The sequence below is a fragment of the Psammomys obesus genome, unplaced genomic scaffold, assembly GCF_907164565.1.
Source record: "Psammomys obesus unplaced genomic scaffold, mPsaObe1.curated_primary_1811, whole genome shotgun sequence".
Classification (NCBI taxonomy): domain Eukaryota; kingdom Metazoa; phylum Chordata; class Mammalia; order Rodentia; family Muridae; genus Psammomys; species Psammomys obesus.
Genome location: NW_026596034.1, coordinates 19,849,631 through 19,921,719, shown reverse-complemented (window position 1 = coordinate 19,921,719; position 72,089 = coordinate 19,849,631).

Here is a 72,089-nt window from a genome sequence, read left to right as displayed (position 1 = left end):
ACAAGGTTATGTTATTTGGATACAAAAAGAAGGGAAAAGAGGGTCCTTGGGACACATTTTGCTCCTGAATATATAAGTTGTCAGTGTTCCAGCAACTAGGATAGGTCGTTCTTTTCTTGGAGCTCTTTATTATATACCCACACTTCATTTTCTAAGAGACTATAAGAAACAGCAAAAAACAGGCTTGGGCAAGCACTGACATTGCTTCCTGTGTGCATCTTAAAGATGTGAAGCTATTGACCAGGAAATGACACTCCTGAAATGGCTGATCCTCAATCAAGTGGAAGAACTTTGTGAGCATGGCAAGACCAAGCACATTTTTCTTCTTTACATCCAGGCTATCTGGATGGGTCGGTAGCAGGACAGATGAAAGTATTGTGATGTAGTGAGAAACTCCTCTGAGGAAGGATACAAGAAGGGTTGGGAATGACTTTTGAAAGGAAGATTATTGATGGGAAATGATAGAGGGTGATTGATGGACTTGCATGCCCCATGCCAGGTCCAGTGCTGTAACTGAACAGTTCTGTGGAGCCCTGATTGTACTACTTAATTAATAATTTGCATCTCTCTCTCAGGGCAAGTAGATCTCCTGTCTTATGTATACATGAGTGAAATAAATGAGGAAAATGTGCAATATAAATACTATGGTCAGTTAATGTCACAAGACCAATTAAGTAAAATTATTTCATTGAAAAAAAAATCAATGTTGAATTTATATACTGAGGTACTCAAAGATAGGGATGTTTGTATAGGAAATGGAGGAACTGACAAATTAAATAATCAAGGCCATCATTCCTAGTAAGACATTTTGTATGGTGATCTCAGGCCCTTGACTTTGTCACCTTCCTTCTTAATGTACATATAATATCCAGGGTCTCATGTGTAAAAAAGAAAAGCTGCATGTTCATTCCCTTATATACAGAATAAAAGACACTTCAAGGCCACTATGACTATGCCCACATTTTATGCTGAAAATTAGCTTCTTCAGGGGACAAAGAGAAATATGGATGATAAGCATCATTACATCATCTTCAGGGAAATACCAGGGTTCTTATAATAATAACCAGGCCAGCTTCTTTTAGTCTGCATATTTTACTTACATATTTATTGATTGCTTCATTCTTTCTTCTACTACATAAATGACTTTCTGTTTCCCAGCCCAGCCCTATGCCTATGCTGTTATCTTTTTTTTTTAACTTTACTTCCATTATTCTCATTTTCTCTTTTTCTCCTTCCCTCTTTCTCATGGAGGTATGGTCATACTATATAATCCTGGCTGCTCTCTAAGTTGGGATTTTCCCATCTCCACTTCCCATCTCCCAAGCGATGGGTTTACAGGGATCACCATGTCCAGACCATTTGCTTTTCTTGGTTGGACACTGTAACTTTTTCTAACTAGCCTCACCACATCTATTTTTGCCACCCTAATGTATTCCCCACCCTCTCCTCAGAGAATTGGTTTTAAAAGCAGGTTTAAAAGGCTAATGACTGGTTTATTACCCATGAGTGCCTCTCAAGCACTTAGACTAGAGAATCCAACCACATTGGTGCTTTTGGAGTGTTGTGGACAGAGTCTTGTCCCTGCAGAATTCGTAATGCCAAATCTACCTCCCAAATCTCCAAAAGTAACTGTACTTGGAAACAAGGTTGTTTTAAAGGTAGATAAGTTAAAACTAGGAGGGTCTCAATCCAATATAAACTTCATCCTTATAAGAAGAAAAAAATTAGACACAGTGGAAAAGCTGGCTAAAGATTCATAGAAATGGATATCATGCAGTTCAAGAGAGGACGTCAACAAGCCTGCCCATACCTTGACTTGGGATTTCTACCATCCAGAAATGTGAGAAAATTAATCTCTCTTTTCTGAGACACCTAGTCTCTGATACAGCCTCAGAACAGTCTCAGCAAAAACTCATTTCATGTTCCTCCGATATGCCAAATCCTGCTTGAGCAGGAATCCCATGGTTCCCGGAGTGCTGTATCACACTTTGTGTGTCCAGGTCATTTTTACTCCTCTGGCATCACTGCAATGTCAACTTACCAGAAGTTTCTTTCTTAACACTGAGCTGAGTGTAGTTGTCTCTTCTGGTTTCTCTCCCTCAGAGTACCCATTCATTTCCTTCCTTCCTTCCTTCCTTCCTTCCTTCCTTCCTTCCTTCCTTCCTTCCTTCCTTCCTTCCTTCCCTCCTTCCTCCCTCTCTTTCTTTCTTTCTTTCTTTCTTTCTTTCTTTCTTTCTTTCTTTCTTTCTTTCTCTTTCTTTTTCAGTCTCCATAGTTACGTGCTAATTCAGATCTCTACCAAGTGTGTATGCTCTGTGAGGGCCCAGCTTTGCAAATTTGTTGATTTACCACAGTGCCTGGCTCATAGTAGATAGTCCCTTGATTTGTTGAAAGCGAAAATGGAAGACATTATACTTGAGTAGTTCTATGTGAGCTGTTAGCCTGGTGTGAGGAAATGAAAGGTGGTCTCCTGTGATTTTGTAGGCAGACTCAAATGAGTAAATACAGTAAAATACAGTGGGGACTGGCTTGGAGGAAATACCCTGAATTTCACCAAGGAAGAGACCTTTATCTTTATGTGCCATAGAGTATCTGCAGTTTTTGGTGAAGAGTTCCCCTATTGAATGATTCCTGATGAATATGGGTTGATGAAATAGTGTGCCTATTGGTAAGCTGCCTTTTCATGAAGAAACATTTTGATTTAAAATTGGTGGGAATGCGTTTGCAGACCCCACACTCCTTTTGTGGTCCATGTATGAGATTCCAATTCCCAGGCATATCATAAGTGGGAGTGGCACAAAACAGAGAATCTGGCTTGTTGTAGCCAGAACTGAGTGAGGGAAAAAGGAGGCCACAGCCTCCCTGAATCTCCCTGGGCAGACTGATACAAAAGAACTGACAGGTGATTTCATTTGCATTTTTTGTGGGAGTGGATAGAGGAGAAGGAGAGCTTGCTCTAAATGAGATTGGTCTTATCATTTTCTCCTAAACCTCCCACCAATTTGTTTCTTTGCTTCCAGAAGTTACTACCTTGAATAATCCAGGAAGAGAAATCAGCTCCTTGTTCCCTTTGGTTTTGCTTGTTGCCTTGATTAAAATAACAAAACTCACCTACGGATTCCTAGAGTTCATTATAGTGTCATTTTCTTTCTCCTTAAGTCAAAGCCATTTTTTTCTCCTTCAATCTAACCTCGCTTCAAGAAATGGCATCTTTTTCTTCCTTTTCCTTTCAACTATTTCCATCCCTTTGCTCATAAAAACCCAGGCAGTGTGTTGCTTGGGAGTTTTACTCAGCTTCTGCCAACTGCACACCAGAGATGGACTGGAATTAGCATCAGTCACCATCAGATGGAAAACTGCCACCCAAGGGAGAGCCATGGCACCATGAAAATGAAAACTTCTCTGGAACGCATATGGACACAAACATTCCTGTGCATGTAGGCCTTAATTGAATAGTAAAACAATTAGCTTTTAATACTTCTGAAGTAACAGAGGGAAGCACTTTTATTGGGTGACTGGGAAGAAACAGCCATATGCAGCTTCATTTTTAATAACATTGAGTTGTGTTCATGGTTAAGTTTATTAAAACATGAAAGTAGAACATAGCAGGAGACCAAAATGCCATTACACTGATTATTTGTGAGCCACCCTTTCTCCTTATTCTGCACTCAAATGCACAGCACAAACTAGAAATGTGTAGATAGGTAGGGAGGCAAACTTCTATGTTTTAAGCTATTCCAGCTGTTGGCGTCGCAAGACCTTACACACAGGGGCTTGGAATTGCCAAGGATAACAGATTTTACCATAGTCTATGAGTTGATCAATCTGTCAGTTGGGTAGTTTACTGATATAGGTGTTGGTCTGATTCTCTCTCAGAGCATGTATCCAAAATTATTGCAAACTGACACTTGAGTCTACAGTTAGCCAACCTCTTTCCTAGTAAAAATTTATATTTAATTTTTCTCCATATCCATGAGAAAGGTCTTTATATTCACCATCTGAAAATCGACCTAGAGATTCTTAAGATCCTCAGCACAGCTGATAGATAAATCTCTCCAAGAAATAGGTTCAGCTCTCATCTCTTTTCATTCTAAGCCCATTCACCCCCAAGTCAAAGCCAACCTCATTCACCAGTTTGTGCTGCTTTTATAACCTCATAATTTAAAGTATTTTCTCCAGTGTTCAACTTTTTTCCTCTTTTTCTGCATAGTACATCCTTATTCTCACAGGTTCTGTTCAGATATAATCTCTTTTCATAAGTCTCCAATGAAGATAACTTGTTCCTTTCTTGAACCCCACTGGATTGTTTCTACAGGTCTGGTGGCTTTTTTGTGTGTGTGTATGGGGGGGTATTTTTACTTCCCTGGATTATCTTGGAAGCAGAAAAGTCTTGGCTTAGGCATTTGGTATGCCATAGACATAGACACCCGGAAAGATCCATGAGTGTGAATGCAAGTCAATGATAGACGTTCACTGGCTCAAATGGAAACACCAAATGCTGTACAAGTAAAAAAGGCAGAGGCCAGAACTCTGTGCGTAGTTTCATCATTATTCCTATCTAATTTCTAGATTTTTGTCACTATATAGTTAAAGGACAACATGAAGAAGCCCACTTTAGCATTTATTTTTATGTGATACTGACAGGAAAAGAAGTAATGAAATGAATGATTTCTAAATAAAAGTATAAACACTTGAAAGCCTCAGAAAGTTTACATTCCTAATGTTTTCCTCTATATGGAAATATTTTCACACAAGTGTGGTTACAGACCACACAAATTAAAGCATTTTCTTCTCAAGTTCAAAATCATATATTGTTTTTCTTTCAACATTTATTTAAAGCAAACCTTACATTATATTTATCTTGATAATCAAATCAGAGGTCAATGCACGTGAAAGCTGCATCACCTTTTGACCACTTGGTGATGTTTCCTAAGCATGTGTCTTATGATGAAGGCTGTGGAGTTGTTATGACATTAGTATCAAGACTATTCTTGGTTCAGCAAAACCTGGTGACATGCAGGTTTGTACTTGGTGATGGACAAGTCAGGGACCATCTGGACCTTGGTCTTCTTTTTGTTGTTTCTGGTACTGTGGTGGTGGTGGAGTTGTGTGTGTGTGTGTGTGTGTGTGTGTGTGTGTGTGTGTGTGTGTTTATATAAGAATGTTCATGCATATGCATTCATGAATAGAAGCCAAAGGCCAATTTTGGGTATCTTTGTCAGAAGATCTTCACCTTATTTTTGAGATAGGGCCTGTCAATGAGTCTAGAGCACACTGATTTGTTTAGACTGGATGGCCACCAAGCTCTAGGGATCTTTCTGTCTTTACCTCTACAGATCTAGGATTATAGAAATGCCTTGCCACATCCAGCTTATTTTTTTTTAAATGTGAGTGTGGGTATCTGAACTCATCAATTCTTGTATACATGGCGAGCATGCTACCAGCTGAATCATGTCTGCAGCCCTGGATCTTGGTTTGTTTGTCTGAACACCATGATGGTGAAAGAGATGGGAGGCAGACTCAGTTCCAAATCTCAGGTCTTTTATTTCTCCTCAAATCTACTCTTAGTGCATGCATAGATTTTTAACAAAGATCTTTTCTTTCTTTGGTTGCCACTCCTACCTTATGTACACCCATAAAAGTATGTGACATTCTAACATGTTTCCACATTGAAGGAATGAGTAGTTCTATATAAAACAGTGAACTAATTTAAGGAATATATGTTGTTTACATTCCCAAAATATTCTGCTAGGCACTATGGTGACTTGAGTTATTATAAAGATATGTGAAGTACTTCATGAAGGATTAGGCTTGATAATCCAGCAAGATACTTTTGCAACTACACAGTTTAGGAAATCAAGGCTCTTTCCTCACGATAGACAGATGTGCCATGTGAGGAGTTGCAGAAATTAATTTTTTTTCTAGATAGAATTTTTCTGTGTAGCCTTTGTTGTCCTGGAACTGTCTGTGTAGACCAGGCTTGCCTCTCACTCATAGTTAGTGGACTGTCTCTGCCTTCTTGAGTGCTGGGATTAAAGGGGTGTACCACTATGCTGGGCTGCAACAATTAAATTTTAATTGCACGTGAACTTCTCCATTTTTGCCACCCAGGAAGCTAAAGCAGACACTGGAAAGCACAGTCAGTACTGGCTTGTTTCTCTGCAGAAATTCAGGGCATGCAATGTCATAGATCGAGTCCATGTATTGGCCTTTCAGTCTGCCACTCTCTGGGATTTATGCACCAGCCACCTGCCATGTAGACAACAGTGGGCCATTATGGTGCTAAAGTTCAGCGGCTGTCAGAGTCAAAGTAAAGAAAAGCAACTGTGTTTATTTTAAATACATGATCAATCATAACCCCATGAATAGCTACTTTTCTATTAATGCCTTCATATATCATCTAAAGCCCTCTGGCTTCTATATAACTCTTTTTTTTTTTTTTTTTGTCAGGTTCCTTGTCTTTTAGTTTTCAGTTTCACTCAGGGATAATGTAGGACTGCTTCTCCAAACAAGCTTTTTGCTCTGTATTCTGTCTTTAAGACTGGTGTTAGCAAGAGAACCCTTTTGTATAAATAATGCAGATGGAGAGCCAGCTTGTAAGCACTCAAGCCACAAAGGATTTGTGAGCTGGAGAAATAGTGGATGGCTTTTGAGGAAGGATCTCAGGGTCTGGGCTGGGGGTGAGGGGGCGATGTTGCCGTTTAGTGTCTGTGTGAGCTCAGGTCATTCATTTCCTTTCTGGATGTCAACTTCCTCAGCTGTAAACAGGAAATATGCAAGACTAGAAGTGATGATCCACATAGTTGAATGAGAGTGGGTTGTGAGTCCAGCGCCGAAAGAAAACTCTGTTGATCTGACTTTTTATTTCCTGAGTGGACTCTATGCAAATATTTTCTTTTAAGTGGGTCATTGACTGACTGACATCCTCAGGTAAGTGCATCCTGGCAGGGTAAAGAGATGAAAAACTCCTGTCAAGATCCTATGACAACTGTTTAAGTGGGTGATTAGCTTTGAGGGAGTGGCTTAGAAGAGGCTTGGGTGTGGATGTAACTGTGTGGTAGAGAACTCTAGGGGGATCGCCAGCCTCCATCCCCAGTACCACAAACAAAATAAAATCAACAGCTGCCTTAAAGTATGGATAATTCCAACAGCTTGCTTTTCCTATTTCTGGGATAAGTCCAAGAGAGGGTAGTCCATTGTTTTAAGAGTTATTTTTAGGATCCAAATGCATCTAGTCACAATCTGGTGGCCTTAAAGTTTCTGAGATTTGGCTGACAGTCTATAAGCATGAAAATGTGACTGAGGATTCCAAAGCGATCCACAGGACTAAGGAAGCTTCTAACACGCAAAATCCAAGTCTCTTCTCATGAGGGATGTCAACTAACTTCTCATAATCATAACCCAAATAAAACTATTTCATTATCATCTATACTATCTGGACTCAGGAGGAATAAAAAGGACAAGGCTCCCCCAGTGAAGAAATATCTCCCCTGAAGCAGACATTGAATAACGTTATTTTACCTCCCTAACACCTAGTCTAGGATCAAGCACAAATGAGGAAGTCAGCATATAGCCCTGCCAAAAATGCATCACATTATACATTTCCAAACAAGAAAGTTCAGTTCAGAGTGAGAGGCAGCCATTTTGTTTGCTCTTTTCAAAAGCCTATGGCTGCAGAATATCTTGGAAGAATTTTTGCCAGTAACATTCATAAGTCATAAATAGGTTGTCTTTTGACAGAAGTGTTCTAAGCTTAAAAATCAGTAGTTTGGGGAGATGCTGCTGTTTGTAAAAATTAGAATGTTGGCAAAGATAGGACCACAGCACTAATAAGAATGTATGGCTTTTTATGATGAGGCTGGTTTACCTAGTGCATTTGAAGCTAAGTTGCAACAACTACACATCTGTATAAAACACTGGGGTGATTTTAATGTTGTTGTTGCTCTAAATTCCCAACATTTTGTGTTTATAAATAGACTGAAAAAAAAGAAAGGTTCCAGAAGTTATAATGTGAATATCCTTGTAACAGTAAGTTTTTATAAGGCAGTGAGGCAGATGCTAAATTGAGTGAAATCTGTGAGTTGATTTTCCATTTCCTACAACTGGGAGACAGTTTATTGGACCCCTGCTGGTCTTCTCCATCATGTGGAAAACAGGGATCCCAGACCAATCCAGATGCTGCTTTTAGAAGGATCTCTATCCTGTGGTGTTTACTTTGATGAGGAATCTAGAAACTACCCTCACATAACTTCAGATTAGACCTCCCTAGGCCCATAGCTGACTTAAAACAGATTCGGAACCTGTGGAAAACGTCATGCTTGCCTTGTCTCAAGCTTAGCAGGAAGAAAAGTGGGCAAAGTCTCACCTGTGATAGGTTGCAACAAGAGCCTTCTCACATATCCTGAAGCCATTTATAGGAGAAGCAGAAGGTGGCTCATGACGGAAAAGTGAGTTCTGTTGTTTTTTGGGTGAAAGCATGTTCGTTGATCCAGCCAGATACTAGCTTGGAAAGGCAGCAGTGAACTGGAGAGAAAGAATTTTGGAGGACCAGATATTACTTTCTGAATTTCATAAATATGTAGTTTCTAATTGGTATGTTGTATGCCTTTCAGAGTTCACTGGTAAAATCAAGAGTAATTTTCTGTTCTATTGAGTCCCATCAGCCTGAAAAATCCTTCACAAAAAAGGATTTTTTTTCTTAATTTTTTTTTTCTTGGCTACTCCCAAAAGACATTTTGGACATTTAACTGCTGTCCTCACTGACCCAGGGATTCTTAGCAGGATATTAGGCAGGATTAAGGAAGGCTAGTTTGTGTTTGAGAGGAGGGGAAGATAGAGGAAAGCTCTATTTGTTTGTATTTAATCTTAATAGGAAATTAAAAGGGATTAAGGGATTTGCTGTTCCCCTCTCTTCCTCTCTCTCTCTCTCTCTCTCTCTCTCTCTCTCTCTCTCTCTGTGTGTGTGTGTGTGTAGTTATGCCTTTGGGTTGAGATGGAGGTATCATAGGCTAGAAGACAGGGCACTATTTATGTTTTTTTTTTATTTTTTAGCAAGTATTTATGAATGCGCTTTATGTGCTGGACTCAAACACTTGAGACCACAGAACCAAACAAGAAAAGTATGTTCTCTCTTTGTGAAATAACTTGGAATCTATTTAGGGGTGCATACCATTGCAATAGCCATGAATATAAAACAACAATTATGATGGCTTGTTCTACAGAGTATGTGGAACTATGAGTCAAGGATTTTTTTTTTTATATATATATACTAACAAAGAACTAGTTATTTACCAGAGTACATGTGAGATGACCCTGAGAATTGTCACTGAGAGTCTGAGACACATGCAGCATTGGAAGACAGTCTAGAGAAGAGAGCAGGGGCTGCTGTCAAGTATTGGGGAAGGAACGCTGCTTCCTGCTGAGGACACTTTCTCGAGGAGCTGGCATTCACTTGGATCCTGAAGGATACCACACTTGCGTTAAAAGAATGAGAATGTCTGGAGACAATTTTGGGCAGGATGCTGACACAGGCAGATACATACTGTCAAAAAAAAGCGGGGGAGGAACACGCTTTGTTAGGACACAAAGGGAAACTTGGTATAATGATTTAAGTACTGATGAGTATAAAAGTGAAGACAATGGATGAGACGAACTTGTGTGGCTGAGTTTGAGCTGTTTAATGAATGTGGATGTCGAAATGTCCATACTTAGTTAAATGCCTCATAAGTAAGTGGTATGGGATGACTCATTTTGACATTTAGAGCTGGAATGTACAAAGATTATGAATACAGCCTGGTATTAGTAACCTCAGTGGTTTATTCCTTGCTTATCTTGGTAGCTTGAAAGCCTAACACTTTCTATTTCAGTTTCAATTTGACACTAGTATCCTTTGCTGCATCATCAGGGACTCTTACATGTTTGGAGTGTGTGGTTGAAGCACTGTTTCTTCTCTCTACATCCGTTCTTCATTCATGTTTTCAACTTGGATGTCGATGCTTCTGCAAAGTGTTTTTTTATTCAGTGTTTTATCCCTTTCTTGGGCTTCTTCAGGCCTTGGTACTTCATTGCTGAGACCATGTGTCACACTTTAAACTACTGCTTCGATGCTTGTCTGCAGTCTCCCTGCTTCCTTCCTCTCCTCATCTAATTATATAAACTGGCTGTGAACCCAGAAGGATAAAGACCCCGTGATTAAATAAGGAGGTCATTTCAGTTGACCTACGTTCCAAGATTCATGGAGTTTGGTTAAAAAGGAACTAACTTTTAAAAAGTTAACTCTGGGACTGGAGATATAAGTCAGGGGTAGAGAGCTTGCCTACACGTGCTTAGACTTGAGTAGGTTCTCCAGTCTGTCTCTCTCTGTGTCTCTCTCCCCCACAAATTTAGATAAGTATTTATTAGTGCATGCATGAGATGGCTTGTTAAGATAGACTGTTACAATGTACATAAGATATATATGTTAGACAAATGGTAGTGTTTAAGTGGCTTTCTTTTTAAAAGTGTCGCCAGCTTTCTGATCCCAAATGGTAACAGCTGTAGTCCATGCGCAGTCAAGTTGCTTTCTACCCTGGCGCTTTCTTACATTCCTGCCATTATGATAGGATTTATAAGGCTCCTTTTCAAAGGAGGGGGATCAGGGAGAGATTTGACTGAGATACAAAAATAGCCTCGGAGTTAAGTGAACAGAAACTTCCAAACTGAGCTGCTATTGAAATACCCAGTGCAGAGGGAATGAAGCCAGAAGAGCATGAGTACCGAGGCAATTCACAAAGGCTTTTGCACCTTGGCCATCAGCAGAGTAACTCCCAGCTTGATTGTAGCTGCTGTGAGTCTAAAGGCAGAAAGAAATTTATCTGGAGCCTTTGGACACCTGAGGGAAATTCTTTGGACTCATTAAAATGTCCATCCAAATTGCAGAAGGCACATCAAGATAATGCAAAAGGGTCAGAACTCCAAAGGCTAAAGGTGGCAACTGGAGCTGAGACATAGAAGTAAGATTTGGGCTTCAGGTTGCAGGGTTCTGAGGATGCTAGACTGTAGGTGCTATTTCATAAAAAAAGGCTTTAGTGAAGTTTGTGTTGTCATTATTTGCCTGACTTTGTTTTTATTTTTCACTTAGTAACATTGACCAGCTGAAGGCCTGAATTGTTTTACTTGCATACCCTGCATCTACTGAGCCAGTTCCACCGCCACCTTCACCTTCCCTTTTCCCTTCTCTGTAAGTAAAAAACTCTCTCTTTCACACACACACACGCACACACACACATACACATATACACATGCATACATACACACATACACAGGCAGGCAGGCAAATGGACAGACATGTAGACAGAAAGATAGACAGACAGACAGACACATTCATTCTCATACCTCTGCTACTTTACCCGCTAGACCCGGGTCACTGTGAGTTCAAGGTTGGTCACCATCAAGCCTGATTATTATGGAATGGGAAACATTCCCAACTCACATTTTGCTGCAATCATTACTGAGGTCGGCAGGAAAAGCAATCTATAGTGACTGTAATCAGAAGAAGTCTGCAGGAGGTCGAGTGGCTGGGAAAACTGAGTGAGAAGTCCTGCCTATGTGAATCAGGGGTTTCCTGCCATTGCTTTGTGTGATTTCCACACCAGATGGAAGGATGTGGAATTGCTGAATAGTGTTCAAGTCTAAAGCCAACAGAATAAAGCATGCTTTCTGCAGATGAGACAGTGTAATTTGTAATGTTCCCTTAGATCTAAAAGGATCTCTCAGCAACTAAATAGCTTAGAAGTATTAGGATTGGAAGTATCTACATACTATAGATACTTATCTTCTTTCTGAGTTAAATTTTATCATATTTTGTGGTTAAACATATTTCTGTAGATATGTAGTTATATACAAAGAGCTCTTTGTTCATAACTAAGTGATAAGTGACATGTTTGTGTCTTACTCTCCTTCAAGTATTGTAGACTTAGATTTTTTTCACCAAACCTATTTTATTTAGGATTATTAAGCACCTCCCTTCCAACCCCCACAACCTTGGGTTGGAGATTAGTAGGGAAAAATATTGTAGACCTCTTTTATCTACTTCCTGCTGATTGGCGTCAATGGGTCTTTAGTGGATTACCAGACTCAGTCTTCAGGCTACCAGCAGTCCAGTCCAAAGTCCAACATGAAGGAGCAACTCGAAGTCAGCAAAAGTCCCAAGCCTCAGCTGGATTGTCTGGAGAAGCTCTCTGGAATGTTTTTCACTACGAAGTCAAGTGTTGAGGCATAAAGAGCAGGCATAAAGATATCAATCCAAAAAGCAATGTCTCATTGATCTTGGGCCTCTATATATGTCCTCTCTTCCCATGGATGTTCTCAGCTGGCCAAAATCATGCCCCTCGCACATGAGAGCTCACAGCAAAACATCATGTGCCCTCTTACAGCCAACCTGGGCAAAACATCACATGCCTAGCTTATAGCAAAATATTACATGATCAAACTGAGTCTTCAAGGAATCCAGTGCCACTTCAATGTATAGCTGTGTGTTCTTTGGGTCATTTCTCCATCTTGCCCTCCCAATGCCACTAAAAAGTGAATCTAGAAATCAGAATATGCCTCCCCAATTAAGTGTTAAATGTTATACTATTCTAATTTTATAAAAATCATACTCTAGTCTCTGCTTGAAACACATAATTGAGAAGATATTTTTTTTGCCAAGCAGAAACCTGTACTGAATGCCTGGTATTCTTGCTGGTTCTGAGGACGCTGGATCCTTCATTTGTCTAAGTATCTCTCTCTTCCTCTTGTAGGATGGGGCTTAGAGATCTTGATTAGGGATCACAGAAGATTAAGGTTTGTGGCATGGAGATGGAGGCGGCTGAAAGAGGTTCTACAATGAACGATGTTGGGACTAGGGTATGAATTCCCTTTTCAGAAAAGGGAGATCATCAAAGCAAGGGGTAAAACGAAGCAAAAAATCATAAAGTAAAATGAAGATTTAACCTGGTGTCAGGAATGGAAGGAAGAGAAAAAGGTGACTGAGGGTGGCAGTTCTCAATATCAGGTGTCTTTGACATCAGCCCCTTGTCAGATATTAATTAAACACATGCATTGGACCAAGTTCAGCTCAGACATGAATGCTCTGATTATAGCAGTGATCAGAAACATCTGACATCCGAGTGGCATTTTATGTTCCAAGAGAACAGCATGTGAGGCTCGAATGAAACTAATATTTTGTCAACCAGCTGTGGCATAAACAGAACTAGGTTCAAGTCTTAATTTTTGCCATTCACTGTTTACACACCCTTTAATATGTGTTTGTGTGTCTTTAACTCTGTGTGTGTTTGTGTCTGAGAGAGAAGAGAGATGAGGAGAGGGAGAGAGAGAGAAAAAGCACACATATGCCACTGCATGACTAATAGAGTCAGAAGACAACATCTAACTTTTCTGGGGTTTGGTTTTCTTCTTCTGTTTTGTTTTGAATCAGGGTCTCTTTTTCTTTGTCTGTTGTGTGGTTGTGTTATGTGCCCTAGACTAGCATATACCCAAGCTTCCAGCCCTTTTTCCTGTCTCTGCCTCACATCAGTAAAGAAAAGTCAACACCAGGTCACAAAGCAGGTATTAGGACCCCGAAGACACATATAAATTCCTTTACTGCTTCCATTTCAAAACAGATAAACTTTACTAGAGATGAGGAGAGATCTTTAGCCACTGCAGAGGATTTGCTGCTGGCAGCAAGTGTCTTCCTTCTTGGAAGTGCCTTTCTACTCTCTGGGAGTCAAAGAAAGGCATGTGGGCAGAAGTACGTATAGCAAAGCTTCTAAATCTGCCAGTTGCAGATCAAAAAGATTCAGTTCTACTTAAACAGTTTCTTAAGGAAATATGAAACACCCAGCTTTATGCGGCTACTTGTTTTTCTAATGACGATCATTCTATTCCCTTGATGAGCACGTTAAGGGATTTAAACACACTGATTTGCCTATCAGGGTTATAGATGTTTGTTGACCCAGAGCTATTTATTTTAATAGGTTTAATTTTGGCTGTTTTTATGCAGAGGAAACATGCCACCAGTGCGTAATGTCCTGCACACTAGCTGTAAGCCCATTGCTGGCAGTCAGCCTTGTTCTTTCTCTCTAGCTTCTTCTTTCTTTGGCATGTTGTTTTATTGATGACAAGACAGCAGGAGAAATTTGTGCCTTTGATTTAAGAAGGTACAAATTTAAAAATTTTCACTGATCTGGGGGTACCAGTTATGAGTATGTGGGTGGACATCATAGTATGCCCTGTCTGAGTTGGCCATCAATTATTAATTGTGTCATTTCATGTACTTCATAAGCCTTCATCTGGATGGAGTCTTTATGATAAGTGTTTTGTTGAGTTGGAAAATTGAGGGAATTAAGTATTAGACCACCGCTTATACCTCAGTTTGACCCCTAAACTTATTACCACTGTTTTAAAAATCTTCTCTGTGTTAAACATTGGCCTGGAGACTGAAAAACAGTAGTTCCCAACCCAGCCTCACTACATCCCTGTAGGGAAGATGACAGATATGTCTTCCCTGAGGAGACAAAACAGCCTGAGACACTGTTGAACACACATGTCCAGCATGCAGATCCAAAGGAGGTGACCTTAAAGAGCATCTGAGTCTCCTTACACAGGAGCCTCTCGTCTGTGTTTCTGTCTGCTTGCTGATGACAATAAGCCTGCACAGAGGTTCAGTCTCTCCCTGTGCCTTGGGTTTTTATTCTGCTCTAAGATAATGCTGTGACCACATCACTCTGTTGGAAGCTAGGGGCCTACGAGCAAGCTGGAGGCCTCATTGCTGTGAGTGATGGGGCCAACCTTCCTACTTGCCATTAATAAACTGAGCTGTTCACATTTCTCTGTGGCATAGCTTGACATTTAGTCAGAACGTTTGTAATTCCAATAAACAGCTCAGGAGGTGTTGTGTGTGTGTGTGTTTGTGTGTGTTTCACAATTAAAAGCTAAGCCAGGAAGCCTAAGGTTTTCATTAAAAGCCTTTGGCTTTAACATATTTAGTGTTTCAGGACCTGGAGAGAGTACAAATCAGAATTAGGCCTCTAGGGAACAGCTTTTTACATAGGACCTGATGAATACCCAGACTATTGGACTGTAGGCAGTATGACTGTTAGGTTAGGAGAAAGAAAAAAAAAATAAAAAGGAACCCATGAATGTGGTCATTTGAAGAAATCAGACGTGTGATTATTTTTCCCTTGCTACAAAAGTACCCAGGAGATCTCCCAGTCCCTTTTTTGATTAATATTGCTTGCGGTGGTTGCACACTGCTCAACTTGGCATTGCATTTATCAAAATTTGCCAGAGCAGACAGGCATCGCCATGTGAAAAGAATGACTGTAAAGGGTCCATGTGCCTTGTGGGGAATATCTGAGCACCGGGAATGCAGGAGGTGTGTATGCCAGAGTAGTGGGCTCACAGCCTGGACTCCTGTTCTCTTCTTTCCAAATATAAGTTCCAGTTTCCAGCTCCCACAAGACATTCTTTGGCTTCGCTCTTGTCTTTCATATTGCTGACCTGCACTGCAAATGGCCTTCAGGGGTCCTATGCTTCTCCCATTTGCCACATGCCTCGGAGACACTTTCTCAACAGACCCAAACTCTAATGCAGACCAAAACTCCCTTCTTTGGTTTCACTGGAGGAGTAAATTTTAAAACCCCAGAAACAAAAGAAAACAAATAGGAAAACCAGGCACCAGTAGGTGCTGTCTCCAGTGTTTTAGAGTTTTCTGGAAAGACTGCCCTAAATTCTGATGTTCAATTGGTTCTGTGACACATTGCTTTCTAATTCTCATGTTGCTTTGCTTATCGGCACTGGAATGTCACCTGGGGGACCCTCATTTGAAGGACCATTCTATGGAAAGCAGCAGGAGATAGAGGCCTTCTCAGAGCTCTTACTGTAAACCTGAAACAAATCATTCTGGGCCTCACACAGCTGCCTTTGCTGAACTGGATGGTGGCCAATATTTATAGTTATAACTGAACTTTGTTCTAAAAGCTGAAAGAATGAATATTGCTATTGAAATTGCAGGAACATCTGGCAGGTTCTACTGACCTTCCTCCTATGAAGTGCTCCTTTTGCATTGTCCAAAGAAGTTTCAAGCAGAAATTAAGCTGCTGCGTTGATACACTTATGTCATTGAAGGCTTCTCATCTTGTTTTCCTCTGTCTTGGATGCTAAAGAGCTCAGAACTCTATTTCACATTTAACCACAGAAACATATTTTATTTAAATCCATTAGTTTTTCACATCTCGAAATTAGCTCACCAGCTAGTCCCACCCTCTCTCCCTCTTCCCCCCTATCCTACTTCCCCATTCCTCAGAAAGGAAGAGCCTTCCTTCTCTACCATCTGATCAAAGCTTATCAAGTCTCATCAGGACTGCCTGCATCCTCCTTGTGTCCTGGCAAGGGCTCTTCCCAAGGGGAAGTGTACAAAGAGCAGGCAACAGAGTCCATGTCAGAGACAGACCCCTTTCCCTTATTAGTAGACCTTCATGGAGACTGAGCTGTCTAACAGCTACATCTGAGCAGGGGTCTAGGTCCTCTCTATGCATGGTCTTTGGCTGATGCATCAGATTATCCAGGCCCTCTTATACCCAGTTTTATTGGTTATGTTGGTCTCCTTGTAAAACTCCTGTCTCCTCAGGTTCTTCTATTCCCCAACCCCTCCCTTTTTCTGTAAAACTCTCTGCACTCTGCCCAAAGTTTGGCTGTGAGTCTTAGCTTCTGCTTTTATCCTCTGCTGTGTGGAGTCTTTCAGAGGACATCTATGGTAGGCTCCTGTCTATTTTGTTTGACCTTCTGAGTAAGAATTAAGCATCCTCCCTAATGTCCTCATTTTTATTTAGCTTTAGGTCTATGGATTATAGTATGGTTATCCTGTATTATATGTCTAATATCTGCTTATAACTGAATATATACCATGTATGTCTTTCTGGGTCTGGGTTACCTCTCTCAGGATGATCTTTTCTAGTTACATCTATTTGCCTGCAAATGTCACGATTTCCTTGTTTTTAGTAGCTGAGTAAGTAGTATTCCATTGTGTAAATGTACCACAATTTCTTCATCCATTCTGCGGTTGAGGAACATCTGGGTTGTTTTTAGATTCTGGCTGTTATGAATAAAGCTGCTAAGAATATAGCTCAGCAAATGTCCTTGGGGTATGGTGGAACATCTTTCGGGTATATGCTCAGGAGTGGCATAGCTGGATCTTGAGGTAGAACTATTCCCAGTTTTCTGAGAAAGCACCAGATTGATTTCCAAACTGGTTGTACAAGTTTGCACTCCCATCAGCAATGGAGGAGTGTATGCTTTTCACCACATCCTCTCCAGCATGTGCTGTTACTTAAATTTTTGATCTCAGCCACTCTGATGGATGTAAGATAGAATCTCAGAGTTGTTTTGATTTACATTTCTCTGATGATTAAGGACATTGAGCATTTCTTTAAGTGTTTCTCCACCATTTATGAATCTTCTATTGAGAATTCTGTTTAGATTTATATCTCATTTTTAAATTGTATTTTTTGGTGGTGTTTAATTTCTTGAGTTCTTTATATATATTGTATATTATCCCTCTGTCAGATGTAGGGTTGGTGAAGATCTTTTCCAGTCTCTAAGCTGTCATTGTTCCATTGATAGTATTCTTTGGCTTACAGAAGCTTTTCAGTTTCATGGGGTCTCATTTATGAATTGTTGTTCTCAGAGCCTGATCTGTTGGTGTTTTATTCAGGAATTTGTTTTATGTGACAATGATTTCAAGGTTCTTCCCCACTTTTTCTCCTAAAAGATTTAGTGTGTCAGGTTTTATGTTAAGGCCCTCTGTAAGAGCAGCCAGTACTCTTAACCCCTGAGCCATCTCTCCAGGTCCCAGTTTTTTGTTTTTTTGTTTTTGTTTGTTTGTTTGTTTTTTGTTTTTTTCATATGAAGTTGAGAACTAGTCTTTCAAGTTCTGTAAAGAATTGTGTTGGCATTTTGATGGGAATTGTATTGAATTTGTAGATTGCTTTTGGTAAGATGGCCATTTTTACTATGTTAATCCCACAGATCTACGAGGATGGGAGATGTTTCCATCTTCTGTTATCTTCTTCAATTTCTTTCTTCAGAGAGTTGAAGTTTTTTTATACAAGTCTTTCACTTGCTTGGTTAGAGTTACACCAAGATGCTTTGTAGTTTTTGTGACTGTTGTGAAGTATGTTTTTCCCCAAATTTCTTTCTCAGCCTGTTTTTGTTTTGTATATAGGAAGACTACGATTTTTGTTGTTGTTGTTGTTGTTAATTTTGTATTTAGCAACTTTGCTGAAGGTGTTTATCAGCTGTAAGAATTCCCTGGTAGAATTTTTGGACTCACTTTTATATACTATCATATCCTCTTTGAACAATTATACTTTGACTTTTTTTTTTCTTTCCAATTTGTATCCCCTTGATCTCCTTTAGTTGTCTTATTGCTCTAACTAGGACTTCAAGTACTATATTAAAGAGATACAGAGAGAGTGGGCAGCCATGTCTTGTCCCTGATTTCAGTGAGATTGATTTAAATTTCCATCCATTTACTTTGATGTTGGCTATAGGCTTGCTGTATATTGTCTTTACTATGTTTAGGTGCCTTGTATCCATGATCTCTCCCAGACTTTTATCATGAAGGGGTGGTGGATTTTGTCAAATGCTTTTTTGGCATCTAAAGAGATGAACATGTGTTTTTCTCCTTTCAGTTTGTTTATATGGTGAATTACATTGATGGATTTTCATATATTGAACCACCCTTGCATGTCTGGATGAAGTCTACCTTGTCATGGTGGATGATATTTTTGATGAGTTCTTAGATTCAGTTTGTGAGTATTTTATTGAGTATTTTTGTGTCAATGTTCATAAGGGAGATTGAACTGAAATTTTCTTTCTCTTTTGGGTCTTTGTGTGGTTTAGGTACCAAGGTTACTGTAGCCTCGTAGAATGAGCTTAGTAATGTTCCTTCCATTTCTATTCTGTGGAATAGTTTGAAGAGTATTGGAATCTTTGAAAATCTGATAGAATGGTATGCTGAAAACATCTGGGCACTGTCTTTTTATGGAATGAAGACTTTTGATGACTGTTTCTATTTTCTTAGGGGATATAGAACCATTTAATTTGTTTACCCGATTTTATTCAACTTTGGTAAATGGAATATATCAGAAAATTTTTGATTTCACTTGGATTTTCAAATTTTGTGGCATATGGGCTTTTGAAGTAAGACCTAATGATTCTTTGTATTTCCTCATTGTCTATTTTATGCCCCCCTCTTTGTAATGATTTTGTTGATTTGGATAGTGTCTCTCTGCCTTTAGTTAGTTTAGCTGAGGTTTGTCTATCTTGATTTTCTCAAAGAACCAGCTCTTGGTTTTGTTAATTCTTTGAACTGTTCTTTTTGTTTCTAAACCATTGATTCAGCCCCGAGTATGATTATTTCCAGACATCTACTCCTCTTGGGTGAGTCTGCTTCCCCCCAACCCCCGCCCTGGAGATTTCAGATGTACTGTTAAGTTGCTTGTATGAGATGTGTCAAATTTTTTGATGAAGGCACTTAGTGCTATGACCTTTCTTCTTAGCATTGCTTTCATTGTAATCCATAAGTTTGGGATTATTGCACCTTCATTTTCATTGAATTCTAGAAAAGTCTTTAATTTCTTTCTTTATTTCTTCCCTGACCCAGTTGTCCTTGAGTAAAGAGTTGTTCAGTTTTCGTATGTGTGTAGGCTTTTTGTTTTTTCTGCTGTTGTTGAGATCAAGCTTCAGTCTATTATGGTTTAATAATACACAAGGGAATATTTCAGTCTTCTTATATCTGTTAAGGCTTGCTTTGTAACAGAATCTATGGTCAGTTTTGGAGAAGGTTCCATGAGAGGCTGAGAAGAAGGTATATTCATTTGTATTTTGGTGAAAAGTTCTCTAGGTGTCTGTTAGGTCCATTTTCTTCATGAAATCTGTTAGTAACATTATTTCTCTGTTTAGTTTTTGTATTGTTGACCTGCCTTTTGGTGAGAAACATTTTAACTATGATAGAGTTGCTTTTATATTCTGTTGATGATGATGATGATGATGATGATGATGATGATGATGATGATGATTTATTACTTTACGATTTCCCTTTCAGGGGCAGATTGAGATGGTCAAGAGCACTTACTATTCTGGCAGAAAAACCTGATCTGTTTTCAAGCATCTGCATAGTAGCTCCCTACTATCTCTAATTCAAATTCCAGAGGATCCAACACCCTCATTTGACCTCCATAGACATTAATCTTGCACATGATGCACACACACACAAATAGATAGATAGATAGATAGATAGATAGATAGATAGATAGAAACATTCATAGTCATAAAATAAAAATAAAATTTAAAATGGAATAGGTGAGTTGGAGCATGGTTTTAATCCTCAGTCTCAGAAGGCAGAGGCAGTTGGATCATCCTGAGTTCAAGGCCAGCCTGGTCTACAATAGCAAGTTTCAGTCAGGCCAGCTCAGGATACACAGATCCTGCCTTAAGTAAGAAATAAGTAAATAAATAAATAAATTCTCCATACCCTCTGTGTAATTGAAGTAGGCTACTTGGAGAATCTGAAGTGGGAATTAAAATCTGAGTATTCTGAAAGAAGAGCAAGACACTCATGGCAAGAGAGGTATAGGTTTTTCAGGCATCCTACTTGAGGTACGTGGAAAAACTTGGTGGTTCTTGCCTTCTGCCCTTTGTTTTGTCAGCCAAAATACACACCCTGCATTTGGCTTCTTCTCATGTTCTAAAAATAACTGGTTGTGCTGTTAGACCATCCAGCCCCAGCAACCCAGCCAGATCATAGATCTTACACCATGACTACTATGCACCACTGTGAACTACAGTTCTAATATATCCAGTTTCAAGCATATAAAACTTTAAAGTTAAATAGGCCTATAGATTTCTCTCGTTACTTTTTATATTCAAATGCATTAATATAAAATTTTCAAAGCCACCTTAGATTGAAAGTAATTCATGCAGCTGCGATTCAAATATGAAGTCTGATTTTAGTTAGTTTAGAGGCTGTATGGGGTGGGGCCCATTTCCTGAGCCTGGCTAAGCCTGTAACTGTCATGTCTGTCTTCTGCAGAACTGCACCACTGTGACCCCCAAGTGCCCACTTAGTGCAAAGCTCAACAGCAAGGTCAACAGGTTTTCTGACCTTTGGCCAGATAACTTTGCTATGCAAATACAAATAAATGAGTGGAATAAAACAAAGGAAGAGAAAACTAGAATTAAACTCTGGCAGTGACATTTATATTTTCTAAAAAGTAAAAAAAAAAAAAAATAGTAAGCATAATTTATAGGCCTTAAATATACCCAAACTGGTATGTGTATTTAATTCTATTCATGGAAATTAATTCTAATAAGTTATCATTACTGAGGATGTCCAAAAAAGAGATTTGGAAGAGGAAAGCAGTACATGAATATTTCATTGTAGTGATATTCACAGTTTCATAGTTTCAGCTCTCAGCAAACTAGGAGTTACCAGATTTTTGCATACACCAATTGCTTGATACCTAACAACAGTTCTATTCAATAAACAGTGTTGTCAAGATGAGTAATCTTTTGCTCTATTATTTATTAGAAGTGTTTGTGAGGAGCAGGGCATTGTGGTTTTAATACTTTTCTCCCAGAAGCAAAAGTAAAGATGGGTATATAGCTTGGAAATTTCTACTTTTCACTATTCTTCTATTCAAGTTTAATATTTTATTATATTAAACTTGAAATTATTCTATTGTGCCCTATGACTTACATTTGACTACAGTGAGGAGAATGATGGCTACATCTACTTCAAAATGACATCTTCACAGCATACTATGAATCATCATTAGGCACTGTCACTAGACTCAGGGTAAAACCAGACTCCTGGTCACTTCCTAAAGCTGTATTTTCTTCCTGTGTGAATGAACTCTGTGTGGAGGAAGGTCAAAATCATGCTAAGTGTTTTCTGGGAATCTTCAAAAGAGGTGTATCTGTACAGGTGGGCTCCCCTGGCAGACTCGCTCAGCTCATGCAGCTAGTGCCCAGATTCTCTTGGAAGGATGCTGCTGTGTGCTTTGTTCCATTAAACCCCCTGCAGAGTCCTAGCGAGGGAGCTGGTTCCTGACCTGCAGCCACCATTGCCTGTGTCTGCTGATGCCAAGGACCCTGAATTGTCAGTGCTTCCTGGAGATGTGAAGCAGCAACTTCTCTTCCTCTTAATCTTCTTAGGCTTCCCCAGGTCCCCTTCCCTTCTTCTTCTGACTTTTTTGTTTTTTTAATCCCATTGGTAAAGAAGGATCCCAGACCTTATAAATTATAGGTCATTTACATTCCTAGCCAGTCCAGCTCTTCATTCTTGGGAAAATGACATATATATAGAAAAGTAGATGAACTGTAGGCCTAAAGAGGCTTCACAAAACCAAAACCAAATACATGTGTTATTGCAACTCGCATCGACAAATACAACACTTCACTGCCTCTTAGCTCCATGGACAATTTGGCTTCTGTTATGGTTAAACGCCATTGGCAGCTAAACTGGATTTGGGATCACATGAAACCACATGTCTGTTTACATCTATGATGATATTTCAAGAATGGCTTAGCTAAGAAGGGGAGACCTACCCTGAATAAAGGTGGTCTGGGGTTCTAGCCTGAACAGAGTGTTGAGTACAAGCATCCATCGCTCTCTCTCTTTCTCTCTGTGACTGGAGCTGTAGATGCCATATTGAGGTGAGGAAAACATATTTACTAAATACTGACCCTATCTCGACTAAAACTTAGGTAAGCCTGACCCTCAGGCATGCATTGTACTTTCTGGGAACCATAACTAATTCACCATTGTTCTGGTTCTTTAGCAAGGTTTCCTTTTTCCCTTCCCTGATCAAACAGTGATACCATGGTGACACAGCTATGCCCCAATTTTATAGCAAGTTCATGTCCTTTTATGCTTGTCAACAGCCACCTCACTTGGCAGGGCAGAAACTGCCAACTTGTGATTTTTTTTTTTTTTCCTTCATAATCCCCCTACTCGGAGGCCACCTCTTTACACCCAAAAGTGTGTTTTCCTGGCTGGGTCTGTGTGGCTCAATAAAAACTTAAAATCTATATAGAGCTCATCCTGGTCTTCCTCTCTTGGGTGAGAACAGTGTGGCTACAATAGTGTGATCAGCTCCCTCACGTTCCTGCCACCATACCTCCCCAGTCATCATCATCTGGACCTTCCAAATGAACCGAAAACAAGCAAAAACGAAACAAAACAAAAAAGAGAACAGCACTTCCTTACTTAAGTTGTTTTGTTAGATATTTTTTTCATAGCAAAGTCAGCAATACAGCTTAGTTTTGAACTGTATAGAAATGCAATTAAATAGTCTTTGAATAGACTATAGCACTGATAGCGGACATTTCCATATTTCTGTTTGGACTCCTTATGATTGTTGACATAATCATTCTTTCACTCAACCATTTCACTTACAGGATGCTTCCTGGGAAGCCTTTAATCAAATAGACCCCAACGTCCTTCTACCCTACTGCCCACTGTGAACCTCCCGTACACTGGTATTCTGACTACAGTCTTCTGACTACAGGCTTCCCCAGGCTGTAAGTCATAAAAACAGAACTTCTTGCTAACCATGGCTTCTGAAACAGTCTCCCGGGAATCACCCCTCCCGATTGGCTTGAGACATGTACAACTGATCACAACTGAAAGAAGTTAGGCTGTGAGGGATCCAGCATGGCTGGCTCTGAGCTTCCCTCCAAATCATCCTCTCTCATTCAGCCCTTCCAGAGCTCATGGAGGAATTTGAATTTCTACACTGTTCCCAAGATTTGGGCCACGACTCCTGGCCTCTATTCAATGTGGGCTCTAGGGAGGAAAACATTGAAAATTATGTCAGCCAGTCTTTATAGTTGTTTATATTGACACCTTCATCCTGGAAGAGTTCCTTATAACAATAAAAATCCTCTGCTTTTGCATGAAACAACGATTCCAATAGAAATCACCTAAAGTTATTAAATAACATTTGCTGTCTTAAGCACTGTTAACCCCTGACATACATACAGCTATCACACTCCTCCCAGGAGCTGCATGAAGGATATGCCTAACATCCACTTCCCAGATAAAGAGCCCGAGGCTTTAGGAGCTAGATGTCTTTCCTGAGGCCACTCCACTAGGAGGTAGGGGAGCTAGTATTTAATAGCGGATTTGTGTAGCCTCAGCGATCATCAGTCTACTTGCCTTGTTGCATTGTTCCCTATTGAGAGATGCCTACTGAAATGACTCCATAATGAGATGTAATGATGCCAAGCACCAGGGTCCCTGTTAACTGGTGTGCAAGGCTGAATCTGAGGAGAAAAATGTAGTGAGTGATGCTTGCCTGGTTATGTTGATTTTTCGTGGCTCCGAGCTTTCTTTTTGCACCTGCTCTCTGCTGTGCAGTGGATGACAGCATGCTTGTTTGTGCCAGGGTTGAAGGAGGCAGAGTCCATATTAATGGGATCAGAGCACCTTCTCTGCAAAGTCACACCAACAGGCCTGGCCTGTGCTGACCCTGCAACACACAAAGTCAGACTGCTAACAGGAAACACGAGGTGATTTCCAAGTCACATTCAAGTCACTGCCATCCAATGTCAGGAGCGATCCTCATTACCATAGCAGGGATGGAGCGACCCGGTTGCCCTTCTTTCTCTTCCCCGCTGATGCAGTAGGTAGGCCTCAAGTCTTTCTTCTTGAGACTTGATGACAGCAATTTGTCTTTGTGAGGCTTCCACCCATGCTAGGGCAGTAGCAGCTGAGCCCGAGATGCTCTCCTGATGTTAGCGAGTCAGCAGATTGCTTCAGGGCTGGCCATACTTCAGTGCTTTCCCGTTAAATACGATATCGATTTTAGGGCCTTCTTACTTACATGTGGTCCAGGACCCTAACTTGACTGGGATCGGAAAACGAGGAGGAAGGCAGCAACGAGAAGAGCAGCCCAGCAGGTTTCCACACACAGCTTTAAGCTCTCTGATGCTGATGATTTATTTTTATTTATTTAACAAATGTAGTAAGACATAGACGCTTCTGGGATGACAGGGGCCTCAGTGGGAGGAGAGACCTAGCAGTGAATCAATGGGTAAGAGGATTCAATTTATGGGAGACAGAAAAAGACATTGCCCTGACATGGAACATCAAGGGAATTAAATTTATGGGTAAAAGATGAGGTTACATTAAAGATCAAGAAAGTCTCAGCCTGATCTAGTGAAAGTCCACTCCCAAGGTCTTCTCTTGCTTTCAGCTTTCATCCCTCTCACCTAGATTGCTTTGGTCATCTCCCCACACTTCTCACATCCTTCTTAATTCACTTCCCATGTAATTTTCAGGTATATTTGTCTTCTACCATAATAAAGTACATATAATATTTAGGAGTTCAACCATCTTAAAGTACATAATTCGGCAGTATCAAATACATTGGCAATGTTTTGCGACAATCACTACTAATTCCATTACTTAGATTTCATTCTCTAATTTATCATCCTAAAAGGATAATTAATCAGTCACCCCACCTTCTTCCATCTCCTGTAGCCTTAAGCGACCAGTAATCTGCATTCTACTCTACGGGTTTGCCTAGTTTGACTGTTTCACATAAATTGAATCCCATGTGATATGTGGGCCCTTGTATCAATATAAGTATGTAGATGATAAGAAGAAACCAAAACCATGACATATTGGTGGCTGGAATGCAAACTGGCATAGTCATGGAAGGTTGGCATTTCCTTGATAAGCTAAACATACAGTTAACACAAATGCCAAAATTTCATTATTAGGTATATACCTAACAGAATGAAAACACATAGCCAAACAAAAGCTTGTGCTTGAACTTCATGGCAGCACCATCCACAACAGACAAAATATAGTGGTTACCTAAACATTCCCTAAGTGAAAACTGAGTAAGACATGCAGCATATCCATGAAATAGGACAACTTTTAACTTTTCTGTATTCCCATTGAATTTCATATTAATGTGAATGAACCATTCGTAGGTATACATTACCTGGCTATGTTGGCATGCACTGAGTTATGAGGAAGAACATCTTGGACAGAAAAGCAAGTGGTGAAACTTCTTCATGGCAGCTGAGAAGTGGCTTTAAAGTCATGGCCCCATGACTCTAATGACTTCATTTCTTTCTCTAGGACCCACCTCCTTTTCATTACTTCCCAGTGGTGCCATCATCAAAGACAAAGCTTTCAAAACATGAGGCTTTTGGGGTGGCTCTTCCAAACTATAGAACTGGGCATATGGTTTACCATATCCTTTCAACTTATTACCAAACTATTTGGCCATCCTTTCCCTGTTTTTCATGTTTGTTTACTTCTCTTTTTTTATTTTTAAACAGACACCAAGCCATTCTGACCGGGGTTCTTAGGATATAGTGTGCTTAGCTTTCTGATTTCTGAGACTAAGATAAACCATTGATTCTATTATTCTCAGTTCCCTTTCCATCTTTATTTCTTCCCAAAGTACTTCATATTGTTACAAATTTTTGAAGCAATGTCTTAACCCTTTTACAGTTTACTTAACCCATTATAGTTTGGAACTCACTATGTAGCCCAGGTTTACTTCAAATTCATTTCAATCTTCCCTACATCTCTCAAGATCTCATATTCTCTCTCTTTTTCTACACATGTGTATTTCTCTGTCTGTATTTCTCTCTTTCTCTCTGCCTCTCTCTCTCCCTCCTTCATGTTTACCCTTTTAAGTTTGATATGCGTATGAGATGATGTCTGTCTTTCCATCATAGGGCCACAATGGGACAGAGCTAGGCAAATAACTACATGCTCAACAAATACTAATACATAGCTCATGTAAGTTTAGGTAGGTGGATGGCTTGTTGGGCCCTATTTTCTACATAACATGGAGAAATCTACAAAGTTAAATTTAGGTGATTTTAGGAGTTGTGACTTATCTTAAAGAGGGCCAACTTAACATACAGGAGAAAGGATAGGTCAATGCAACAGAAATATAAAAAGCCACCATCTTTTAAATATTTACATTTGCTAGAGATTCTAGTAAAATATCAGGAGTTTAAAAGAACATTGTCAGTTAGTGGCCTCTCAGGTGGACAAAAGACATTACGTACTCTGAAGAAAAACTCAGTTTTGTCAAATCAGACCTCAGAGGTTGAATCCAGACAGCTCACCTTGCATTACTCCTTGTAATTTTGAGTCAATGTGAACTCTTCATTTCAATTGTTTCTGTGGTTCTAAGAAAGTAAACTTCTTTCTCCTCCATGCTGATTTTTCAGGTGCTACACGGAGGCCATAACTGCCCACATCAAGTGGCTGTCAGTGTCTATTTGTTTACTTCCATGACATCTTGTATATGTGAATTTGTTTGTGTATCCATTGCCTGAACACTGTGTCTCAGACAACTTGAAATAAAGTTCTTGATGCAGTCTAAACCACTGTAGAAGATCCTTAATCTGGTTTTCTACTAGTGCCTTGAGGGATGTTCATGCAGAGCAGAATTTGATACACAAGGCATTTTGTACATATGTCCTAGAACAGGTTGAATAACTCATCTGCAGTGTCAGTCACTTAAAGGAGCCCTATTGTCCTGCCCTAGATAAACTTTAGCCCCTTAATGTAATCTTCTTGCTATATGCTTCCCATTGTATATAGAAGTAGGTTTTGTCTACAAACTTTTAACACTGGAGGATATCCTATAACCTCTTCTTTATCTTTCCATCCCTCTGTGAACTCAGTACCTCAGAATGGACTTGACATAGCAAAATACACTTGGCAGACTTTTCAGATCTGTCAATCAACCATTCCATCAATAAGGAAAAAAATAAATTAAATAGAGAGGTTTGAATGTAAAGGAAGAAACAGATGTCACATACATGGGAAAGGATATCAACAGTTAACAGAGATAGATCATAAACTCAGCCAAGATAGCACCTAAAGTGGACCGAGAAAAGAAGCAGAAGAAACCAGCATCACACATCCTCTCTTAACCCCTTACAGAAGAATATTCATGTCTGGAATCCAACTGATCACAAATCCTGCTCTTAATTTCTGCCCCAACAAAATAATCCATCACCATAGGTGGGAGCAGAAGATTGGGAAGACCAGAGGCAGACCCTGAATCTTGTCTTCTCTTCTGATGAGCTGAACAGTCTAGACAAGTTTTCATCATCATAGTCCAATGGCTGAGTGAGAAAAATAATGTGTTGCATACAGTTAAGTCTCCTGTGCCCACTTGGCCTGCAAGAACTGTTAGCTGCTATTGCTACTAGGGTGATTCTATTCAGAACCTTATGAGGAATCCCAAACCCTTGAATTCGGCCTCTCTTTCACCTCCCACATTTCCCTGGCTTTTATTTGAACCATAAGAGGATCTTTCTGTGTTCCGTTTTACTTGCTGCAACAGACTGATTTGCTGATAAGCATCTATTTGTATTCATGCCTGAGGCCTCCTGCTTTAATTTGGTCTTTACCTTATTTTCAAGTTCAGGTAACTATGCTCTCAGCCCTAGATTTCCTTGTCCCCAAATGTCTTGTGAACATGCCTGTTTAAATTTTTTTCTCCATAACCTGGTCTTGCTCTTTGTTCCTTTGAGACATTTGTCCCTATAAAGATTTGCCTTCATCATCAATTTTTAAACTAGATGATTTCCCATTCAAGAGAGCCCAACTGGATAGCCTACCATGGCTTTGTGTGTTTTGCCTAAGTTTGTGTACTGGAAAAGGCCCTCAGCCCTGAATCAAGAGGAGACAGAGAAAAAAGCCAGACAGACTATCCACCAGAAATGAGAGAAGATCTAGTCTAAGGTCACAGAATGCCTTAGTAGCAACCAAAGCAGACTTCAAAAATGGCAGTTCAATATTTTTGATGTTGTGGGAAGGCCTGCCATTTTTTAGTCTAGTTCATTCAGAGGACCAAAGCATAAGAAAAGATGAAAGATATATGCTCACCTAATAGCCTACTTACTGGCTTCCATCTAGCTTTCTGACTCTCAGTACCTTTATCTGTAAGGAGAAAGTTATAATTCCTACTGGATATTACTGTGGTAGGAATTAATTACTGCAAGGTTTAAATGAGATCATATGTGTAATGCGTTTTTGCCTTATCATAGTGTTACCATAGACTTTCCTTTATTGTTGATGATGACTACTAATATTAATACCAATACAAGTAGGTATTTATTATAATTAGAAGCATATCTAGGGTCTTCCTAGGACTATAGTTGATTACAAATTTGTGTTTATCTTGGTTGGAATTCCAATTCTGTCACTAAGCAACTGAAAGATGGTGAGGAAGTTGCATGACCATTCTTGCATGACTATTCTCACTCAAATAGAAACTAGGATTCTTTTTTTTTTTTAGAATTATAGCAACATCCAAGCAAAGTGCAGTTTTTATACTACCCTCTGCTATTCCAAGCATTTTTTCTATTTGTAGCACTTTTTTTCTTTTTTTATTAATTACACTTTATTCATTTTGTATCCCCCCATAAACTCCTCCCTCCTCCCCTCCTTTCTGCATGCATGCCCCTCCCCAAGTCTACTGATAGGGGAGGTCCTCCTCTCCTTCTTTCTGATCTTAGTCTATCAGTTCTCATCAGAAGTGGCTGCATTGTCAGGGTTCTAGGTTATCTCCATGAATAGTCCTTGGTTGGAGTATGAGTCTTTGGGAAGTTCCCTGTGTTCAAATTTTATTGTTCTGTTGTTCTCCTTGTGGAGTTCCTGTCCTCTCCAGCTCTTACTATTTCCCACTTCTTACATAAAATTCCATTCACTCTGTCCGACAGTTGGCCATCAGGCTCAGCATCTGCTTTGACAGTTGCATGGCAGAGGCTTTCAGAGGCCCTCTTTGGCAGGTTCCTAGGTTGTTTCCTGTTTTCTTCTTCTGGCTTTCAGAGGCCCTCTGTAGCAGGTAATTATAGTGACATCCAGGCAAAGTGTAGTTATTATGCTACCCTCTGCTATTCCAAGCATTTTTTTCTATTTATAGCACATTTTATTTGTTTGTTTATTCATTTATTTGTTAAAATTTACTCACTTTGTATCTTGGCTGTAGCCCCTTCCCTCATCTTCTCTGAGCCTAAGCATTCTTTAAATGCACATGCTAGTCAAGCACTGATAGTCAGCCCTAAGTTCAGAATGGACTGTCTGCAATAGTTTTGCTACATGAGGTTGTGTTACTGTGGGTGGTGAAAGAGCAAAATCTACCCTTGTTATATATGTTAAACCAACAGAACAGGACACGTGTTCTGTCATTGTCAGAAACAGTGGGGATGGAGTGAGAAAACAAAAAACAAAAACGTTGCTACTTCTAGGATAATAGCATCCTCCAGAGAGTTGACAAAGGTGACTTATTATTACCATTGGTCTTATTGCTTCTGCACGCTTCCCTGGCCGTTTGAATCTCCTCCGGTGTATACTGTGGGCTCAAGTGCATGCTAGCTTATGGCCCTTCATTATTGCTAATGGGAATAACTGACTTGGGGTGAGTGAGCCACCATTTGATTATACCATTTTTTAAAAAAGTGTCTCCCACAGTCATATCAGGTGCCCTACTCTCCCTCAGGGGCCCCTTCGACTCTTTTTTCTTAATGGAATACCTAGGCAGAAAAATTGCTTTCTTGAACACTCTTTTTTTCTTCCTCCATAATGGTGAAATAAATGGCTTAGGGTCTGGAGGCATAATTTACTGACTTCATTTAAATTGGACTGGAAGTGATGCTGTTTACACAGCTGGTTCTGTACAGTACCTATTCGCCCACTCCTTGCCACAGTACATAAAGTGAACTCCAAGTCACCAAGTCCCAGGGCCCTTATTAGGAACAGTATGTCTTTTCTAACCTTGTTCATCTAAACATGTGTGAAGACAATGAAAGTAGAATTGGTCAGTGAGATTGAGTCAGGAGAAAAACATCAATGAATCTGGACTCAGAATGTTGGAGTTCAAATTCTGATGATTAGTAGCCTGAAGATTAATCATCAAACCCTCATTCTTTCCTTTTCATTCATTTATTCAAGAAATATTTATCAAACCAGGCATATATCCAGATACTGGGACTATGGCATTGAATGAGAAGAGCAAGGTCTCCATTTTCTGGATTTCCTACTATATTGAGGCAAGACCAAAAGCATACAAAAATCAATACATACATAATTAGGGTTGTAAAACATGCCCTAAAGAGATAAAGATGCTGAATATGACTTCATGTGAAATAGTCAACATAGTGTTCTTAGACAGGGAGCAGTTGGTCTGGCTTCTGAAGGATGATAATGACAAGGGCACCAAGAAAGCTGCTGAAGCAAGTGTCTTGATGGAGGAACGAACAGCAGATAGAAGAGTCTGGGAATGATGAAGCTGTTGATGAGTGATAGAGGGGCAGGAAGAAGTCGGGATACTGACCTCTGAAAAGCAGTTTTGAACTCATAAGCAGGGCTAGAGTAACTAGACATTTGTTGAACAAGCTAAGCTGGCTGATGTTTCTACAGCAGTTAATCTCATGCATAGATGTGCCCTGGGGTCAACCAGGGACCATTGTTTAAAAATTCCAGATATCTCCCCAAATTTTGATGCAATTGGTCCAGGGGAGGGATTTGGCACCAGGTTCTTTTTTTTTTAAACAACTTTTTTTTTTTTTAATTTTTTTTATTTTTAGTTACATTTTGTTAACTCTGTGTCCCAGCTGTATCCCGCTCCCTCATTCCCTCCCCAACCCCACACTCCCTCCCTGGTCTCCTCCCTGCCCCTTTCCAAGTCCCCTGATAGGGGAGGACCTCCTCCCCTTTCATCTGACCCTGTTTTATCAGGTATCTTCAGGGCTGGCTGCAAAGTCCTCCTCTGTGGCCTAACAGACTGCTCCTCCCCTGGGGGGGGGGTGTCAAACAGCCTGCCCTTGAGATCCTGTTAGAAATAGTCCGTGTTCCCCTTACTTTGGAAAACTACTTGGTTACTGAGCTACCACGGGCCACATCCGAGCAGAAGATCTAGGTTATATCCATAGATGGTCCTTGGTTGAGTGTCAGTCTCAGAAAAGACCCTGTGCCCAGATATATTTGGTCCTTGTAGAGCTCCTATCCTTTCCATATCATACTAACTTCCCTTCTTTCATATGATTCCCTGCACTCTGCCGAGGGTTTGGTTATGAGTCTTAGTGTCTGCTTTGAAACACTGCACCAGGTTCTTACACCTCTCAGGTTATGTGGATCCGAAACTGAGAGGCACTAGCAAATGAAAAGCCGATTAAGTCTAAAAACAACAGTGACTGTAATTAATGGTCACATTAGATGAGATCAGGTGCATTCAGGGTGGTATGGCCAAAGACTACAGTCACATTAGAAACAACTGTTCTCTAATTTTCTTCCTTGTGATGGTTCATAGTATATGGCTACCAAAACGCTGGTGATTTTGAAAGCATTTTTATGATACTTTGCGGTTTTTAAAAATATTTGCTAGTTCAGCTTTGTGTAGTCTTTTTTTTTAATGGGGTAACACATTCTCCAGTGGATCATAAATTTATTTCTACATCTTAAAATTACTTTCGAAAGGGGAGGAGGTCCTCCCCTATCAGTGGACTTGGAAAGGGGCAGGGAGGAGACCAGGGAGGGAGTGTGTGGTTGGAGAGGGAATGAGGGAGCGGGATACAGCTGGGACACAGAGTTAACAAAATGTAACTAAAAAGAAAAAAAATAATAATAATAAAAAAAGAAAGGCAAAAAAAAATTACTTTCCTGGCTGAAGTCTAATACATTCAGTTGAATACAGTGCCCCATATTGGTTAGGATTACACAGATTTTGGTATCGAGTATTTGCTAGTTGGCTTGTCATGGAGCATGTGGTTCGTCAGAGTAGAAGTAGCAACACCCTGTTTTGATTCTGTGTGCATGTGTGCGTGAGTATGTGTGAGCGTCTGTTTCTCTGTATGTATGCACGGATCCACATGTGTGTGCTTATGGGGACCTTATTGCACTCAAATGATGTGGGCTTCTCAAACCTATGTTTCTTGTGTTTACAGTAAGGATGTCTATCCTGCTTGTTCCACAGTGTGCCATGAGAACAGCAACAACAACAGAAAACCTAAATTGTCTAAGAACATAGTAAAAATAGATCTGAATGGACTTTGCACACTTTTAATCAGTGGTTCTCAGATTCACACATGTATTTAAATTACTTGGAGGGGTTCATCCAAAACATTGGTGGTCTTCACTACCCAGAGTTTCTGTTTCAGTAGATGGAAGATGGAAGCTGAAAATGTGCAGTTTTAGGAATTTTCCTGGGTGATATTACTGTTGGTGTTATTCTTTCAACTTTGAAAATCACAGTTATAAAATGCAAGTACATATAAAAATACATATTTTCCAGGGCCTAGAGCATCAACAAAGGACCATGCATGGACTGGACCTAGACTCCCTATGAAATGTAGCAATAGACAGCTGAGGCTTCATGTGGGTCCTCAAGTAAGAAAAAATGCTGGGACTTCATCTGACAGGAACTTTCCTGCCAGCTTTTTGATCACTTCCTCCTGGCAGGACTTCCTTGCCAGGCCACAGGCAAATAGAACTCACTTACCCTGATATGACTTGATGAACTGGGATGGACAAGAAGTGGAGCTCCCCTTTCCTGAAGAATAGGGGAGGAGGCAAGAGGAAGGAGAGAAGGAGGGTGATACTGGGAGACAGGTGAGCTGGGGTTACAATTAGGATGTAAAGTAGATAAAATAAGTAAAATTTTAAAAATACATATTATAATAAAGGAAGTAGTGAGTTTATGAGAATCACGACAGTTTTCTAACTCCTCAACTTCTCGAACCAGAAATTGTGAAATGTTAATCCAAATGAAATTGTCAAGGCAAACTTTTGTTCTGGTGACCATGGTTCCCAAGCAACCAATTTCCTGGGCTTACTAGCCAGAGCATCACATGTCAGAATCAGCCACAGTTGCCCTGTACTGGTCTGAAGGGATTGTGTGAAGATATTTTGGGAATGTCCCCATTTGCTACCTCTGACCCAGAAACTGAGGGTATAAAAACCAGTATTCTGCATTCTTAAACCTGGGTAGATATCTTGGTTCTAACACAGATGAGCCACGTGTCTACAGAGGGCATTTATCTTTAAGAACTGGCCAGTTACCTGTAGCAGTCGAAAAATAGCAACTGTAGACTTCAAAGTATCACATGGAAATAAGAATCTTAGTGCAGATATAAATTTTGTAGGGAATGGTAAAATCAGTAACAACAAACACAAACACAGGCTAATGTTCCCCTCTCTTTTACTCTTGCTTTCTATCTCTGAGGAATGTATTAGATGGAACTCTGAATTCTAGCCTGATAAGTAAGCAAAAATATACCAAAGCTCCATAGAACCTATAGGTTTTTCTATCTTATTCTTTCATGAATTCTAGAGTAGTAACCACCACTACACTGATTGAACATTACTCTTACTTAGGAAGGAAGCAAAAACTTTAAATTGCCTACTGTGTGATCCTCTAGCATGGGTCATAGACTAGGGCAGAGTTATCATACTCACATGTCTGCAGAAATTGTGAATGTGACTGTGCAAACAGGGAATTTGAAGACACTATGGGATGGCAGGAAATCAAACTGCCTAAAAAAAAATACCAGGAAGTAAAACTGCCAAATATAACAGCATAGTTATCAGATGATGTGATAACTCTTTTCTTTGGTCTAAGCTCATAGTTAGGAGCTTAAAGAAAATAAAAGCAGCAGAGGTGAGCTGGGCACTGTCCCCTAACCTTTATCATCCAGCACACAGCTCTTTCTGCCTTCTTGAGAAGGCCTGTTGTGCCCCAGGAACATCCAGGTTAGACTCTGTCTGCCAGGTTTACCTAGGGCAAAGCTAGCTGAGGTGAATTGTATTCTGTCCCCTGAGCTTTGTCATTAGACCCATTGCTCTTCCTGCTTTCCTCCCGGGTCCCAGGAACATCCAGGTCCTCCAAGGGCACGGCCAACATAAGTGAGCTTCTTGCTGTTCACTGAGTGCCATCGTCATGCCCCCTGCTCTGCCTGCCTCCCTGCGGAGTCTTGTTAGCATCAGCAACATCCAGAGTCAACCAGATGGTAAAAGGCCAGGATAAGAACACAATCAAGAGCCAGGGCAAAATGGCACCACCAGAGCCTAGATATCCTACTGCAACAAGCCCTGGATATCCTATCACAGTGGAAGCAGGAAGATGACCTTAAATTCAAACTTATAAAGATGACAGAGGAATTTAAAGAGGAAATGGATAAATCCCTTAAAGAATTACAGGAAAATACAATCAAACAGGTGAAAGGAATGAATAAAATTGTTCAAGACCTGAAAATAGAAATAGAAGCAATAAAGAAAACACAAGGGGCGGAGCCAAGATGGCGACTAGCACACACAGTTTCCGAGCTGTGGAGGAGATAAAGTTCTGAGCTGATGTGTGGAAGAACTTCTGAAGCCAGGGAAACAACGGAGAGACTTTCTAAACAACAGGGAACATCGCAGGAGGTGAAAACCTTGGTCTCGGGTCACCCACGGACTTGATTGGGGAAGGTGAGAAACGATCCTTTGATCTCTCGGCACTCCCCTCCCCCAGACCTCCCTCCTCCTCGGCACAGGCACAGCCGACTCGCCTTTCTCAGCGCAGACCTAACTGCCTGGGGCCTGCAGCCACTGAGGCGGAGCCCCAAGCCCTTTATCGGCAAAGGCCAGCAGTACTGTGTCTCGGAGTCCCAGATTCACTCGCGGCGGCTGCACCATCCTCCCAGGGCCCGAGTCTGCTAGACGCCATACTAGCTCCGCAGGAGCGCCATCACTGTTGGTACGGCCCGCCCAATCCCACAGTGACAGAGAATTCGCTATATAATCACCAAAACCAGACAAAAACGCCATACAAGCTAGACACACCAGGCGCTGGGCCTCCGAAGCTTGGAGAGCACAGTAAAGAGACCCCAGGACTTCCCAGAAAGCATCTGGACTAGCAACCCAGTCTCCAGTTACAGCGGGACTTTCTAACCTGGCGGCGGAGCAGCACTGAGCTGGCAGGGCACATCAGCCCTCCAGTTTAAGACTAACCAGGGCCAAACCAGAGAACAGAAAGGCTGATTACCCCGATTCCCACTGACGTGACCACCCTGAAATCTCCAGCTGCAGCAAGACCTCATAACCTGGCAGTGACAGCAGCACGGAACTGGCGGAGCACATCAAAGAAGCAGGGCCAAACCAGAGAGCAGAGAGCCCAGATACGCCGATCTCTGCCAAGTGTCCTGCCTGTAAGTGAGTGCACCCTTGAGAATCTGCAGCTCCACTGATCCTGGGTTCTGCTAAAACAGAAGCCAGGCATCGAACCCCCTCCCACCCATATACCCACTTTGGGAAACAGAGGGGCACTTGGAACATTGAAGTACCTGCTCTGTGGGTCTAATTGAGGAGTTAAGGCAGTTAATGCCAGAAATTGCGCTGCGATCATCACTAGCGCCTGCGACATATACATTGCAGAGCCCCTCCCACACACTCAAGGGTTCAACATTAGCCATCACTCTGTCCCTCGAGACACACGCCCACACCCACTTACACACACACACACATATACACACACACACACGCACGCTTGCATTTGCCTCTGTTTGCGCCTGCGTACTTTCCTCCCACAGGTACAGCTAGTCCTCAGCATACGCTAAGGACACGGGACCTCTCTCAACTTCCTGAAGAATTCTCCAGACTCGAGAGAGAGACAGTACCAGTCTGATCGGCAGAATCCAAAAACAAACAGGGAAGGTCTCAGACAAGCCAATGGCCAGGGGTAGGCGAAAGAACACTTCCAACATAAATCAGGACATCATGACTTCACCAGCAAACCCCAAAATCGATGGATACTCCAATTCATCAGAAGCACAGGAAAATGACCTTAAAGCCATGCTTGCTCAATTATTTGAGGCTTATAAGGAGGAAATGAACAAATCTTTCAAAGAGTTGGCCAGTCAATTGGAGGTAAAGAAAGAAGAAATAGACAAAACCCTTAAAGAAACACAGGCAAACATAGCCAAACAAATAGAGGCACAAGTAGAGAAAAAAGTAGTGGCATACAAAAAGGAAATGAACAAAGAAATAGAGTCCATCGTAGAGAGACAGGAATCCAAATTCAAACACATAAAAGAAATGGTGCAAGGCATGAAAACAGAATTAGAATCAATAAAGCAAACACAAAATGAGAAAACTCTTGAGCTGGAGAACTTGGAGAAAAGATCAGGAACCACAAAAGTAAGCATCACCAACAGAATACAAGAGATGGAAGAGAGAATCTCTGGAGCTGAAGACACACTTGCAGAAATTGATACTTCTCTCAAAGAAAAAGTAAAATCAGAAAAATTCCAATCACAAAATATCCAAGAAATCAAGGATGCTATGAAAAGACAAAATCTAAGAATAATAGGAATTGATGAAAAAGAAGACTCCAGGCTCCAAGGTCCAGAAAATATTTTCAAAAAAATCATAGAAGAAAATTTTCCCAACTTAAAGAAAGAGATGTCCATAAATATACAAGAGGCCTACAGAACACCAAATAGACTAGACCAGAAAAGAAACACATCACGTCACATCATAGTCAAAACACTAAATCTACAGAACAAAGAAAAGATATTAAAAGCAGCAAGGGAAAAAGGCCAAGTAACATATGAAGGTAGACCTATCAGAATCACACCAGACTTCTCATCAGAAACTATGAAAGCCAGAAGGGCCTGGGCAAGCATCATGGAGACTCTAAGAGATCACAAATGTCAACCGAGACTACTATACCCTGCAAAGCTTTCAATCAACATAGATGGAGAAAACAAAATATTCCATGACAAAACTAAATTTACGCAATATCTATACAGCAAACCAACCCTACAGAAGATACTAGAAGGAAAACTCCAATCCAACGAAAACGAATTCACCCAAGAAAACAGGGCATACAGATAACATCCCAACAAAAATGAAAAGAAAACAAGCAATGAAACAAGGTAAGATCATCGACTCCATTACAAAAGGAACTAACATGCATTGGTCAATATTATCTATCAATATTAATGGACTCAACTCACCAATAAAAAGACACAGGCTAACAGAATGGTTACGGAAACAGGACCCAACATTCTGTTGCATCCAAGAAACACACCTATGCAACAAAGATAAACACTACCTCAGAGTAAAGGGCTGGAAAAATGTTTTTCAAGCAAATGGTTCCAGAAAACAAGCTGGAGTAGCCATCCTAATATCTAATAAAATAGACTTTCAACCCAAGTTAATCAAAAAAGATAAGGAGGGCCACTATATTCTCATCAAAGGAAAAATCCAACAAGAGGACATCACAATTTTGAATATCTATGCCCCAAATACAAGAGCACCTACATTCGTAAATGAAACAATATTAAAGCTTAAATCATACATTGATCCTAATACCTTAATAGTGGGAGACTTCAACACCCCACTCTCATCAAGGGACAGATCAACCAGACAGACACCAAATAGGGAAATAAAAGCACTCACAGAATCCCTAAATCAAATGGACCTAATAGATGTCTACAGATCTTTTCACCCAAACTCAAAAGAGTACACCTTCTTTTCAGCACCACACGGAACCTTCTCCAAAATAGACCATATAGTTGGTCACAAAGCAAGCCTCAACAGATACAAAAGGATTGAAATAATCCCTTGTATACTATCTGACCACCATGGACTAAAGCTGGACATCAACAACAACAGAAACAACAAAAAGCCGACACGCACATGGAAACTGAACAACTTACTACTCAATGACAGCTGGGTCAAGGAAGAAATAAAGAAAGAAATTAAAGACTTTCTAGAATTCAATGAAAATGAAGGCACAACATACCCAAATTTATGGGACACATTGAAAGCAGTGCTCAGAGGAAAATTTATAGCACTAAGTGCCTACAAGAAGAAATCCGTAACATCACATACAAACAACTTAATGGCCCAACTGAAAAACCTAGAAAAAAAAGAAGCAGATACACCCAAGAGGAGCAGACGGCTGGAAATAATCAAACTAAGGGCAGAAATCAATCAATTAGAAACAAATAAAATTATCCAAAGAATCAATGAAACAAAAAGCTGGTTCTTTGAGAAAATCAACAAGATAGACAAACCCTTAGCCAAACTAACTAAAAAGCAGAGAGAAACCATACAAATCAGCAAAATCAGACAGGAAAATGGGGACATAACTACAGACACTGAGGAAATCCAAACGATTATTAGGTCATACTACAAAAGCCTATATGGCACAAAATTTGAAAATCTAAATGAAATGGATAACTTTCTTGACAGATTCCATCTACCAAAATTAAGTCAAGATCAGGTAGAAAGACTGAATAGTCCTATATCTCCCAAGGAAATTGAAGCAGTCATTAACAGTCTCCCCTCCAAAAAAAGCCCTGGACCAGATGGCTTCAGCGCAGAATTCTACAAGACCTTCAAAGAAGTACTAACACCAATTCTCCTCAAACTATTCCATAAAATAGAAACAGAAGGAACACTACCAAACTCATTCTATGAAGCCACAGTCACTTTGATACCTAAACCACACAAAGATCCAACCAAAAAAGAGAACTTCAGACCTATCTCTCTTATGAACATTGATGCAAAAATACTCAATAAAATACTTGCAAACCGAATCCAAGAACACATCAAAGATATCATCCACCATGATCAAGTAGGCTTCATCCCAGGAATGCAAGGGTGGTTCAACATACGGAAATCCATCAATGTAATCCACCACATAAACAAAATGAAGGAGAAAAACCACATGATCATCTCCTTAGATGCTGAAAAAGCATTTGACAAAGTCCAACACCCATTTATGTTTAAAGTCTTGGAGAGATCAGGGATACAAGGCACATACCTAAAGATAGTAAAGGCAATATACAGCAAGCCTATAGCCAACATCAAACTCAATGGAGAGAAACTTAAAGCAATCCCACTGAAATCAGGGACAAGACAAGGCTGCCCACTCTCTCCATATCTCTTTAACATTGTACTTGAAGTCCTAGCCAGAGCAATAAGACAACTAAAGGAGATCAAGGGGATACAAATCGGAAAGGAAGAGGTCAAAGTGTCACTATTTGCAGATGATATGATAGTATACATGAGCGAACCCAAAGATTCAACCAGAGAACTTCTTCAGCTGATAAACACCTTCAGCAAAGTGGCAGGATACAAAATCAACTCAAAAAAATCAGAAGCCCTCTTGTATACCAAAGACAAAAAGGCCGAGAAAGAAATTAGGGAAACAACACCCTTCACAATAGCCACTAATAACATAAAGTACCTTGGTGTGACTCTAACCAAGCAAGTGAAAGACCTGTTTGAGAAAAACTTCAAGTCTTTGAAGAAAGAAATTGAAGAAGATCTCAGAAGATGGAAAGATCTCCCGTGCTCATGGATTGGTAGGATTAACATTGTGAAAATGGCCATCCTGCCAAAAGCAATTTACAGATTCAATGCAATTCCCATCAAAATACCAACTCAATTCTTTACAGACCTTGAAAAAAAGATTCTCAGCTTCATATGGAGAAACAAAAAACCCAGAATCTCCAAAACAATTCTGTACAACAACAGATCATCTGGAGGTATCTCCATTCCCGATCTCAAGCTGTACTACAGGGCAACAGTAATAAAAACTGCATGGTATTGGCATAGAAACAGAAAGGAGGATCAATGGAATCGCATAGAAGACCCAGAAATAAACCCACACACCTATGAATACTCAATATTTGACAAAGAAGCCAAATCCATTCAATGGAAAAAAGACAGCATCTTCAACAAATGGTGCTGGACCAACTGGATGTCTACATGCAGAAAAATGAAAATAGACCCATATTTATCACCCTGCACAAAACTAAAGTCCAAGTGGATCAAGGACCTCAACATAAAACCAGATACTCTACATCAGCTGGAAAAAAAAGTGGGAAACAGCCTAGAACTCATTGGCACAGGAGACAACTTCCTGAACAGAACACCAACAGCACAGGCTCTAAGAGCAACAATCAATAAATGGGACCTCATGAAACTGAAAAGCTTCTGTAAAGCAAAAGACACTGTCATCAAAACAAATAGACAGCCTACAGATTGGGAAAGAATCTTCACCAACCCTTTATCTGACAGAGGGCTAATATCAAGTATATATAAAGAACTAAAGAAGCAGAAAAGCAACAAACCAAGTAATCCACTTAAAAAATGGGGAACAGAGCTAAACAGAGAATTCTCGAAAGAGGAACATCGAATGGCAGAGAAACACTTAAAGAAATGCTCAACCTCATTAGCCATTAGGGAAATGCAAATCAAAACGACCCTGAGATTTCACCTTACACCCATCAGAATGGCCAAGATGAAAAACTCAAGTGATAGCACATGCTGGAGAGGTTGTGGAGAAAAGGGAACCCTCCTCCATTGCTGGTGGGAATGTAAACTGGTTCAACCACTCTGGAAGTCAATCTGGCGCTTTCTCAGACAACTAGGAGTAGTGCTACCTCAAGACCCAGCTATACCACTCCTAGGTATATACCCAAAATTTGCTCAAGTACACAACAAGGACATTTGTTCAACCATGTTCGTAGCAGCTTTATTTGTAATAGCCAGAACTTGGAAACAACCCAGATGTCCATCAACGGAGGAATGGATACAGAAATTGTGGTATTTTTACACAATGGAATACTACTCAGCAATCAAAAAGGAGGAAATCATGAAATTTGCAGGCAAGTGGTGGGATCTAGAAAAGATCATTCTGAGTGAAGTATCCCAGAAGGAGAAAGACAAACTTGGTATATACTCGCTTATATAGACCTACAAGACATGATAAACATAATGAAATCTACACACCTAAAGAAGATAATCAAGAAAGTGGACACAGGCGAAGGTGATTAATCCTCATTTAGAAAGACAAATGGGATGTGCCTTGAACTTATGACAGGAGTCTACCACAAAAGGCATCTGAAAGACTCTACCTAGCAGTGTTTCAAAGCAGACACTAAGACTCATAACCAAACCCTCGGCAGAGTGCAGGGAATCATATGAAAGAAGGGAAGTTAGTATGATATGGAAAGGATAGGAGCTCTACAAGGACCAAATATATCTGGGCACAGGGTCTTTTCTGAGACTGAAACTCAACCAAGGACCATCTATGGATATAACCTAGAACTTCTGCTCGGATGTGGCCTGTGGTAGCTCAGTAACCAAGTAGTTTTCCAAAGTAAGGGGGACACGTACTATTTCTAACAGGATCTCAAGGGCAGGCTGTTTGACACCTCCCCCCAGGGGAGGAGCAGTCTGTTAGGCCACAGAGGAGGACTTTGCAGCCAGCCCTGAAGATACCTGATAAAACAGGGACAGATGAAATGGGAGGAGGTCCTCCCCTATCAGGGGACTTGGAAAGGGGCAGGGAGGAGACCAGGGAGGGAGTGTGGGGTTGGGGAGGGAATGAGGGAGCGGGATACAGCTGGGACACGGAGTTAAGAAAATGTAACTAAAAAGAAAAAATAAAATAAAAAAAAAAAAAAAGAAAAAAAAAAAAAAAAAAAGAAAACACAAATTGAGAGAATCCTGGAGATAAAAAAAAACCTAAGGAAGAGAACAGAAACTGCAGACACAAGCATCACCAACAGAATGTAAGAGATAGAAGATAGAATCTCAAGAGTAAAAGGTACGATTGAAGAAATTGATACATAGGTCAAACAAAATATTAATTCTAAAAAAAAAATGTTCCTTACACAAAACATCCAAGAAATCTAGGGTAGTATGAAAAGACCAAACCTAGGACCAATATGAATAGAAAGAGAAGACTTTCCTTTCCAAGGATCAGAAAACATTTTCAACAAAATCACAGTGGAAAGTTTCCTTAACCTAATGAAAGAGATGCCTAAAAACATACAAGAATCTTAGAGAACAGCAAATAGATTGGACTAGAAAGGAAAATCCTCCTGCTACAATATAATCAAAACACTAAATATATAGAACAAAGAAAGAATATTAAAAACTGCAAGGAAAAAAAGGCAAGTAACATACAAAGGCACTTCTAAGTTGATAAACACCTTCATCAATATGGTTGATAGAAAATTAAGTGAAAAAAAAATCAGTAGCCCCCTATATACAAATAATAAATGGGCTAAAAAGGAAATTAGGGAAACCACATTCTTCACAATAGCCACAAATAATATAAAATGTATTGGTGTAACTCTAAACAAACAAGTGAAATACCAATATGTCAAGCACTTCAAGTCTCTGAAGGAAAAAATTAAAGATGATATCAGAAGATGGAAAGATCTCTCATTCTCATGGAACAGTGGGATTAACATAGTAAAAATGGCCAACCTACCAAAAACCTTCTCTAGATTCAATGCAATTCCCATCAAAAGTCCAACACGATTCTTTACAGACTTGGAAAGAGCAACCATCAATTTCATATGGAAAAATAAAAGACACAACATAGCTAAAAATATATATGTGCAATAAAAGAACTGGTGGTATCAACATCCCTGATTTCAAGTAGTACTATATAGCAATAGTGACAAAAACTGCATCATATTGGCATAGAAACAGACAGATTGATCAATGAAATTGAATTAAAGACCCAAATATAAACCCACACTCCTATGGGCACTTGATTTTCAACAAAGAAGCCAAAACCACACAATGGAAAAAAGAAAGCAACTTCAACAAATTGTGTTGGTCTAACTGGATGTCTGCATGTAGAGAAATACAAACAGATCCATATTTATCACCCTGCACACATCTCAAGTCCAAGTGGATCAAAGACCTCAACATAAAACCAGATACACTAAATCTATAAGGATAGAAAGTGGGGAAAAGTCTGGAACTCTTTGGCATAGGATACAGCTATCTAAACCCACAGCACAGGCTCTGAGATCAACTATTAATAAATGGGACCTCATAAAACTAAAAATCTTCTTTAAGGCAAAGGATACTGTCAATAAAACAAAAATGACAGCCTACATATTAGGCAAAGATCTTTACCAATCCTACATCAGACAGCAGGTAAAACCAAAATATACAAAGAACTTAAGAAATTAAAAACCAAAAACTCAAATAACCCAATTAAAAGTAGGGTGCAGTCCTAAACTAAGAAGTCACAACAGAGAAAATTCGAATAGTTGAGAAGCATGCATAAGAAATACGTAAAGGTCTTTTTATCTCCCCTAGAAAGACCTGGAAGGGACAGGAGCTCCACAAAGATAGCAACAGAACCAAAAAATCTGGGAACAGAGGTCTTTTCTGCAACTCCAACCATGGACCTTCTGTGGAGATAACCTAGAACCCCTGCACAGATGTAGCCTATGGCAGCTCAGTATCCAAGTGGGTACCCTTGTAAGGGGAACAAGGACTGTCTCTGACATGAACTCAGTGGCTGGATCTTTGATCATCTCTGCCTGCGAGGGGAGCAGTCTTACCATGTCCCAGAGGAAGACAATGCATCCAGTCCTGATGAGACCTGATAGATTATAGTCTGTTGGAAGGGGGAGAACCTCCCCTTATCAGTGTTCTTAGGGAGGGGCATGGGAGGAGATGAGGGAGGGAGGTGGGTTTGGTAGGGGATGAGAGAGAGGGCAACAGTTGGGATACAAAGTAAATTAACTGTAATTAATATAAAAATTAAAATTAAATTAAAAAATAAAATAGTTCATTTGGCAGGCTGGAGAAATGACTCAGAAGCTATTCTTCCATAGGTCCTGAGTTCAATTCCCAGCCACCACATGGTAGCTCACAACCATCTGTAATGAGATCTGGTGCAGGTGAAATATGCATATATAATAAATAAATAAATCATTTTAAAAAATAAAAGTATAAAAAGAAGCACTTAAAGAAATTCTCAATGCCCTTAGTCATCAAAGAAATGCAAATCAAAACAACTCTGAAATTCAACTTTATACCCATCAAAATGGCTAAGATCAAAAACTCAAGTGACAGCGTATGCTGGTGTGGAGGGTGTGGAGAAAGGGAAACCCTCCTCCACTGTAATAGCCACAAACTGGAGATAACCTAGATGTTCCTCAAACAAAGAATGGATAAATAAAATGTGGTACATTTACACAATGGAATACTGCACAACAATTAATAACAAGAACATCATGAAATTTACAGGCAAATGGATAGAACTGGAAAAGATCATCCTGAGTGAGGTAGCCCAGAACCAGAAAGATATGCATGGTAGGTACTCACTTAAAAGTAGATATTAGCCATAAAGTAGAGAATAACCATGCTACAATCCACAGACCCAAAGAAGCTAAGTAACAAAGAGGGCCCAAGGGAGGATGCTTGAATCCCATTCAGAAGGGGAAACAAATACCCATGGGAGGTGAATGGATGGAGGGAACTAGGTGGGAGATGACAGTTGGGTTGGGAATAAGTGTGGGGAGAAGGCAGGTACAGGGAGAAGAGGGTTGCGAGCAAGCCTGGAAATCTACAGGGTGTGGGCATCACTGAGATGAGCCAGAGGCCTGAGATGTGTGAGGCTCCCTGGAATCTGTGGTGATGACCCTAGCTGAGATTCCCAGTAGCAGGGGATATGGAGCCTAATGTGGCCACCTTTTATAGCCAGGCAGGACTTCTGATTGAGGGAGAATGATACCAACCTACCACAAAACATATCACTCAAATTTTTTGTTCTGTTTTAGAAAATTTAACATTTGCAAAATTTTTATTAATGTATTTATTTATTCATTTTTTTCCACTTGATTGTGCCCCCCATATCCTTTCCTCCCTGTCCCACTCATACCCTCCTCCCCTTTTCCTCTTTTTATCCTCAGAAAAGAGAAGGCCCTCCATGGGTACCAACCCATCCTGGCACCTCAAGCTGCAACAGGACTAAGTGCATCCTCTTCTACTGAGGCCAGACAAGGCAGTTATGGGAAAGGGATCAAAAAGCAATAGAGTCAGAGCCACTCCCTATCTCTGCTCCAATTGTTAGGGGACCCACATAGAAAATAAGCTCCATATCTGCTACATTTGTGTAGGGGGGCTTTGCCCAGGCTATGCATGCTCTTTCTTTATTGTTTTTATCTGTGTGAGTCAACCCCAAATTTGTCCTGCCTACAAGATATTCAGGGATACAGGTGGAATGGAGATTGAAGGAGTTACAACCAATGACTGGTCCTAGTTTACACCCATCCAAATGGGGGAAAGCCAAACTCTGACACTGTTAGTGATACTCTACTATGCTTGCAGACAAGAGCTTACATAGCATAACTGTCTTCTAAGAGGCTTCATCCAGAAACTGATGGAAACAGATATGAAGACCCACATCCAAATGTTAGGTGGAGCTTGGGGAGTCTTGTAGAAGAGTTGGGGGAAAGGACTGAGGGAGATGGAGGGGTCAAGGACACAACAAAACACCTACAGAGTCATCTAACCTGTGCCCCATACGGGCTCACAGAGACTGAACCACAACCAAAGAGCACGCATGGGCCAGACCTGGGCCCCCTACACATGTGTTGCAGATGTGCGGCTTGATCACCATATGGGTCCCCTAACAGTTCAAGCTAGGGGGGTGGGGGCTGTCTCTGACTATGTTGCCTGCCTTTGGCTTTTTCTCCTAGCTGGGCTCCCTTGTCTGGCCTCAGTGGGAGAGAATTTGCTTAACCCTGCCGTGAGTTGATATGCCAAGGTGAGCTGGTACTCATGGCAGGGCTTCCCCTTCTCTGAGGAGAAGGGGAGAGGGGCTGGGACTGTGAGGTGTGTGAAGGGGGACTGTGAGGGTAGGGACTGCTGTAGGAATGTAAGTGAAAAGTAGATGAATTAATAAATAAATGAACACAGAATAAGAAGTTATTGCTTACATATAACAAATGAACAAACTTAAATGCATTCAGAAGGCAAAGATGTTCGAAAAAGAAGATGGACGAAAAACCAGACAGAGGTGGCAATAACAAAATTAAGTTAGTAAATGCAGTACAAAGAGTTTGAAAATCAAATATGTGAAACATGTTTAAAACAACTTTTATTTCCAGGTTAATAATTTTTATTCAGATGCATTTAAGTAGATATTGAAGGGAGGACTCGTTCATCATTTTGATTTTAAGAAAACAGAGCAAATACAGGTTTATCAATAGAAAGAAAATGAGGAAAAGTTGTGAAGGTGTGGGCTGTTTCCTGGGAGGAACACCATGGACACTGATTCTTTAGCTGATATGTATGCAGGGCCATAACAGAATTTCTTTTGCTAATGGTCTTGAGCAAGGTTTTTTTCCTATTTGCACTGAATTGCTGAAAGGGAAAAAAATTCCTCAGTCTGGACTACCCATATGAACATGAAATTGAATGTATGCTGTGCCACTTGGTGTCCTCTGTCTAAACAGTACTGAACTTTAAAAACATTTGATGCTTACCACTCTAGTTTCCTTTCTGTTGCTGTGATAAAACACTAACCAGAACCAACTTCTAGGATGAAAGGATTTATTTGGCTTATTCTTCCAGTCAGCATCTATCATTATGGAAGTCAGGGCAGAAGCTTTGGCAGAAACCACAGAGGAGGAGCAGTCCTGCTAGGCCACAGAGGAGGACTTTACAGCTAGGCCTGGAGATACCTGATAAAGCAGGGTCAGATGTAAGGAGAGGAGGTCTTCCCCAATCAGTGTACTTGGAAAGGGGTAGGAAGGAGATGAGGGAGGGAGGGTGGGATTGGGAGGGAATAAGGGAGCAGGATACAGCTGGGATACAGAGTTAACAAAATATAACTAATAATAAAAAAATTAAATTAAATTTAAAAAAACCCACAGAGGAACACACTATTTGCTGGCTGATTTGTTGCTTCATGCTTACTTAGCTTTATAGTACGGCCTAGAAAAACCTACCTAGGGATGGTTCCACCAACAGTGGGCTGGGCCCTCCTATATGAATTAACAATCCCCTACAAACATAATCATTGGCCAATCTCTCAGATAACTTCAGGCTTTGTCATGTTGACAACTAATGTAGTCAGAAAAAAAAAAAAAAAAAACATAGGCCATTATCTTTTTATTTCTTCTACTGGTGCTGTTCAGAAATTTATTTGACAGGGATTTCTTTTCCAAGTGATTCGGGAAGTAGAGTTGCAGATTCTGAGAGGTAACTGGTGGCCTCCTTAACAGTTTCATCTGCTGTGTCTTGTCTGGCTCCTCCAACATGATAGTATTACAAGGGGTGAGCAACAGCAGGGAGGTTCCGTAAAAGTGGGGGACCTGAGGAGCACAGCGACTGAAATCTAGCTATGCTATCTGTGTGGTTTTATTTTATTGTATAGCATAACTCCTAAGGTGGTGGGAACCATTAAAAACCCTGGCCTCAGCTGTGCTTTGAGGGATTAAGAGAGTCCCAGATGTCTACCCTACAATCTAAGCAATGCTGGCGAAACAGCAGCACGAAGGCACTGTGATTGATCTGTGAATACAGGAGCCATTTTCATAAGGAGTGCTGAGACAAAGAGCAAGACCAGACACTATACTATGTCAGCTGACCCATGACTGAACAAAGAACAGTGTTCATACATCTGCAGCTGAAATTACAACCGAAGTCTCTTGATAAAGAAAGAGAAATCATTACTTCACATAACTGAAAAAAAAATATGGATAATGAGCAGGGCCAACAACATAATTTGGAAGACTCAACCCTTTAAAGGAAGAAAAGTTAATTCCTGTTTCCCAGAGTCTTGCTGCACAAACCCAAGGTAAAATCCCAGGTTTTGCAACCTTCACTCCTGCTGCAAACATCACTCCTATTTCACTCATCCTGAGTCAATCATCTTCCGAACAATGTTGAGGTACATACCCTGGGACAGAAATAGCCATCAAATGGCTGTATTCTAAGTTTCTATCAGATACAAACCTACCCTGCACTGGATATCAACCTACCCTGCACTTGAACATCTACAACCCTTCTAGGGTAGTTCCTCATAGTGGATTGTAGCCATTCCCTTGTTGGCTATCACAGAGGTTGTTGCCCCATCTCAGATCTTGGTCAAAACATGCTTCTATTAACAAAAAGTGCATAATAAAGACAGCAAGAAGCTGAGGGGTTCCAAGTCCCAGAAAGCATTAAGTAAGCTATGAAGAACACATCTCTTAAAAATAAAGAAGTAGCGGGAGTTTGAACTGGACATAAGCCCGTTAGGGATGTCACATTATTCCAGTAAACTTTACCTACAAAGCCCAGCTCTGAAGATAAACTTATTAATTATTTCAGAACAGTACCTGTAGAAAATCAAATTTCAAGTGAAGAACCAAGTGTGATTGTACTAACTGTCCATAAAGCCAGTCCTGGTGATCGGATGCAGAGGTAATATTCTCAGACACTCACCGCCACCAGCGTCTCACTTTTCCATGCTCAGGGCTGCTACTGCCTGTGTTTCTTAAGTTATCACATAATACATGCTGAGAGGATGGCTGCTGGCTCACAGAGGCTCACATCTTTCTGGCCCCACATCAAAAGGAAAAAGGACACAAACTCCACATCTGTTTAGCCTGCAGAAGTATGGCCAAAGAACCCAGAATTGAATAAAATGGCACACCCAGCTTTTGCACAGGTTGTCAGGGATCAACATGTCATATTTATACATATTTATGAAGTACAAACAGATATTTTGATTCATGAATATATTGGGGAGGTGATCAACTCAGGCTATTTAGCATATCTGTCATCACAGAGTTTTTTTTATCAGTTCTTTAAGGCAACTACACTAATTTATATTCTACTTTGAGTGCTGTTTTTGACTCAGTTACTGTGGCCAGAGATCACCAGTCCTCTAGACCCATAGATAGTATGAAAGTAAACTTGGCCCTTTAAACGTGGAAAAGCATTCTAGTTTAAAGATGAAATAGTTTTGGTGATAAAAACACAACATACGTTACAGAAAATTCTGAAGAGGTGGGCTGGGTCAAATGTTCAAAAGAAAGAGAAAGAGAGAGAGAGAGAGAGAAAAGAAGAAGAAGAAAACGAAGAAGAAGAAAGAAAGAAAGAAAGAAAGAAAGAAAGAAAGAAAGAAAGAAAGAAAGAAAGAAAGAAATCCTAAACTAATCCAAAGTCTCAAAATAACTGGAGGCTAAGAAACCAGTGTGTCTAGGAGAGACAGAGAGCTTCTGCAATGCTTAAAGCGGAGAATTTAGAGATTACACAGAGAGAGGGCATCCCAGATTGAAAAGGTTGTTGAGCGGTAACATGTTATCACCACTCCACATTCTGCTAAAATCCTGAGGGTAATTCCGGTATGGAAATCAATCCATCTGCGGCAGAGGCTTCATCCACCAAGGTCAGTGGTGTCTATGGGTCTATTCATAGATGCACACTGAAAGCAACATTTTACCTCTGGGACTATGAGGAGAAAAACAAGGCCCAGCCAAGCCAGCATGAATAATAGGCTGTAGAAATAAGACTGTTCTTTTGAGAATAAAGTTTTGAAGAACATGAAAACAAATTCTGTTCTCAGTGTGTAAATACACTGCCTATGCAGAGAAGTTCAGCTTTTTCTGATTGTTTTATTCAAGGTCTTAACATTCTAGGCCATTAAGAAAGGAAGCTTATTGGGAGAAAAAGAATTGCTAAAGAAAAGTTAAGTTGATTTGTCTTTTGTATTTTACGAAGAGATTTTATTATTTTGTTTATGAAACTTAAGAAATGTTTGCTTCTCTCTCTTTCTCTCTCTCCCTCTTCTTCTTCTTCCTCCTATCTCATTCAACGTATCCCCTTTCTATACACCTCCTTATTTTTTTTTTACCCTGGCTTCCTCAATAATAATGATGTTTTTCCTGTACAGAATAAGTTACAGCCTGAGCATGTGGAACGCAGAAGCTCTTGTGTACTGCACAAGAGAATGAATTTGAATTTCACTCTAAATCTTAGTATCTTTGTGACTTTGGACAGTTGTCTCAGTTGCCACTAAACCTTGTTTCATCATTTTTAAAAGTGTTCATTAAAAGGGACCCTGCTCCCAGTGACTTGTTTAGACAATATTTTATTTATAAAATTCTACACATATTTTTTTTTCACAAGACAACTGATCCATATGTATTTTGTGTATGTAATTATGGATACTCTCAATTTTGAAAGTCTCTTGACTATTATCTTTTAGGACAAACAATATTTTGCTCTCTCAGCTTTGACTTATTGAAGTATCCCACTTATGGTTTAGGGAGGAATCTGTGTGAGGCCAAAGTTAGGCCATTCTCCTCAAGTGTGACTCTGAAACTGACAAGACTATCCCTTGTATTGATGGGGGAATTAGAGTTCAAATGATTCTGGAATGATGTTGTTCTGAAAGGGAGAAAGAGCGTGGACATGCTTTCTGAATCTGGTTGTTGAGTCATTTTTTTCTCTCTTCAAATTTTAACTGTTTGTGAGTTATGAAAATGGATCATTAATAATTCAGTTCTTATGTGTTAGAAAATATGTAATATAATTTTATTTTTTTTAACATTTGCTTCATTGTACAGCTCAATAGATTGCATAGAACCCTATGGATAATATATGCACAGCTTCCCTTCTCAGATACAAAATTGCCACTTACAGGGATTGTTGCCTGAGTTTATGGGTCAGAAAAAGATGTCCTGAACTTACGTCTTGGAATGTGTTATTGCTGAGTTTCTATCAGCTTTCCTTACTTCAGTCATTACACTTGATGTTATTGGTGTTATCAATATTACTCTGATGTTCTTGGAAGTGGTGATTCATGCTGGAATATTGTACCAGGGATAATTCTTTAACATTTTTTTACTTGTTTATTAATAGATATTTCTTCAAAAAGTTAATTTTGTCATATGAACTAGCCCACTGACAAGGAGCATATGATGTCATGTCCATCTCCATGTATACAGTGTAAAAATCGAGCTTTAGTAGACTTCAATTTATTATGATACTTTAAAAAAGCTTGTAATGGAGTCTTCTTTATGAATATACAAAAAGAGAAAAACATCTTAGTATAACATTTATTTTTCTCCACAGCTGAGAAATAGTTCCAAGATCTTTTCAATGTCTTTTCAGAATCTCATTTTTTTTTTTTTTTTGGAGACCTATGAAGATGGTATCCCTCTACTGCCTAGCTAGCTATACCACTCTGTGCAGACCAGCCCACCTATGTAGATGCAACTTCTCTGAGTTCATAATTGCCATGACCATGCCATGCTTAGAAAAAGGAAGTTTGTGTGCTTTTCCTTATCTTCCTGCTCTTACATTCTTTCCACTCCTTCTAAAAGTTTCAATGAAACTAAAAGCAGCTCCATAAATGTCTTATTTTTGGCTGAGCCTTAAAGCATACCTCATTCCCATCATGTTGTCTAACTATGGGTCTATAAATTCACCTTTGTTCCCTGAAAATAAAGACTTCTGTTTAAGTTTGGAGCAAGTTTTTGTCTGTGTATATAAGCATAAGATATTCAGAAAGTTGTTTGGTGTGTCAGTTTAGCTAAACAGCAATAATAGTTCCTCCTATTGGGCCAAAAGACCTTCTCTGTCATGGATTTTTGACAGGCTTTACAGTACTAGGCATAGTTAACTCATGGAGTGGGCCTTACATCTAATCAAGGAGCAGTTGTTTATGCTATTGCTATGCGAACAGATATGCCACTATTGCACCACGGGCAAATCTCAACTGGCTTCTTGTTATTGTAGTTCATAGACTTGTTGCTGGGTAAGATTGTTTACGCTTGTGGTAATCCAAATGAGAAATGTCGCCTATATGCTCAGGCATTTGGAATTCCCATCAACTTGCATAGGACTATATACCACCATGAAAGCAAGGCAACAGGAAGGAAGCTTTCAGCTCAATTCCAGCTTGATTCCTCTTTATCTTGCATTTAAGGTGAGTGATATCCTCAACAATAAAGTCTTTTTAACTACTTTTTGGTGGGCAATCAAGAGGAATGACAAGAACTTACATTATTTTGTGGACCTCTGTCTAACACTTGGCACTGGTAGGTTTGTTTCGTAACCCCATTACTTTCAGCTCTGTCATTTCCTAGCTTTGTTGACTATCTGCCTTTAACCACTTTTGTGTTTTTAAATGAGTTATCAGATAGTTGGCTTCCATTAGCCTTTCATGTCCTCTGTGTTCTGATTAACCTTCCCTAACCTGGTCCTCTTGTCTCACTTATACTGTTCTCCTTTTCCTTTAATAACTTCCAAAGAAAATTTCAGACAAATTTTATTCCTGGAAAAGCTGACAGGTGTGTGAATCTAACAGATTATTTTAGTTTATGACTCTTATAAAATTATGAAAGATAGAAGATAGATAGATAGATAGATAGATAGATAGATAGATAGATAGATAGATGATAGGTAATGTTATGGAAGTCCACTTCTCACCAGAACAGCACTTGGCCAAGTGATGCTTAGAAAATAGCATCTTTTCCTAAGTTAAGAGGACTCACATTTTCATTCCATTTTTCATGTGCTATCTGCCACATTTTCAGTCTCCAATACTGGTGCTTGTTGAAATACAGTTTGTCATGCTCAACAAGTGAAAGCCAGATAAATCGCAGGTACAAGACAAGAGTCTGATGACTGGAAATAAAGTTGTGCATCCACTTTGAAAAACTTAACTTGTGTCTCTTAGCTATGTAGAGCTATTTCAAAATGAGCTTTGGACACTGGCTCTACAGCTGATGACCTGAAAATAGGGATTCTCAAATGCCTGATCAAATTTTGTAGGAGAATGGCAAAATTTATTGTTTCTCACTATAATGCCAACATAGGCTCGGCATCATTTTGCTTGGAGCATCAACAGGAAAGCTGATCTTGTAGGTCACAGAATGTGGTGATCGCTGTAAGATGCATTGGAAATGGTAAATAAATGGTGAAATTAAAAAGTTCCCAGGATCTAAAGACATGGAATCTCAGGCACTACAGAGCTTCGCTGGAAAGAGTGATGATGAGTGAGTGATGGCAAATGGTTCAGCAAGTCCCAGAAAAATGATGGCTGGGAAGAGGCCATTAGTTTTCACGAGCAGAGGGTGATTTGTAATCTTTGAAACATGGATTTCAAGGTTGTAGTAGCAACTAATAAACAATTGCAAGTGATTGCAAAATGGTTTTACATACCATCTGCATTCACAGCTTTGTTGAATTCTGGGTAAGATATTTAGCACCAGAAATAATGGCATCACAGGGGCTACTTTGCATGCAAAACACAGGGTATGAATTGATCTGTGTATAAGCCTGAAGAGAAAGCATCTATAGTGATGAAAAAGAAATCGTGTTTTCATACACTCATGGTTATAAAATTAAAAATATTGTTTTGAACCTAAAAGCTCTATATATAGTTAATAAAGTTCATACCATAAGTTACACATCCACTTTCCCCTAAAGGAATTCAACTATTTCCTCAAGGGTTCGAGTAATTTCAAAGCACCCTGAAAACAATGGGCAGCAAAGAAAAGTAGGACAGCATAGCCTGAGCATTTATGTTGTTGAGGCAATTATCATTCTGCTTCCTCTGTCTGTCTTTCCCCCTGCATTTGTTACTGTGTCACTCTGCTTCTGTCAGAGCATCTGCTGAAGCATGGAGGCTCTGCTGAAACTCAGCATACCTAAGTACCAAATCCATTGTTATGTAACTAGGCAACTTTGAAAAAGACTCTTCCTATTTCCCACTTCTTTCAGGAGCTCCACAAGGAGAGCAACAGAACCAAAAACATCTGAGCACAGGGGTCTTTTCTAAGATTGATACTCCAACCAAGGACCATTCATGGAGATAACCTAGAACACCTGCACAAATGTAGCCTGTGGCAGCTCAGTGTCCAAGTAAGTTCAATGTATGGAAATCCACCAATGTGATCCACCACATAAACAAACTGAAGGAGAAAACCACATGATCATCTCTTTAGATGCTGAAAAGGCATTTGACAATCCAATATCCATTCATGTTTAAAGTATTGGAGAGATCAGGGATACAAGGCACATACTTGAACATAGTAAAGGCGATATACAACAAGCCTATAGCCAACATCAAACTGAATGGAGAGAAACTTATATCATTCCCACTGAAATCAGGGACAAGACAAGGCTGTCCACTCTCTCCATATCTTTTCAACATTGTTCTTGAAGTCCTAGCTAGAGCAATAATACAATTGAAGGAGATCAAGGGGATACAGATGGGAAAGGAAGAAGTCAAATTATCACTATTTGCAGATGATATGATAGTATACCTGAGTGACTCCAAAAACTCTACCAGGGAACACCTACAGCTGATTAACACCTTCAGCAAAGTGGCTGGATACAAAATTAACTCAAAAGCATCAGTAGCCTTCCTGTATACAAAGGACAAAAGGGCCGAGAAAGAAATTAGGAAAACAACACCCTTCACAATAGCCACAAAGGACATAAAGTACCTTGGTGTGAACCTAACCAAGCAAGTCAAAGACTTGTATGAAAAAAATTTCCAGTCTCTGAAGAAAGAATTAGAAGATATCAGATGATGGAAAGATCTCCCATGCTTATTGCTCAGCAGGATTAATATAGTAAAAATGGCCATCTTACCAAAAGCAATCTACAGATTCAATGCAATTCCCATCAAATTACCAACACAATTCTTTACAGACCTTGAAAGAAAAATTCTCACCTTCATATGGAACAACAAGAAACCCAGAATTGCTAAAACAATTCTCTACAGTAAAAGATCTTCAGGAGGTATCTCCATCCCTGATCTCAAGCTGTACTATAAAGCAACAATACTAAAAACTACATGGTTCTGGCATAGAAACAGACTGGTTGATCAATGGAATCAAATAGAAGACCCTGACATAAATCCACAGACTTATGGACACCTGATTTTTGACAAAGATGCCAAATCCATTCAATGGAAAAAAAGACAGCATCTTCAACAAATGGTGCTGGTCCAACTGGAAGTCTACACATAGAAAAATGCAAATAGATCCATACTTATCACCCTGCACAAAACTAAAGTCCAAGTGGATCAAAGACCTCAACATAAAAGTAGACACACTAAACCGCTTAGAAGAAAAAGTGGGGAATACCCTTGAACTCATTGGCACAGGAGACAACTTCCTGAACAGAATACCATCAGCACAGGCTCTAAGAGCAACAATCAATAAATGGGACTTCATGAATCTGAAAAGCTTCTGTAAAGCAAAGGACACTGTCCTCAGAACAAAACGACAGCCTACAGATTGGGAAAAGATCTTCACCAACTCTATATCTGACAGAGGGCTAATACCCAGTATATATAAAGAACTAAAGAAGTTAAACAGCAAAAAATCAAGTAATCCAATTAAAAAATGGGGTACAGAGCTAAACAGTATTCTCTGTAGATGAACATATAATGGCAGAGGAACACTTAAAGAAATGCTCAATGTCATTAGCCATTAGTGAAATGCAAATAAAAACGACCCTAAGATTTCACCTTACACCCATCAGAATGGCTAAGATCAAAAACTCAAGAGACAACACATGCTGAAGAGGTTGTGGAGAAAGGGGAACCCTTCTCCACTGCTGGTGAGAATGTCAACTTGTACAACCACTCTGGAAAGCAATCTGGTGCTTTCTCAGACAACTAGGAATAGTGCTTCCTCAAGATCCAGCTATACCACTCCTAGGCATATATCCAAAAAATTCTCAAGTACACAATAAGGACATTTGCTCAACCATATTTGTAGCAGCTTTATTTGTAATGGCCAGAAGCTGGAAACAGCCCAGATTCCCCTCAGTGGAGGAATGGATGCACAAATTGTGGTATATCTACACAATGGAATATTACTCTGCAATAAAAAACAAGGAAATCATGAAATTTGCAGGTAAATGGTGGATCTGGAAAAGATCATCCTGAGTGAGCTATCCTAGAAGCAGAAAGATGCACACGGTATATACTCACCCATATAGATATATAATATAGGATAAACCTACTAAAATCTAAACACCTAAAGAAATTAATCAAGAGGGAGGACTCTTGCTAAAATGATCAATTCCTACCCAGAAAGGCAAAGAGGCTGGACATCAGAAGAAGGAGAAAAGAGGGGACAGGTCAGGAGCTTGATACAGAGGACCTCTGAAAAGCTCTGCCCTGCAGACTATCAATGTAGATGTTGAGACTTATGGGCAACCTTTGGGCAGAGTGCGGGGAATCTTAGGAAAGAAGTGGGAAACAGTAAGATCTGGAGAGGACAGGAACTCCACAAGGAGAGCAACAGAAACAAAGAATCTGAGCACAGGGGTCTTTCCTGAGACTGCTATTCCAACCAAGGACTATGCATGGAGATAACCTATGACCCCTGCACAGATGTAGCCCATGACAGTTCAGTATCCAAGTGGGTTCCATTGTAATAGGAACAGGGACTATCTCTGACATGAACTGATTGGCCTCCTCTTTATTTACCTCCCCCTGAGGGGGAAGCAGCATTACCAGGCCACAGAGTCTCAGTTGCTTGAGGTTCATTTCTCAAATAATGGTCCCTTTGTATTGAGACTTTAATATTGATGTGCAACTGTGGTAGTAGAAAAGCATATCCCAAAGTTAGTAATAAGTAGTGAAAATTCACTAAGCTACAAGAAAGGGATGATTTGCGAAGGCAGAGAAACATTTGAGGTCCCTGGTGTTCTATCCATCTCACAAATCCCTGGGCCTAGCATGGTGTCTCAAATAAATGCTGCAGGGACGAGAGTATGTCACTGAACAAGTAACTATGTAGAGAACTGTGAGGAAGGTCTGGAAGAGGAAAGAAACAATGTGTGTATGCGGGCTCTGCTGTAGCTCAAAATTCTAGTTAATGGGAATAAATTGAATATGACTGTGTGCACCTTATAATGAGACTCCCCACACTCTATCCAAAAGAGCTAAATCTAATCAATGAGCAAACTTGATCCTCCAACCTTTTAAAGCCTGCAGTGTGAAGAGTGCCTTTGAATTTGTGGTAACACTATAGACCTCAAGATGCATGTAATGAATCTGGCTGTCAAAGCTTAGAGGTTGCCAGAACTAATAGCACACAGGGAACCAGTATTTGAAGACAGCATCACCTACATGTCCTTTCTACTTTCAACATGTCAGCCACCTGAACTGGTGGTATAAAAACAATAAGCTAGCTTCCCTGACTTGTGGTATTGCTTGAAGCCTGGTGCTGCCACCGCTGTTTAAGAAGATCATCAGTAAATGAGCCCCTGGACTGTGACATTTTGAAGCTCAAGCCCTCAGAAATGCCTTAGCTGGTGGGCAGTACTAAATGTTTCAGTAGGGTACATCTTTTCCTCTTCTTGTTTCTCTCCCACTTTTGATTTATTTTTTAAGTACTTGTTTTGATGTTTGGTGCCAAGTTGTTTTCTCTTTTAATCAATAAGCCCAAATATTACAGCAGCAAGTTTAATATAGCACAGCTTCCCAGAACAAACCTCAGGGAAAACAAGGAGCGTCATGTCGAAATGATGCTGAACTCAGATCTCCAACGGTGCTTGTAGTGGTGGGAACATGTTCAGCAAGGCCTAGATAGTTTTAGATGCAGATGAGATGGTCTTGCATGACTAGGATTAGTTCATGAGAGTACTGAGGTGTACATGAGAAAATGTTACCCCCATAGGGCAAGCACTGAAGCTATCCGGAACACTGAGACATGCTTACTGTAGTCAGTGGGATTCTGATAAAGGCTGAAGGAGAACGAAGGAAGCCTTAAGACCCTAAGAAACAGGGAACAAGTGATCACACCTTCTTTCTAACATCATGGATTCCTTTCATTTGCAACAAACCATGGTATGAGTTGTTTTGTTTTTCTTTGGTCCTTCTTGGTGGAATTTTGGTAAGAATTAAATACATGCTGAGTATATACACTAATGTTTCTTATTTTTAAGAGCATAGATTTGGAAAATCAAATACGTTATGCTTTTTAATTGCTATGGAAAGGTCTGGAGCTCCACAGACCTTTCCAGAGGGAACAACAGAACAAAAAAGTCTGGGCCTGGGGGTCTTTTCTGAGGCTGATACTCCAACCAAGGACCATTCATGGAGATAACCTGGACCCGCTGCACAGAGGTAGCCCATGGCAGCTTAGTCTCCAAGTAGGCACCCTAATAAGGGGAGCAGCAGTTGTCTCTGACCTGAACTCAGTTGCTGGGTCTTTGATCACCTCCCCCTGAGTGGGGAGCAACCTGACCAGGCCACAGAGGAAGACTAGGAAAGACAGCCCTGATGAGACCTGATAGGTTAGGATCAGATGGAAGGGGAGGTGGTTCACCGCTATCAGAGGACTGGGGAAGGGGCATGGGAGGAGATGAGGGACAGAGGGAGGGTGGGATTGGGAGAGAATGATGGTGGGCCTACAGCTGGGATACAAAGTGAATAAATTGTAATACATAAAAAATATATTTAATAAATAAATAAAAGGGTTATAGTTTATATATGATAAAATAAGAATAAATAAGATAAAAAAAACTAATGGCAGTGCATGATTTCCATCCATCCATTCACTAGCTAAGGAAGCCTTCAGTGAAGTTCGACATTGTGTTAAGTATTTTAAACATGCTAGAGATGCAATGATGCACAAAAACAGATTCCCTCTTGCCTTCATAGGGCTTTTAATCTGGGCAAGAAGACTGGCAACAAATCAATGGGCAATTGTAACAGTGCTAAATTCAAACAAGGACACAGATTTTCGTCAGCATATGTTGGGAAAATGCTCCTTGTTTTACCACATATCTTCTTCTTCTTTTTTTTTTTCCAAGACAGGGTTTCCCTGTGTAGCCTTGGCTGTCCTGGACTCACTTTGTAGACCAAGCTGGCCTCAAACTCACAGAGATCCACCTGCCTCTTCCTCTCTGAGTGGTGGGATTATAGGCATGCACCACCGTGCCGGGCTACATGTAATATCTTTTACAAAATTAATCTCAACTGTCAATCAACTAGGTGCCTTATTCATTTCAGAAGATGGTATTTTGAACACAAAATGATATGGTTAGTTACCCAAGATGCCGGGGACCCAGTGGCCTATAGCTGGCCCAATAGCTGTAGCAGCCAATTATTTACTAGGTGTTGGTAGCTCACAAGGACCTCAGAAATCAGCAAACAGGAGATGGACATGGCACTTATCTACTTTCCTCATATACTCTTATGGAGGAAAAGAAATATGGACACAATACTACAACCAAAATGTTAAAACAAAAAGATCCAAAACAAAAAATTCTAATCATTAGGCCTGTAAATGATTATTAGTTTTGCTAAAAGGGTATATGTATATCTTATTTACTCTGCACCAAGATGTTTATTCAGCTTGAAAGAAGAGACATTCTGTAAATAGGAGTCTCCATCACTAGGTTCATTAGCTATCCCAGCTCTCTGTGCAATAGGCATTTAATAAATCATATTATAAATCATCTTCTGAGCTGTTAATTAAGTGGTAAAACATTTACTGAAAGTTAAAAGTTACCAAGGATTTAATTACAACCTTGTGGCCACCATTTCCAGTTAATTATATACCCTTCTTATATACTTGATAAACCACAAAATGCAACCCATTAATGATCAATTGGTATTAAATTAGCTGGAATTAGTTTTTATTAAAACCAAATTAGATTTTTATTTGCGATACAATAAAATAGTGAGCCCACCCCTTGCCACGATGATTTGGGATATTTCTGTAGAGAGTGATTACCAGATGTCTAATTGGGCAATTAATAGATACAGTTTCCAAATTTACATAATTGGGGGACCTAAAAAGAAAACACAATGATTATTCAGCCAGCAGACCATCTTTTTGAATTCTGCCATTTCATTCAGGGATGTCAACCAACACTTCATTCTTTCAGGACTCTCTGCTTTTCTGGCTGGAGTGTTATCAAAAGGATAACTGGGAGCATGAAGTAAACCACTCAGATGTGATGCTCCAAGGTTGAGTGAATCAAAACACAAGGCCACACAGAAGGGCGTCATTTTCCTGGCTGTGCTGAGTCTGTGGGTAGGTATGGTGAGCCTGCCTCGGGTTTACAGAACCTTAGAGGTAACTAGCTAGATAATGGGATGTTTACACAGCTGACAGGAGTCCAAATGCGCAAGCCCATCTCTTTCCAAAAACAATTTGCCAGATGAGTTTAGCTTGCTGTTCCAGAGCTTTTTCATTTTACCACTTAATACGCCACAGAAGGGACTGAGACTTAACCTCTCCATTTCTGCCATCGACTTAAATCCCTTTATAATTGCTTTCTCCACATGTTCAGCACACAGTCCTGGAGTGCGTCCTCTGCCATCTGTGTTCGCTGAAGGAGTGGTCCTTCCCCTACATGTAGATAGGCTCTGCTTAGACCCAATCAGGACGAAGTGTCGGATGCTCTTTTCACTGGGTACTGACGCATGCCCATTGAACCATTCATATCCCAGGAGTCTCTTAACAACTTCGGATGATGTGTACACAGGCACACAAAATTTGGTGGGACCTACCAAAAACAAAGTGGAGTGTAAGCCTTAAGGAACTTTTCATTGTGAGGATTAACAATATTTATTATACTCAGGTGCATGTATTCTGACTGGGTCATATTTGTCCTTATGTTTTTTTGTATTATCTTTACAAAAATATATTCAAAGTAAAGTATTATATAAAGCTTATGAAAAGTCTGTGGACTCTAATTTCTACCAGTGCATGAGATCCTCATAATGTCCTATCTACCTGCTCCTTCACTAAGCTATTCTGATAACCTTCTCAGGATTGGCTGATACCATTTGGCATTATTTTTATAATTACTTTCTTTCATCATTTTCTTCTACCTTGATGCCGGGTCACTCTATCCTTGACTTATCCAACAGACCTATGGAGTCACTCAGTTCTCCTGTTAGGAGCTTATTTATTCACTAGCAAATGGATGTGCAACACCTCTCTCCACAAACAAAGAAATGCAATAACAATTTTAAAGATATGCATATATCTAGTTCAAAGTTATTAGAAGTCCTATACAAGGCAAGACAAATGAACTGTCTTCACAATATCAAGGACATCTTCAATTAGTTGGCAGGCATTGTCATTGAAGATAGTTTCTTTAGGTGAAACGCTAGGAAAAAGTAAATGAATTCTGTGCAACAAGAACAGCATTGAAATAGTCCCAGAGGTGGGAAGGGGCTTGAATACAGAAGAAACTGGGCCAACAGGAAGCAGAGAAATGTGATCGCTTCATGGCAAATGGGAGGAAAGTTTGTGGCATGAGTAGAGGATTGGGGGGAAATAGAAAGTGGCAGCTAAAGCAAGTGATTGAGGACCACAATAAGGAGTTGAAACAGTTGGAAAACTTTGAAGTTAATCAGCAGAATGAACTGGTCTGATTGGGCTCTAAGATCATCAATCTTGCTGATTGGTGGAGAATGCATTCTATGTGGATGGGGCAAGAGGGAGCTGGCAGGAGGCTGTTGAATTTTTCCAGACAAAAGAGATGGAAGACTAGAGAGATGAGTGGGCAGTAAAAGTAGCTAGGAGAGGAGAATAGAAGATATACTTTCAAACGAAGTGATAGATTGACTATGGAACTAGGGCTTTGAGAAAACTCAAAACCCCTTAAGCTTCTGGCTTCAGCTTTTAAGTTTATTCATTGACTCAACACCTTGAGTTATTTCTTTATCATTATATTCCAGAAGCTCAATAGTACAAAGGTGAACCAGGTAGCAAAGTCTCCTGTTTTAATGGAGGTAACATCTCTTGAGAAGAGTTGGTAGGCTAAGTGCATAGAATTCTTCCCTTCTTTAGCCACTTAAAATTTACAATGGTAAGATGGTCATTTTTACTATGTTAACCCTGTGAAGCCATGAGCATGGGAGATCTTTCCATCTTCTGATATATTCTTCTAATTCTTTCTTCAGAGACATGATTTTTTTTTTTCATACAAGTCTTTGACTTGCTTGATTAGGGTTACACCAAGGTACTTAATGTCATTTGTGGTGATTGTGAAGGGTGTTGTTTCCTCAATTTCTTTTTCAGCCCTTTTGTCTTTTGTATCCAAAAGAGGCTCAAGTATACAATAAGGACATTTGCTCAACCATGTCTGTAACAGCTTTATTTGTAATAGCCAGAAGCTGGAAGCAGCCCAGTTGCTCCCCAATTGAAGAATGGATGCAGAAATTGTGGTACATCTATACAATGGAGTATTACTCAGCAATGAAAAACAAGGAAATCGTGGAATTTGCAGGTAAATGGTGGGATCTGAAAAGGATCATCTTGAGTGAACTATCCCAGAAGCAGAAAGACACACGTGGTATATACTCACTCATATAGACATATAACATAGGATAAACCTTCTAAAATCTGTACACCTAAAAGAAACTAATCAAGAGGGAAGACTCTGGCTAAAATGCTCAATCCACATTCTGAAAGGCATAGAGGATGGACACCAGAAGAAGAAAACAGGAAACAAGTTAGGAGCCTCCCACAGAGGGCCTCTGAAAGGCTCTGCCCTGGAGACTATCAAAGCAGATGTTGAGACTTATGGCCAATCTTTGGGCAGAATGCAGGAAATCTTATGAAAAAAGTGGGAAATAATAGAAAGATCTGGAGAGGACAGGAGGTCCACAAGGAGAGCAACAGAACCAAAAAAATTGAGCACAAGGGTCTTTCCTGAGACTCATACTCCAACCAAGTACCATGCATGGAGATAACCTAGAACTCCTGAACAGATATAGCCCATGGCAGTTCAGTGTCCAAGTGGGTTCCATAATAATGGGAACAGGGACTGTTTCTGACATGAACTGATTGGCCTGCTCTTTGATCACCTCCCCCTGAAGGGGGAGCAGCCTTAACAGGCCATAGAGGAAGACAATGCAACCATTCCTGATGAGACTTAACAGACTAGGATCAGAAGGAAGAAAAAGAAAACCTCCCCTATCAGTGGACTTGGGGACGGGAGTGTGTGGAGAAGGGGGAGGAAGGGAATGATTGGAAGGGGAGGAGGGAGGGTTCTAGAGGGGGGATACAAAGTATATAAAGTATAATTAAAAATGAAATAAAATTTACTTTGGAGCATATACAATGTTCATCAGCTTTAATTTCTTATACAATCTCCTTTGGCAATGATCTGTTATGATCTGATAGGACTGTGGTCACCTCCAATATGACCCTTGCTTCTCTGCTTCTGGGCCAGAAGGGACTTCAAGGATGAACTTTGTGCTCATATCACAAGTGATTGTCATGTATAGAGTAATCTGGTATTGAACAATTAGATGACTTTGATTTTTAGGCCAAACTGTAGCAGCCTTAATCTTTTGGGGTACTAAGTCATTTGTCACATAAAGACATTTCATCTTAAACAATTTTTTTTTGTTATTACACATTGTAGATTGCTTACATACAGTCTGGAAAATAAAGCAAAGCTTAATAGCATTAATAATTGTTCATGACTCCAGGTTTATCAGATAGTTATATAATGAATCATGCAGAGATACATGGAGATTTACAGGGAAGGAAATAGTTATTAAGGGTGAAAGACAGAGGAGCATAGAGGTATTTCATATCTTACCTGTTGACTGGCTCCAAAAGGCTAAAGAAAAAGGACTAAGGTAAATGCCAGTGACCTTTTATAGGTCATGAATAATAACACTCTCAGTTTGGTACAAGATGGGGGTGTTTGAGCATACTTTCTGGGTCCAGTGAAGCTCAGGTAGATTAAGGGCTTTCTGCTACTATTGCCTTTCCCCTGTTAGTCACTAGAACTTCCTCTTCTAATGTTTCTCATTTTATTGTCTCGGTAATTCTGATTCTTTGTAAATTATATGCATTTCTCAATTAAACCCTTATTGCGAGTTTTTATTTTGAATTTAAGAATAACAAAAATCCGATGTTTTAAAACATTCTTCTTATATTTGTCTTAAATTCTTTGGCCACTCATGTCTCAAGTGCACGACTATCATAATATAATTTCAGTTATTCAGGACACGTTCTATTTGATATATGTCCGAAAGTAGTGTTAATGGATCAAATCGGAGCTGTTAAAAGGCTCCTAATATGTATTGCTTAATTGTTGTCCTAATTGGTATTCCCTAGAGAAATACAGGAAAGAAAGTCAAGCCAAACAGCTTTACACATTATTTTTCCTTTCCCTTCTTTTAATTTTTAATGGATGGGTGAAAATTGCCTTTATTTTTAACTGTGTCTCTTTCCATTTTTATTATAGAGGTGGATAGTGAACCTGGTCACCTCAGGTTCTCGTTTTTATTCCTCTGTCGTGAATTGCCTCCTTCATGTGTCTTTCTCAGTCAGTATGGTCCTATCTCCTTCTGCTCCTGCATTTGTTTAATGTGTTCCTTTGTTTGTTTGAACAGTTAAGATTTGTAGGATTACAGATATAAGCCTCCTGTATTGGTTTTGTCCATTTATAGTTTTATCCTTGATGAAGAGAAAAGTTTTAAATCTGATACAAATTTATTTAAGAAGTGTTCACCTTGTTAAAGAAAGTTATTTCTTATTGCTTATTCCACTCTACTAAACAAAAAAGTCCCAGGACTACACTACAGTGGCCTGTAGGGAAACACAAGCAGCAATGTTTATTACCATCATGTACTCAGTCTACATTCTTTGAATAGGCTCTGGTAGAGTATTCTATGGATCCCAAGGATGTTTATAACTTGGTGATCATAGAAAGGTGTGGCAAGATAGTGGTCTCAGAAGGCAGGACAGTAGCAAAAATCATAAAAAAGGCCAATGCAACGAACAGCATTGAGATTCATGCACAGAGAGTCCAGCACTGGTCTATTATGTCCTCTAAGCATCAATCCATATCTTTCTCTATAAGTGTTTGGAGTCCAGAAATCTTTCTGAGCATGTGCCCTCAGCAGTTCCTCTTTTGTCAAGAATTAAGCAAAGAACAGCAAATTTTGACTACCGTTATCTTTTTTTTTTTTTTTCTGGAATTGATATTGGGTGTCACCTTTGATTCTTCTCCACTGTATTTGCTGAGGCAGGGTATCTTGCTACACCTGAAGTTTACCACTTAAAGCTCATCTACTTCGCCAGCTTGCCCTGGGCATCCCCTATATCTGTCCTGTAAGTGAATAAGATTACCACACATGCAGGGATTTCGTGTGGGTACTAGGAATCCAGATTCTAGTTCTCCTACTTGTGAGGCAAGCATTTAATTCATTGGTCCTTCTTCCAAGCTCCAACATATCTACTTCTTACTGAAGGTCTCTCAAAACTCCCTAAGTGGAGACTGATTTTGCTGCTCTTGTTGCAGTCTGCAATTGAATTTTAAGCAAGCCACAATCTGACTCTCTGCCTAGGGTTGATTTACAGTACAAGGCCTAGGTGTAGCCATACAGCAGCTTCATGATTGGCCTCTCTCTCTCTCTCTCTCTCTCCCTCTCTCTCTTCTACTGCCAGGTTAACTTTTTCCTCTATACTTCACACTTACACTGCAATGTGCTCTCAAATGCATAAAAACAATGGCAATCTCCTCCTATTCATTACTTTTAATAGTAAATATTTCTTATAATCACTTAGTAAGAGTAGTCTAATATTTTTCATCTTATTCTCAGACTTTTGGAACGTGAGCTCTGGTTATGGAATTCTTATCATTCTTAGTCACAGCCCCAGCTTTATCTGTTCCTCTGATCTGGTTTCAGTTGCCAGGATTTGCAGCTATAATTTTAATCTTGCCATTCCTTTTCTGCTTTAACAACTAACTAACTCTTTTCTGTTAGATTATGCGTAGTCCAAGCCCGTGAGGCAGCTGTTCTTCTTGTTGTCCGTTGTCAGTTTCCTCACCTGGACATTGTTTCTTCTTTTCCCCAATGCTCTTAAATGTCTCAGTCACTATCAAGAGGGAAATGGATGGATCCTCCACACGTAACGTTTTTGCTCATTGGCTTTCAGACACTTAATAAATGTTCTTGGCCTCTTACATGACCCCTGTAGATAAGACCATGCCTGCTTTCAAGTAGAAGACCATCTAGAGAGTACATGTGCTACCCTTGAAGAGTAGACAATTTTATACACTCTTCTAGAAATTAATGTCACCATTCAAAACACTATAAACTCCTGAAGGAAAGAACCATGTTCAGGACATGTTGTGACATTCATATATTCATTTCCATGTGGAAATCTTTTGCAAATAATAAACCTTTACAGGCTATGGTAGGACAAATGACTCCTGGTATCTAAACACAAGAAGGTAAAACAAAGATGATAGCATTTTATAAATTCAAACATATTTGAACTATCTCTACTTCAGAAATGGAGTCTTGTCTGATCCCTGATAAATGATTACACCTCTTAACTCAGGATAAAGAGTGGAGATGCTGATTGCCATTGTGCCTATGACAGCCAAAGCTATCCAAGAAGCATTTGAGAATGCTGTAGTACTCTGTTGTCTTAATCAAATGGCTCCCTATTGATTGCTTACAGTTAATTTTTTTTGATGTGCTTGCACAGCTGTCCCTGAGAAGAGATGCTAGCTGCTGCAGCCTTACTATGTCTCTATACAAATCAACCATGTGATATAGATCCTGATAGAATCATTTTCAAAGAAACAGTAATCCATAATTCTTATCAGCAAAGGTAACAGTATTTATATAAAAGATTTTATAATTGAGAAGTTATTAGATAAGTTTTGAAAGTCCAAAGATGAAGAATGATATTTGTGACACAAGTAGGCAAGAATACTCTTTCTTTTACTTTCTAAGTACAAGCTTCAGTACCTCTGAGTCCCTTGCCTCCCATTCTTAGTACACTCTCCTTGTTGTTATCAGGGGCAATATCTTCAAGTACTATCTCCCTGTTCATAGAAACATTTTTTTTTTGAGCTTGGTATAATTCAGAGCCAGTAGCTGGAACACAATCAAAAGTTCTAGCTCTCATTTTTCCATTGTAGCCCTGTGTGTTCATCAGACTTTTTTTTTTTTTCTCTGTACAGAGACCCAAGATGAGCAACACCTTAAAGAGTGATTTTGGTTCATTGTTTCAGTTGTTGATTGTCTAGCTTCATTGTTTGGGGGCTGTGGTAAGGCTGACCATCATGCCATGGAGAATGTGGAGGAATAAACATCAGCTCTTATAGTAGCCAGGAAAGAGAGGGAGGTAACGTAAGGGGCTGTGATGAGATGTATCTTTCCTGTCTCTGTCCCAGTGTTCGTCTCCAAACAGGCTTAAACCTTTCATCACTTCCATCAAAATGTCATCATATTCTAATCCATCAAAATATGATTTCATTGATTAATTTAAAACCCTCAGGATCTGTCTTAGTTGTTTTTCTATTGCTGTGCTAACATGCCATGACCAAAGCAACTTATAGAAGAAGCAGCTTATTAGAAGCCTTCAATTTTTCAGAGCATGAGCTCTGACCATCATGGTAGAGAGCATGGCGGCAGGCAGGCAAGCAGGAAGGCAGGCAGGCAGGCATGGCACTAGAGCAGTAGCTGAGAGCTCACATCCACAAACGAGAGGCAGAGAGCCAACTAGAATGGCTTAGACTTTTGAAACATCAAATCCCATGAACTTGTGACACAATCCTTCCAAAAAGACCCTGAACAGTCCCATCAATGGGGTCAAACACTATATTAATGAGACTATGGAAGGAATTTCATTCAAAATGCCACAGGATATAATCTTATTTTCATAGTTTATTAGTGTTCATATAATCTTCCAGTACATGAGCTTTTCAGGGACATTCCATAACCAAGATATAGATTTTCAGAGATGATCTTTGTTTTTTATTGAATAATATAAACACACCATGAATAGATAGCACTGTTTTATACTGAATATTGGAAATAAAATATTTTTTTAAACACAATAAAAAAGAAGCAAAACAATGCTACTTAAGAAGCACGGCCTTCAAAGGATGATGTCAAATACTTCAGAGTTGACAGCATAACTTGCGCAGATCCTCTAGCAGTATATTGCTCTCTGTGGGCCTTACTCACGTTACAGAAACACTCAGAGAATGACTCAGTGAATCACAGTGTCTCCCTCCAATAGAGCATTCCATCACAAGTAAAGAGGAGGGTTATGAAGACTAGCCTGGCCACTGCATTTTAGAAAATTGTACATTTCATAGTACTTACAAAGCTGCAAAGTAAACAAACACAATTTAGCTTTGGATAGCATACTACAAGTGAATCTTTTCATATGCTTTATTTTTTATTAGTATGCTCTGCTGGTTCAAGATCATGAAAATCAATAAGCATTTAGGGCTAGGTTCTACAGTTCCATCTTAAAATACCATATGATTTTTAGACATTTCATATTTATGCCACAACATGGCCTGATTAATTTTATCTTTGAAAGTATCTCCTTCCCTTCCTCATACAAACATGAATGTACATACTTATGGAATTCTGTGAGTGTATTTAAATCAAATGGTGTTAAAAAGCTGAAGATGGTTTTCAGATAAAGACAACAGATTATAGATAAAAATATCTTCCATTGCTTTTATACTCTAAACAGGACTACATAGAGTTCTTCTAAGAGGTATGGGAAACAGAACAGAATGAAAGAAGGGATATCAGTGACAAAATTTTAGAAACAGACATGTGAACATCTGTGACTCTGTTGAAAATAAGAAGAATGAATACTAAGCTAATAGTGGACAAAGGTGAAGGGAAAACCCAATTTAAACCAAAGTACCAGCTCAAAATTAGACAACCCTAGGTACCACTGACAGAGAAGGTAAAGATGGAGGATTTCAGAATCTGGACCACTGTTGAGTGTGTACCTGAGAAGCAAATTGATTTTCAGATTGCTTTTCCATTCTGCTGAGCAACATTTCTCTCTCACCCCAGCATGGGGCTGGAGTTGCTCTTCCAAGAAGATAAATCAGAGGCTCTTCTTAGTAAAATAAGGAACACAATAAAAGAATTATTTCCATTTCTAGACTAGACTCATCATCTGGGAGGGAAGAATATGCAAGGTTAGAAGTTGAGGTAAAGCAGAAAACCAACTTTCAGATTATCAGCATATATGCGAAAGGAGATGCCAGATCATTTAGAGTCAGACATTGTGAAAATATGTTTTTAGGAAACAAGTCAGAGGCTATGGTAGTCAATCAATTTATCTGAGAGATGAGATGAATAAGTGGAGGATAACTTACACACATGTTTCTGTGTTAGAGCTCTGCGTGTTCTGTCATTGTCTCTCTATTTCTCTAATCATCTTAATTGTGCTAATATTATTTGCAAGTCTTGGCAGCTTAAATCTTGTAAGAATCCCAAGAAACTGATTTCCCCACCTCTGTCTGAAGCATTTTCTATCTAAAAATCTCAGTTTGTTAAATTTGGGGAAGAATGGGAAATCACTTGATTTGTTCCACATCACAAGACTTTATTCTTGAAGAAGATGATCTGTACCATCCCCACAATCATTATGTAAACAGAAAGTTTGAAATAAATTAAACCAAGCCCTCCTACCAAAAACTCTTGTAAGACAGTGTAAACCACCCATCTATCATCATTTCTCCGCTGTGACTCTGTGTTAGTAATGGGTTTCCAGAAAGAGATAGAGAAATTGAAGAAGGGAAGGAAGAAGGGAAGGAGGGAGGGAAGACAGAGAAGAGTGAAAGGGAGAGAGAGAGAGAGAAAGAGATTTATGTGACATGCTTACAAGCCAATAAAGCAAGCAGTAGTAGTTAGGATTTCCTTTCTGTGTATTGAATGTGTGACTATTGTGCATTGCTCTTTTCTGTGTAATTAGCTATCCCAGCTATGTGCCACAGGAAAAAAAAAATGATCCCATTTGATTTGTTGTTCACAGCAACTCTCGCAGGCATCATATTCATCCCCAGTATATTTTCCCACTCACGTTGGAGATCTTTTTTGATAAAGCAGGTAAAATTTTTGGGCGTTACAAAAGAAAAAGTCTAGAAAAACTGTTTACTGTGCAATGTTTGGGCGGATGCTCTTGTGATGCCTTGGCAAATGCTCTTTTCTGCCATTTGACAAAAGAATAAAATACATTTTAATGCTATGTAAATTATATACACACTCATATGTGTATGTATGTATGAGTATGTTTATGTCTGTGTGATAGTATGTGCATGCATGTGTCTATATGTGTGTGTGTGTGTGTGTATAAAACCTCAATAGGTTCTATTTACGTTATCTACAGTTTTAAAAGAATCAATAAATAAAGTGACGGGATAGTGGCTGAACATGGCATCTCATCTCAGTTCGTTCATTACAAAGTTAACACATCTTGTTACTTGTTAGGGACAGGGTGGTATCTGTGGACACTTTCTAGAAACCACGTGCAGCTGAGCCTTTTTTCTTTTCTTCTCTTTTTTAAGATAAAGTATTTTGTTTCCATTATGGTCAGGGAACAACTGCAGACTGTGTGCCGGGCTAAGGCCACCACATGTTTTTTGGAGGGACAGCTGGCAGCTCAGGGTCTTCCTTTCTTAAAAAGGGAAACAGTGTGCCTCTTGCTCCCAAGTTTCAGAAAGGAGGCACTGCACGATCACGCAATCGTGTCACGTATTTTATAGTGCTAAACTTTGCCGCAGGAGCTGAGAAACAAAAATGAAAGAAAATGGATGTGCTGTAGGAATTGGTACCAATGAACAGGAAGTGGGGGGTGGGCATAAAGCGCCGCATGCGTGGAGCTGAGGGGCTCACAAGTTCCCATTGATGTTTGGGACAGACGTTAGAACCATTTCAGATACCCAGAGAAACAATCAAGCTCAGCAGAGGGTTATCAGCAATGGTGTGATCTGATGTAGTTCCTGATGCATTTCAGGGCCTGAAGAATGGAAGAGAATAAATTCCTCCAGACAGAGTGCATTGGAACAAAGACTGGAAAGGATATTACAGGTTCCTTAGAAACTAGAGTCAGCTACTACAGTTTCCCAGTGGTCAAAGGCACAAATTCAACAAACCTCACCTGCCTGTAGCATGTAAGAGGTGAAGGAACTCTGATCCATGATTTTTGAAGTGAAAACTTGGACAGAATAATTAGTGAAAGAAGATTAATGCCACCTCCATATAAAAAGTATTGGAAATAATTAGCAAAGATTAGAAGAGACCACTGTAATGATACAGTAAGAAAAGACAAATACTGAGCATTACACACAGGCTAAATGCTTATCTAAGACAGGCTAAGTGGTTATCTACCAGCTTTAATGGGGTAACACATAGTGCTAAAATGGAACAATCGTGAGCTGTCATCTTCAACAATAAATG